The sequence below is a fragment of the Peromyscus eremicus genome, chromosome 8b, assembly GCF_949786415.1.
Source record: "Peromyscus eremicus chromosome 8b, PerEre_H2_v1, whole genome shotgun sequence".
NCBI classification, from domain to species: domain Eukaryota; kingdom Metazoa; phylum Chordata; class Mammalia; order Rodentia; family Cricetidae; genus Peromyscus; species Peromyscus eremicus.
This window is the reverse complement of record NC_081424.1, coordinates 62007972-62073624: the sequence shown is the minus strand read 5'-3', so window position 1 is coordinate 62073624 and position 65653 is coordinate 62007972. Positions and strand designations below refer to the sequence as shown.

The 65653-nt window shown below is 42.1% G+C and overlaps 1 protein-coding gene and 1 long non-coding RNA gene across 3 annotated transcripts; one reads left to right on the top strand and one right to left on the bottom strand.

The window, feature by feature from the left end:
- Positions 1 to 18075: 18075 nt before the first annotated feature.
- LOC131918704 (uncharacterized) lies at positions 18076 to 21620 on the bottom strand. The gene is made up of 2 exons (XR_009381062.1): positions 21329 to 21620; positions 18076 to 19467 (listed from the first exon to the last, which is right to left on the bottom strand). It is a non-coding gene; the product is annotated as an uncharacterized LOC131918704 (long non-coding RNA).
- A 599-nt stretch (positions 21621 to 22219) lies between these two features.
- Rgmb (repulsive guidance molecule BMP co-receptor b) lies at positions 22220 to 44184 on the top strand. Of its 2 annotated transcripts, none has more exons than XM_059272930.1 (3): positions 22220 to 22674; positions 27751 to 28259; positions 40927 to 44184. In XM_059272930.1, exons 1-3 carry the CDS (start codon positions 22533 to 22535, stop codon positions 41584 to 41586), a joined length of 1311 nt encoding a protein of 436 aa, XP_059128913.1. In that variant the 5' UTR covers positions 22220 to 22532; the 3' UTR covers positions 41587 to 44184. The 2 variants fall into 2 exon arrangements, with proteins under 2 accessions (XP_059128913.1, XP_059128912.1); XM_059272929.1 differs by lacking the exon at positions 22220 to 22674 and adding an exon at positions 23195 to 23303.
- The last annotated feature ends 21469 nt before the right edge of the window (positions 44185 to 65653 follow it).

Here is a 65653-nt window from a genome sequence, read left to right as displayed (position 1 = left end):
GAAATTGGGGCCTGATATGAGCTTCCTCATGTACAAAAGATGGGGGGTTGGCAGAGAACTTGCTAGTGGAGACTTTGACTTTTATGATAGCTGAAAACCTAAGAATGTAAAGATAAAAGGCAATCCTGGCACTCAAAGCTAAGCTAATCCCTGTAACAGGTCTTCAGTGTTCCCATTCCCCTTTGGACCATGCTCTAAAGGCAGGTTGCTGAGTGGAGGTTCAGAGAACTTAAGTGGAAGCAATTATGACTCAACGAACCTGTAACACTCTAAACTGCAGTCCTGCAAAGACAGTTACCACACATTTTCTTCCATAAGAAGTCTCTAGATTTAAAAAAAATAAAAAATAAGGTGGAGAAGAACCTTAGGGAGCAGAATGAGAACATCAGGAGACGGGATGAGACAAAGAGAGCATGTCACGTAAATATAAACATAGCGCATTATATCCATGCTTGATCTTACTAATGTGCCTCTTCCTCTTTTCTTTGCTTACCTGTAAATAACAACTACCTTTACTCTAGTCTGTGAATTTGCTTATTCTTCCCATTTCTAAATGTACAGATGTTACAGAGTTCTTATTTGTGTGGGCCTGTCTCCTCTCTGAAATAGGAGTAGTACAAAATAAGAGGAATATGTCTCATTCACTTCAGATCCATGGAGCCTCTGTCTTAATTTGGGGAATGTAGTAGATATACTAACTATGGAACAGATAACTAGAGAGAGAACTCAGGAGCAAGCACAGGGAGGTTCAAACTAGCCACTTGTTATATTACAGACATGCTGACACCTCAATATCCTCATACAAAAAATATGCATAATGATGCATCATCCATAACTGCTGAGAAATTAAACCATGCTTGAAACAAGTCTATACAATGGCTACCAAAGAAAATTCTCAACCATTTTTAGATTTTTTTCTATCCTATTCCCTACAAACATTATATAGTTTGATAAATTATATAACAGGTAATGCAACCAGACTATAGAAATGTACTTACAAGCAACAAGGAAGACAAAATTGAGTAAATTATAGGAATCTAAAAACAAAAATTTTAGCAAAGTACTAACTAGAGTGAAAAAAATTAAATGTAGCAGAAAATTAGAAGCGTAGGGGACATCAGTGATGATTTCACTATAGAACAGAAAACAAGCACAGGCCGTATTATTCACCTGTTAAAAATTTCTCCTCCAAAGTTCCAGCAATGTAAGTAACTGACAGTAGCATGGTAAACTATAATCTAACTACCGTTAAGTTGTTAATTAGTCAGACACTTATGCTCTGTTAGGACTTCATCAGCAATTCCAGTGAGTAATCACCCAAATGAGTTGTAAGCACTGAGCTCATTCCTAAACAATTTAACAATAACACTCAGCAGAGGGCAACAGCACAGAAGAAATTGCTAAAACCCAAAGTGAGCTAGAAATTGCCTTAGTACTTAGTTGATTACCACTCTTTCACTAGTTACTTGCAGTCCTAGGCTTTCTCACGAAATCTCCATTGAACCCTTTTGATAAGGTCTAAGGACTGGAAACACCAGGAGTTGATCTAAGTATCAAAGTGAAGTGGAGGATGAAACATCTACTCAGATGTTTCTCATTGTACACAAATACTGCAGATTAAGAGAAACATCTTAGCCACTAATCCTTTCTGTAGAGAAGAAGTACAGCTTTATGGCAATATGTTTCTCCTAATGATGGGGACGATGCTGGCAAAGCTCGTTGTAGGTTAGTTGTGTTAACTACAGCCAACACAATCTATCGTGCACAGATTTAGACAAAAAAATATCTTTTGTCCTCTTTTGCCATGGAAGCCTTGATAGATGGATTTTTCTGAGTGGCTCATTTTATAACTGTATATGCCTAAGCACTTTTGTTTTAATTTTCTTAGGTGGAAAAAAATTAAAACTTTTTTTTATTAGCGTATGTAAAGTATAAAAAATAAATGACTTCGCCGGGCGGTGGTGGCGCATGCCTATAATCCCAGCACTCGGGAGGCAGAGCCAGGTGGATCTCTGTGCGTTCGAGGCCGGCCTGGGCTACCAAGTGAGTTCCAGGAAAGGCGCAAAGCTACACAGAGAAACCCTGTCTCGAAAAACCAAAAAAAAATAAATAAATAAAATAAAATAAAATAAATAAATAAATGACTTCATGTGATTATTTTCATACAAATAACATACTTTCATCATACTCACACTCATACCCTTACATACTTTTTTCTACTCTTAGGAGTAAGTTTTTTCTCAAATGAATTATGTGATTCTTCAGTGAAAAATGTTTTTCATTTATCAATATAAATAATGATTATTAAATCCTTAAATATTTGAACAAGAAGATTCCCTACGTCCAACTTAACTTCTGAAGAAGATAATGAACACGCTTTGGTTTTTCTACTCTCTTCTTCAGAAAGGAGCTAAGAACTAAAGAGAGAAGATTGAGTGTGGTCTAATCATTTACAGTAATCTGAAATAATCATCTCTTAGCTAGATTGTTCCTCACTTAACAAGATTAAGATTCCCTTTGGAAAAAAGGGGTGCGGGGGTAAGGACTCATGCTGGAGGTATACCTCTGCGGCAGAGCATTTGCCTAGTGTGTGAGAGGCCCTAGTTTCAACCCTAGCGCCAGAAGTGACAACAGCAAGAAGCTTGTTAGGCTTGTTGGGGACAAAAATAAACTGCAGTCTAGGCGTAGTGACTCTCAGCTTTCCCTGCCCGTCAGAGAGACCTGTAGAACATTTTTACCCACCCCTGCCCATGTGCAGCTAGTATTTTAGAATCATTAAGGCAGAATCTCTGAGAATATTATTTTAAAACTGTCCCTGGTAATTCATTATGCACCCCCAAGGCCAAACACTTAGGACAAAATGGCTAACCATATGCTACCCAAACTTTGATGTACCAAGGACTAGCTAAGGATAGGTTATTCAGAAGCATACTAGGAACCAGTGAGATGTTTCAGCTGATAAAGGCGCTTGCCAAAAAGCCTGACAACCTGAGTTGTATCCTCAGAACTTATATGGTAGAGGGCTGAAACGAACTCCCACAAGATGTGTTCTGACCACAGGCGCACGCACGCACGCACGCACACGCACACACATGCGCAAGAAACATAAAAATGTAATTAAAATCTCTAAAGCACATTCTGATTTAGTAAATCTTATAGATCCCAATGGTCTCAGTTTCTCAGTCTCTTCCAGGTGGTACTCCTGTGGCTGATTTGCATACCAAACTGAGTAGCTATAAGGTTTTCATGAAGATTCACTGAATTACACAGGAATCCTCTGGAGAACTTCTTAAAATGCAGGTTGCTAGCCTGACATGGTGGCTCACACCTTTAATCCCAGCATTCAGGAGGCAGAGGCAGGCAGATCTCTGTGAGTTTAAAGCCAGCCTGTTCTACATAGGGATTTCCAGGACAGCTGGGGCTACACAGTCAGACCTTGCATTTAAAAAAAAAAAAAAAAAAAGATTTTTTAAAAATGCAGGTTGCTACCTGATCTTCAGTATGTTCTCAGGCAATTCTAGTGCTGTAGATATCTACTGAAATCCAGGAGCCTATTCAGACAGGAAACGAATATAAACTGCATGCAGGAAACTATCCAGACAGGAAGTGCCCATGAACCACATACAGGAGAACGGCCCAGACAGGAAGTGTGAATGAACTATATCCAGGAGGCTACCCAGACAGGAAATGAACTCTAAAATCAGAACATAGATTTTGTAATTTTTGCTTTCATTTCCCAGAAGGCTTCTCATCTCTTTTCATTCCCTGCAGAAGTTCTATTTACAAAGAGTATTATTGCAAAGCTCTTCCAGAAAACACTAGCACTGTATAACGAGGGACAACACCATGTGACAGGCCAGCAAATGTGCTTTGGGAGAAGAGACAGAAATGAGCACCAGGTACGTGACTAGCAGAGACTTAGGCTAGATTTTGAATGATCTCTTTCTCATAGATTTTAGGTGTAGCACATAACCTATTTCCGTATTTGGGCAAAACTTTAATGTTCTGAATTCTTGTTTCCATTGTATATGTATTTTCTAGTGTGTTTTGCTCCAAAATACATTTGTGCCTCTTGTGAACATACTGTATAATGTAAAGTAGGAATAACATAAACTATTAAAGTGTGAAGAGTTGAGTTCTGTATGTAGAAAATATTTTTCGGTAAAATTCTCAGAATAATCATTCCACCAGGATATTTTCGTATGAAAAGGTGACATATATTTCATGTCTTCTATGTATTTCTGAAGATAAATCACTCATTCTCTTTCTCTGGATATTATTCCAGAACAATTACTTAAATTATTTTATTAATAAAATATATTTAAAGCTAGGGGAATAGGGATATAATTTTGATTTTTATTTCCCCAAAGGCTTTTCATTTCTTTCCATTCCTCACCTTGAATTCCAACTACAATTATATAAATATACCCAGAAGACCTGGGTACAATTCCCAGCACAAAATAATAAAACATATTCAAAATAATAAACTAAGAAATATTGCTTTTCCCTATATAAACACATTTCAATCTAATAAATAATTGGGGTTTTGTTGATGACCAGGATCTTGAAGATAACATTTAATTAGCTGTTTGTAAAGAAGAAATAAAAAGGAAGGAAGCAGATAAGACTAACTGCCAATCTTCACCTTTACCTTGAGCTCTGCAGCAGACCAGCTGCTGTGCCCCCACCCCCACCCTGTGCTCCCATCTCCAGTGGATCACACAGATCTTCTCTTCCAACCTTCCTGCCTTCCCATCCCTTCATCCTAGTCCCCATTCCAATGGGCATTCTCAGGGAGTACACAGGTCAGGAAAGCAGGTGTTTCCGGAATCCTGGAATAAGGATTCTTACACCAAGGAGAGTATTAGAGAGGCGATGTCATCAGTGAACCTAAGCCAGAATATCTCCTGAGAGGCTTCCATGCCAGGTCTAGTTTGTATTCTCATTTTATACTCTAAAACCACAAGGTAGGTCAGGCAAGTGAGCAAGAGTTTACAGAAGCCTACATGGCAGTTGTTCAGGGCAACGGCCCATTGTTTCAACTATTTCTCTAGGTCATTCTGTTCCAGGTAGCAAGTGAAGTCATGATTGGCAAATAGACAGTACAAGCAGTGCTTTTAGTAAATCACAAGTAAATCAACAAATTAATATCTAATAATAGGTTTTCTCTACACCTTATTCTACTTCACAAGTAGGATAACTGTAGATCTTCATCTCTCCCTCCTCTCCTCCAAATCCAATCCCCCAGTCTCACCTCCAGCTCTGCAGGAGACCACCAGTTGTGGCCTTCCATTTCTCTCTGCCAGTGGATCATGCAGATGTTCTCCAGCCTTCTTCCCCACTTAGCCCATTGCCCAAGCCTCCAACTCCAGCAGGCATTCCCTGGTAACCCGTCAGCCTCGCCTATCACAGAAGCAAGTAGGGCAGCAAGACCGGAGGCAAGCCTCAGACCTTCACTCTCCCTGCTCTCCTCCAAGTCCAGTGCCAAGCTTTTTCTTTTAGGCCACAACCAGCTCCCAAATCAAGACACCGAAACTTCTTATTAGTTATGAATGCTCGGCCTACCTTAGGCTCAATTCTGGCTAGCTCTTTTAACTTAAATTAACCTAAATTCTCTTTAACTACATTTTGCCTTGGGGCTTTTTACCTTCTTTTCTTCTTTGTATAGCTTACTTTACTGCTGTCTCTGTCTGGCTAGCTGGCAACTGCCTGGCTTCTGGCCCCAGGTGTTTTCCTCTCTCTCCTCATTCTCTTCTTTCTCTCTCGAGCCTAGATTTCTCCTACTTATTCTCTCTGCCCACCAGCCTCACCGATCCCTCTCTGCCTAGCTATTGACCCTTCAGCTCTTTATTAGACCAATCAGGTGCCTTAGGCAGACAAGGTGAAACAAATGCAAAATATGTAGCTAGAGTTTTCCTGCCTGGCTCACAGTCAGGACAAATCTCTCTCACCTGCCAGTCCCACAGCCACTCAGACCCGACCAAGTAAACACAGAGACTTATATTGCTTACAAACTGTATGGCCATGGCAGGCTTCTTGCTAACTGTTCTTACAGCTTAAATTAATCCATTTCCATTAATCTATACCTTGCCACGTGGCTTGTGGCTTACCAGCATCTTCACGTGTTGTTTGTCATAGCAGCGGCTGGCAGTGTCTCTCTGACTCAGCCTTCCACTTCCCAGCTTTATTCTCCTCCTTGTCCCGCCTATACTTCCTGCCTACCCAATGGCCAATCAGTGTTTTATTTATTGACCAATCAGCAACACATTTGCCATACAGAACATCCCACAGCAAACATATCTTTGCACAATCAAACAAATGCAGCAAAAACAAATGTAACACATCCTTACATCATTAAACAAATGCAGCATAAACAAATGTAACACACCTTCACATAGTTAAAGTAATGTTCCACAACAGGCATATGCCCCATTGTTAACCTGATAACCACTTGCAAATTAAAGTTTAGTTTTCTTCAAGGGAGTCTCTCCAGAGAAACAAACTACTCTTAAGCATAGGCCCCATGCCCAGCTACACATGGCCAATAGAAAATGAATTCAAGGGTATCTTTGGAAGTTCCTTGTTTCATAATGTCATGCCAGGGCATTTCTTTTTTAATATTACCTTTTTCATTTCATATTTATGTATTTATTTATTTACCCCATAGGTCCTTTGCATATGCATTAAGGCTTCCAGTTTTCTGTTTTTATAGGATTCCTGATTGAGCAAAGAGTGTGTCTCTGAGTCTACATCTGTTTGGTTGTATCTTTTCTTGGGCTCTTTTTCTTCTGTTTGTTTTGTCCTATTCCAATATTGCTTTTGTTGTATCTTGCATTTTATTTTATCTTATTATTATCCCTTAGATGCCTGGTTGTTTTCTAATGAGAAACAGAAAGGGTGTGGATCATGATAGGAGGAGACAGGAAGAGGAACTGGGAGGAGTAGAGGAAGGGCAAACCTTAATCAGAATACATTGTATGAAAAAAAATCTATTTTTAATAAAAGAAAAGTACCTAGCACTCTGCTATGAATCAGTTAAGAATTCATACAGTGATGATAGAATCAGAGTCATTTTTTAAAATTCATGAAACCAGTGTGGATTTATAGGTCTCTAAATTATAGCATGAAAATGCTAACTTTATATTTGTTAAATCAGAGGCCAAAGGATGGATGATTGCAAAGCTCCAAATGTTCTGTCAATTACCTGTTATTCTCAGAACAACAAATAGCAAGGAAAGCTGTAACAAGAAAGGTAACAGTTTTCTTCTACTTGATTTAAAATGTATCACATAATTTTTAATCCTTCTGATTAGAAATATCCTCTTACAAATAACAGAAAGAGAGGAAAGAGAGAAAATAATAAAACTTCAAGTTACATTTTGTTGAGATGGTTGTTTGCTTGCACATGTATTGGCTTGTTTACAGTGTATCATTATGTCCACAGTCTGGCTTTGAACTTTGAAGCCTCCTGCATTTTAAGCGCTTGGGCTACAGGTATACATCATCATAGTCCCAGCTCTGGCATTTTTAAGAAAGCAAAGGCATGACTTTTAAGACATATTATAATAAGTCTGAACCCCAAACAGACCTAGAAATTATACATCAGAAAGTGAGATTTGATTGATATCAGACTTTGCAGCTAAAGAAAATCAGCCTAAAATGCCATAAGAAGCAGCACAATAAAGCCAAGGGATACACAAAGACTCAGGTAAATGTTGGAAAGGAATTTTTTTTTCTGTTTTTGTTTTTGTTTTGTTTGTTTCTTTGAGATAGGTTCTCTTTATGGGCTGCATAATTTGTTTCACAAGTACTGGGATTATAGGCCTATGCCATCACATCTGGGTCCAGAAGGGTGAATTTTAAACATTGAGTCCAGCAATACTTTGGCTTTACGATTTCACCTACTCATACTCCATAATACTGACCAGCTATCAAAGCCATGGCTAGAAATCCATTCTCATAGGTTTTCAAATATTGTGAGTGCACACACATTCTGATTATTTGCTTGTTGTCCTTTAGAACAACTCTAGAGGAAAATTAGAATTCTGGCAGCCTAGAGGGAATCTGACTGTGGTAGTTTGAATGTATTTGGCCCCCATAAGCTCATAGGGAGTGGCACTATTAGGAGGCATGGCTTTGTTGGAGTGGGCATGGCCTTGTTAGAGGAAATATGTCACTGTGGGAGTGGGATTTGAGGTTTCCTATGTTCAGGATACTGCCAGTGTCTCAGTAGATTTCCTGTTGTCTGAAAGATGTAGGACTCTCAGCTGCTACTCCAGCATCATATCTGCCTGCATACCGCCATGCTTCCCACCATGATGATAATGGACTGAACCTCTGAAACTGTAATCGAGCCACCCCAATTAAATGTTTTCTTTATAAGAGTTGCTGTAGAGGAAATCTTAGAAGGTCTTATTAATAAAATCAAACCCAGGCATGTATTGGGGTGAACACTGGAAGAACAGAGAGGTAGAACAAGCCACAGCTAACCTCACCTGGCCAACTTCTCAGCTGGTTTTGTTTCCTCAGACTGGAAGCCTCTGCATCCTCATATCCGAATGGCTCTCAGCTGAACTGTGCTGCTAGAAGCCTGAAAGCTTAACCAGCCAAATGCTTCTAGTTTCTGGTCCTCACGCCTTATATATACCTTTCTGCTTTCTACCACCACTCCCTGGGATTAAAGGCTCACTTTCTGGGATTAAAGGCATGTGTCATCATGCCTGGCTGTTTCCAATGTGGCCTTGAACTCACAGAGATCCAGAGGGATTTCTACCTCTGGAGTGCTAGGATTAAAGGTGTGAGTGCCACCATTTTCTAGCCTTTGTATCTAGTGGCTATTCTGTCTCTCACCTCAGATAAGTTTATTAGGGTGCACAATATTTTGGGGAACACAATGCCACCACAAGTTGCCATGGTCATGGTGTCTCTTCACAGCAATAGAAACCCTAAGACAATGACCAAAGTCAGTTGCATCCTAAATAACCTTAATTGGAAATTACTGCCAGGAATTACTACTAAAGCCATTGTTACTAATGAAGTGTAATTATTTCATGTCTCAGATCCTGGAAGTAAAAGAAACTAAAATTAAATTATTGGTTAGGTGTGTTCCAGCACTTCAGATTCTAAATCAGGACGATTACCACAAGTTCAAGGCCAGCCTGGCCTACTGTTAATCCCAAAGAGGGGAGGAGAAAGACCACTGACCCAAATCATCATGGCCAAATTAATTAAAGCAAGCTTTTTATTCATGTACACCAGCTGCCTTCCCCTCAGGTGGGGTTGTAGAGGTCAACATTGGATGTGAGGAAGACAGGGCTTTTATAGCTCAACTGTAGGGGATTTCGAGACACAGGGGATTTGGTGGGCAAAGAAGGCAGGGTTAACAAAAGCAGAACATGAGCATAACAAGTTAGTCTTAACAACCTCCTGAAACAAAGACATGATTACAAGGTGTTTGCAACAACAGGTAGCCAAACAAGGCAGCCACAGCAATGCTTTTGAAACAAAGGTAGGGTTGTAAGATGGTTACAAACTTTTTGAAACATGTAGCAGACCTTTCTTTCACAGGGAGCAAGTATGAAAGATGTGAAACCCTTTCCAGGGAAGTTTTGGTTCCTCATCTCTCCAGCCAGTCCCACTCAGGGTCCTGAAGAAAGGAAAAATTTCTGTTTCAAGTGGAAGCCCTCACCAACCATACATTCCTCACATTCTCCAGTGATGGACAGTTCCAGCTGTGACAGCTGAAGAGCACATTAACAACTCAATAGCAAGAGCCCAGACCTCCAACAAGCCCTTCTGGCTCCCAAGCTATATCATCTTTTGAACCAAGCTCTACTCCTAAATTCAGGCAGACTTCTTTATAAAAGTCTTATTAGCAGACACTGTTTTCACTATGTTCATTATCAATTTGGTTCTGGCACTAAATACTACCTGAGGCTTCTGTGTGGCTGAAGCAGCTTGTAAGGATGAAATAGAAGAAGAAAAAGGAGAATACTTAATAATTTTATATCTGTAATAATTTGAACACTGGTTTCACTATATTTAGTACAATTTATCAAATTGAACTTAAAATATACTTGCAATTTTTTTAGTATTAGTCTAAGTACATTTCATCTGTACATTAAAATATACTCAATACTTTTCCTAATTTAAACTTATAATGGATGTAATGGGCTCTTGGAATAAAAGGTATCCAATTTTCTATTTCACAAAGATTACATGTATTTTAAACACTGACTGTAGTATATTCCATTTTGTCTTTTTTTTTTTTTTTTAGTGTTCTTGCCATTATGAATATAGGTGAATGTGGGGATAAAGACTTTGTCTCTAAACAAAGTTATGAAGTATGTTAATTGGTCTAAATTGTTTCATATCTGAGCAACTTCACCATTATTTACTTTTCTACAAAGGTTCTTTATCAGTGTCTTGAAGTTCATTTGTTATAGAAAAAAATGCAATGTGTGAATGCCTTTGGGACACATTTTCCTCAAGACTTATAAGATCTAAAAATATTCTGCATGTGAAAGTCTAATTAAAGTCTGCAATTGTACTATGCAAATACAACAGAAACAGCTTCTAATATTTCTCTTCTACTATTTTTCTAATGAGCTGGATGGCTAAAGAACATCAAGTTTTTCTAACAGTAGGAGAACCCAAAAAATATTTTCTTCTGATAATTCAAAGAAATTATTGTCAATTTTCTCCTTATTCACATATTCTCTCATGAATAATGACTTTATTATTTTAATATGCATCCATTTACCTAATTCACTATGTACCTCTGTAGGAATATGTTAGCATGGCAGGATTTCCCTTGAAAATAAGGGAGGAGAAGGAAGAAAAGGAGGAGAAAGAGGAAGAGGAGAAAGGGGAAGGGAAAGGAGGAGGAGAAGAGACTTATAATACTAATAGAATTTTATTATTTATTTGCTTATTAATTTATTTTTCTGCTGGGGAAATCAAACTTGGAGCCTCACACATGCTAGACAAATCCATTCCCACAGAGTTGCCCTCAACACACCTTTCCTTTGGTAATTATCTCTATGACTAGAAGTTTCATATTTCACATTTACAATTTTCCAGGATTCCATACTTTAACCATAATATTAAAAGGTGACTCAAGAAAGCTGTTTCAGCTCCACAGAAGCTAGGCAACAAGGAGGATCCTAAGAGGGATGCATGAATAGCCCTGGGAAGGAGAAATAGATGAAATCTCCATGAGTAAACTGGGGATGAGGTGGAAGGAGAATAGAGGGGAGAGGATGGGGGATGAGAAAATGAGGGAATGGGATGGTTGAGCTGGAGGTGGGATGGAGTGGGAAAGCAAGGAAAGAGATATCTTAATAGAGGGAGGCATTATAGGGTTAGGGGGAAACCTGGTACTAGGGAAATTCCCAGGAATCCACAGGATGACCACAGCTTAGACTACTAGCAATAGTGGAGACGGTACCTGAACTGACCTACCCCAGTAATCAGATTGGTCAATACCCTAACTGTCATCATAGAGCCTATATCCAGTTACTGATGGAAGCAGATGCAGAGATCCACAGTCAACCACCAGACTGAGATCTGGGAGTACAATCAAAGAGAAGTAAGAGGGATTCTATGAGCAAGGGAGCATCAAGATCATGATGGGGAATCTACAGAGACAAGCTTATAGGAACTCATGAACCTTAGACAGACAGCTATGGAACCTGCATGGACCAGACTAAGCCCTCTGCATACAGGAGACAGTTGTATAATTTGGTCTGTTTGAGGGCCCCTGGCAGTGGGATCAGGGTCTATCCCTGGTGCATGAGATGGCTTTCTGGAGACCATTACCTATTGTTGGATGCTTTGTTCACCCTTGATGCAGTGGAGAGGGGCTTGGTCCTGCCTCAACTGAATGTACCAGGCCTTGCTGACACCCCATGGGAGCCCTTATCCTTTTGGAGGAGGGGATGGAGGGTGAATTGGGGGGTGGGAGCTGGGGGGGATCGGAAGGAGGGATGGGGGGATACGTGGTGATATGTAGACTGAGTGGAAACTTTTCTTTAAAAAAAAGAAAGAAAGAAATCTGTTTCCGCTCCTTGTACAGTAGGATAAAAATCAAAGTAAATTTTTACCATTTTAAATTTAAAGGAAAGTCTACCTTTTTCATTCAGTTTGAACAGTGAGCCCATAAAACAAAAATGTTATAAACTTCAACAAGATTTAATAAAACATTTATTAAATCATACTTCAAGTAGCATTTTATCCATTATTTATAAATATTATATGCCTTACTAATCATATTATTAGAACTGCTACTATTTAGCATAGCATAATTTGTTAGCAGTAACAATTCTTAAATATTATGAGTAAATAACTGAATTTTCGAGTTGGGCATCAATCTGAAAATTGTTCAAAGATTTTCAACAAAACATGCAAGCAAAGAAAGGCAAGAAAGATATCTAGAGAGACTGCTTAGAAGGTAAAGCGCTTGCTGTGTAAATGCTTGCTAGAGGACCTGAATTAAATCCTCACAACACACATTTAAAAGGTGAAGCATGCCAGTGTGCACTTGTAACCACAGAGCTCCATAGGAAGACACACAGACCCCCTAGAACTCACTGGCCAGCTAGATTATGTAGACTAATAGATTATGTAGACTAAGTTCCTCAACAAGTGAGAGATCCTGTCAAAAGAAAAAAAAAAGCAAAGAAAAAGGTAGATGTTGTAGAAAAATGAAGCTTAGAGGAAACAGACAGACTTGATCTCAACAGGCTAAGACTTCTTTATTGGAACAGTAAGGGGCTCCACGCTTTCCACAGGATGAAGGTTGAACCCATTTACAGGGGCTGGGGATACATCTTTGTATATAGGTAGCTACCAGGAAGTTACAGCTATTTTTTTGTGGTTTGACTAGGAGCAGGGTGGGTTGTTTTTCATACACAAGCATATTGTTTCTGCAGGTGGAGAAGATGGGTCAGGCTGAGGCCAAGCAATTCTTTATGTCAATGGGCTATTGCCCAAGACAGCCTGACTCAATTCCTCTTGACTGGAGGCTATCACCCAATAGATGACACCTGAGGAACAACACCTGAATTTGACCTCTGGCCTCTACACACAGGTACACACATGTGCAAGCACACATACACACACATATAACATATATATGAAAAGAATTGCAAGAAAACCAAAAAGATCCGTGATTTTTTCTTATGTGTATGCCACATGTGTACAAGGACCCACAAAGGCCAGAAAAGGGCATCAGATCCCCAGGACTATGAGGTTGTAGGAACTAGGAGGTTGTGAACTACCTGACATGGGTGTTGGGAACAGAACTTGGGTCCTCTATAAGAGCAAAAAACAATTTTAACTATTGAGCCAGGCTGTGGAATAATCCTCTTGCACACTGTAAAGATTTGTTACTTGAATTGGTTTAATAAAATGCTAATTGGCCAGTAGTCAGGCAGCAAGTCTAGGCAGGGCAACCAAACTAAGAATGCTGGGAAGAGGAAGGGTGGAGTCAGGAGTCACAAGCAAGATGAGAAAAGGTACCAAGCCACGTGGCTAAGCATAGATATGAATTATGGGTTAACTTAAGTGAAAGAGCTAGTTAGTAATAAGCCTGAGCTACTGGCCGAGCATTTACAAGTAATATTAAGCCTCCAAGTCAATTATTTGGGAAATGGCGAATGGATATTTGGGAGTTGCTGACAGAACAGAAACTTCTGTTTACAGAACCATCTCTCCAGCTCCTTATGTTTCTTGATTAATAGAGAAGATACCCACATTTTACAAAAGGGAAATTGTAAAAAAAAAAAAAAGAAAAAAAAGAAAAAAAAGAAAAGAAAAGAAAAAATCAAAAATAAGTAAGCTATAGCATTTACAACTGGAGAAATGGATGCATTAGCTGAGCTAAAATTTTAACTTCTGTCACCTTTAAATGGATATTCCTAAAACTGTATCAGTAAAAGTTTCTTAAGAGTCACTAGAGAACCAATAAATGAATTTTACTGAAAAAATTACTCTTACTCTGTGTGTGTGTGTGTGTGTGTGTGTGTGTGTGTGTGTGTCTGTGTGTCTGTGTGTCTGTGTGTCTGTGTTTATGTAGATTCTGAGTATCCAGTCTGGGTCCTTATGCTTACAAATCAAACATAGATGTGAATTATTATCTCCTCAGCATTCTTATTCCTTTCTACTCCTATCTTCAATTTATTTGAGTTGGTTTAAGGGGGTGGGAGGAGTCAGAATGAGTTGAAAGTGTAAGGATCATAACTTTAAGCAAGATAAAGAATTTTGGGGAAGAAAAACACAAGTTATATCCTGTTATTAATGGAACATCCAAGGTCTAATTAAACATTTAAATATTTTAGTCTACGTGAATGAGACAGTGGTAGTTTTGAAGTTGATACTATTATACAATATAATTGACTATAGCTAATAACAACCTGAAGGAACTCTTAAAAATTCCTGAGAATGCATGGTAAGTGTTCTCACCTCCTCCAAAAAAAAAAAGTCCCCTAAGCATATCAAGCACATATTCATTTAGGCATTCTACAATGTATACCTAATTCAAAGCACTGTGTTGTCATGATAAATACATGTAATTCCCAGCTGGATCAACAACAGAGAGGGAGAACAAGAAATAGGAGACCATAATAAATGAAGACCACATGAAAATAGGAAGAAGCAACGTGCTAGAGAGGCCCACAGAAATCCACAAAGATACCCCCACAACAGACTGCAACAGACTGCTGGCAATGGTCGAGAGACAGCCCGAACTGACCTACTCTGGTGATGGGATGACCAAACACCCTAATTGTCGTGCTAGAAACCTCATCCAACTACTGAGGGATCTGGATGCAGAGATCCATGGCTAGGCTCCGGGTGGAGCTCTGGGAGTCCAATTAGCGAGAATGAGGAGGGTTTATATGAGCAAGAATTGTTGAGACCAAGGTTGGATAAAGTACAGGGACAAATAGCCAAATGAATGGAAACACATGAACTATGAACCAATGGCTGAGGGGTCACTAACTGGATCAGGCCCTCTGAGTGGGTGAGACAGCTGATTGGCTTGATCTGTTTGGGAGGCATCCAGGCAGTGGGACCGGGTCCTGTGCTCATTGCATAAGTTGGCTGTTTGAAACCTGGGGCCTATGCAGGATCACTTGGCTCGGCCTGGGAGGAGGGGACTGGACCTACCTGGACTGAGTCTACCAGGTTGATCTCAGTCCGCGGGGAAGGCTTTGCCCTGGAGGAGGTGGGAATGGGGGGTGGGCTGGGGGAAAGGTGAGGGGGGCAGGAGGGGGGAGAACAAGGGAATCCATGGCTGATATGTAGAACTGAATTGTATTGCAAAATAAAATTTTAAAAAATTTAAAAAAAAGAAAGTTAACATTTTTACACACTAGCAACAGAATTTTAAAAGTTCACCACAGTTCTCATTACAATTATTCAAGAACATTTTTATTTTCTAACAAAAGGAGTACTTAGACACAATGTAATGATGAGATGGAAACTAATTACCCTGATTTGATCAGTACATGTTGCATTCCTGTATTGAAATATCATGCTTTAATCCATGAATATGTACAAATATTTCATGTTAACCAAAGACACTTGTTAAGGGAGATGGAAATGTCAACTATAACTACCTTGATTAATCATTAAACAATGTATACATATATCAAGTTGTTATGGCTCTTCCCTAGAAATTCTCTGTAAGAGCTAGATATCTTTTCAAAGTAAGTTTTGCTAGTAAAAATAGGGTTTTAAGTTTTGTTGTTAAAACAGGAGACAAGAAGTGTAGCCTCAAAGTAGCACTTCATAATGAAATGTCAGTCTTTTGTGCACTAATTTCAAAGATTCTACAAGGAAACAAGACAGTGGACCGCAGAAGGAACAAAAGCTCAAGGTTCCAAAGTGGGACTGAAAACTGTCAAGAGGCTAAGGGAAAGTAAAATGTATGGTTTAAATAAATGTATGCTGGAGTAATCCACATGACAACTGGCATCCAGTTTGCCTTGACCAGTATTTGTGGAAATGGAGATTGTGATGGCTTGTGTCCATGTTTATGTGCCGTCCAAAGGTAGCTAGCTATACAGAGGACTGAAGGACTCTGGGGCTGCACTGGATGATGTCTTCTGTGCTGGCCTGGATTTCCTTTGAACTTTTTTTTCATTATTACTTTACACAGAAGTTTGTGTTGTTAGAAGGGAAAGGAAAAACACAAGAAACTAGCCTTTCGTTTCTAAATTAAAACTGTGCTATGCTGATTGCTCAAGGGGCTTTTCAGAGGCAAAACAAGTAGGAACATTAAAATTCCTTATTTCTATAGACCACGAACTGGGCCCACCACCACCACCTTTGTTTTGTTTTGTTTTGTTTTAATTCTCAGTAGTAAATGGAACAGTTTTCCGTTTATCTTACAGATACCTTAAATCAGTGGTTCCCAACCTGTGGGCCAAGACCCCTCGGGAGCAAGCAACCATTTTTGGAGGGGCGGCCTAACACCATCAGAAAACACAGATATTTACATTATGATTTGTAACAGTAGCAAAATTACAGTTATGAAGTAACAACAAAAATAATTTTACGGTTGGGGGGTCAACAGCAACAGGAGGAACTGTATTAAAGGGTCTCAGCATTAGGAAGGTTGAGAACCACTGCCTTAAATGGTCTCCGGGTTCTGTTTTGTTTGTCGTTTTCCAGTTCCATTGGCATTTAGAGAAGATAACAGAAGACGAAAAGCAAAAATACAGGCAAAGGATGCGGTGAGGGGGTCTATGGTCATGGAATTTCTGAACCTGGAGGAGTTGAGTCCTCGGCCTTCCACATTTTTCTGGACAGCGAACCCAAGGTTCTGACGTTAAACACGCCCAAGTCCCGCCCTTTTCACACTGCCCCATGCTGCCTCTACCGTTAGATGGGGGAACTGCAGGTAAAGGGTAGAGGAAAGAAGGCGTTTGGGCTGAGGGTTAAGTAAGGTTAACTACCTGAGTCCAGCTGCTTGAAGTTTTGTTTTAACTAAAAAGAAAAGAGAAGGGAAAAAATCAGCACTCTTGTTCTAAAACGAGCGAGCTAAATAGCCGCCGCTGAGTACCTACGAAGCTCAAGAACCACTCTGGAGAACATAGCTCCATCTCCCCTCCCCCGTCTCCTTGCACAGGATGAAAGGGACCTGAAACATTTCCTGGGCCGGTTCTTTTACAACACACGTTCTCATCTGGGTCTTGGAGGGTTTCTTTCTGCCCTTTCTCCTGCTGTGAGGCCAAGTTACACTGGCAACCTCAGGTGGCCAGGAACGATAGTACTCTTATGCTCGCACACGTCCAGAGGACCATCCCTGCCTCCCCCTTCGTGGCTACACACAGTTGGAAGACCCTCGGGGATAGTTGGGGGCGGGGGGGGAGCGTGCCTTTGAGGGCGCTGGTGGATAGCTATAGAAAGCGAGGAGGAAATCGAGAGGAGAGTATCTGCTGCCCTCGAGGCGGCGCGAGTGCGAACACCGCACGCGTCTGCCGCTGCCCCGTCCCGGCGACAACTGGCGGAGTCCCCACCGGGCCCGCGATGCTGCGGGTGGGTAAAGGCATCGCTGCGGGCCGGGAGGGCGGCGCAGAGGGCGGCGCTGCCGGCGTGAAAGGCGCCTTTGTGCAAGCCCGGGTGTAGGACCCGGGGAGAGGAGAGAGCCCGACCGAAACCTGGAATCGGGGGCAGAGGCGTCCCACACTCCCAGCCGTCGGGTCTCCAGCAGGACAGCCGGGGAGCGCGGTGGAGCGTGCGCACGGGGCCCTGCAGAGGTTGTCCGAGGCGGTGGCCCGGGGGCCGGGAGTGGGAAGAAAGCAGTTTCGAGGAAGTTGGGGAGAGGGACTTGTCTCCCCACCCTCTCCCCCTAGGTGGCAGAGGCCCCGCTTGGCTCCGGGGTGCCACCGCTGCCCCGGAGCTCGCTCCGGAACCGGCATCTGGAGAGCGGCCCCCGGTTGGAGCCGCCCGCCTGCCGCCCACCTGGGGCAGAGTGGCGGGCGCGGCGAGGCCTCCCTTCTGCGCCCCGGCCGCGTGGCTTGCGGCTTATTTTCCCAGCTGGCAAGCGTCGCGCTGCAGACAAGGGAATGCCTGTGGTGAGTTGTTTATTTTGTTGAAGTTTGCGGTGGGCCAGGAGGACGTGGGGGGCGAGCGGCAGGCAGTGGCTGGGACTGTTTTGTTTAGGTCTCCGTCCACCTGTGTGGTATAAATCTGCCAGGATCGGGGCGGTGGGGCCCAGGGTGAGGAAGCCCCAGCGTTCCAAAAGCTCCTGGCCACGTTTAATTCGCAATGCCTGGAACTGACTACAGTTTAACGAAGGCTGTCCCCGACCCCCAGCTTTCCAAGGACGCTTCCCTAGGGACAGTCGTCGCCCATGACCCGGGGACAGCTGGCCACTGAAGTTTCCACAGCTTCCCTTCCCTATCCCTTGAGAGCAATGGAGCTGGGGGTTGATGAGAAAGGGGCCCAAGAAAAGAGAGGAAACTTGTCCTGGGGTTTTGGGGGGTGTGAAGTTCGTTCAGGGGTGTCGGGTCGCCCTGTTTCTACAAACTGGTGTCCGGGGTTGGCCAGTTTCCCAGGCTAGGCTGGTGAAAGGCTAGCGGCTGGCTCCTGAGGGAGCCCATTGGAACCCCTGGGGCTGATGTTAGTCACAGCCTCGGCTTCGTTTGCCTGGAAGAAGAGCCTAAATACATTAGCGAGAGGGTAAAGCTTTTAAGGCCTTCTTGGGAGTGAGTGGCTGGCTAATGAGAGGTTAATTTTGTTTCGAAGGGAAGGCTGCGCTGGTTTCCTGAGATAAATGGACAGGAAGCGCATTACCTCCAAGCACTGGCAAGCGGCTCCCAAATGCTTTTTGCACCTGCTGCTTCTAGCCTTGCGAGCCAGAGGCTAGCCGCACTGGAGTCTGTAGGGATCAAGGGGCCCCGGCTGTAAGCGCGGGTTATGAACCTCCTGCGCTATCCGCAGTCTTTCTCTCCTGGGGCTCAGCGCTCACACGGAACCCTGAGGCTCTTCTCTTACACCTAGGTCCTGCGTGTTCCGGAGCTCGGGGGCATCCTGATCCCGTTGAGCCCCTTCCAGGTGCGGAAGGGTTAAGAATGATGTAAGTACAAGCCAGGAGCTACATGCCTTGGGGCTCCTGGACTCTGGGCTATTCCAGCCCCTGATTTTCAAACACTGTGGAGCAGCCAGCAGCAGGGGACCCCTTACTCCAGAATGGGTTTCACAAATCTCTTACTGAAGGCTTCTTGGTCCTAGGTGAGCTGTTAAGTACAGATCCTCATGTTAGGTTTCTGGATGTGGAGATACAGTACCTGGGGAACAGTTAAGGCACTATATAAGGGTTCAGGAAATGAAACTGCATCATGTTTAAAATCTATTATCGTTTCTGGCATCCGTTTTAATTTTACCCATTTGCATGTCCGTGGCGTGGTATGCTTTGCTGGGTCTTCTGGATGTACTGTTCTAGTCTCATAATTCCTTCTTGAAAACAAAGGAAGAGAGAAAGAACGTAAGTGGTAAGACCCAGGGTGGATTTTTGGGTTGCTCAAGTTGCCAATCACTTCATTTTTTTTTCTAATTAAAATGTAAAACTTTTATAATCATCAATTTTGTTCTAGCTTCCTCCTGGGTTTTTCTTTGAACAGTCCCAAATTCTACTTAAACTTGCCACACAAGAGCTTGAAAAGTGGCTGCCCTATAAATCATCATCCAACATGCCCTTGATTTCCAAGCTAATTTCAAATCTTGCTAAGAGTCCAGATTCCCCCCACAGAGCGTGTCAACAGACCTAATGTCATAAAAATAGGACCCACCTTATGATTTAATTGTAAAAAAGAAAAGAAAAAAAGCATTTTCCTATAGCAGCTGAACACTTACGCAGTAATAAAAAGTGAATTGTTAGGCATACATGTCTTAAGCTTGTCAAATTTTACAACAGAGGAGCAATAAAACACCTTAGAGATGAATTTTTTCCTCTGAACAGTTTTTTTCTTGACATGAGGATTCTCAGCAACTCGAGGGTGCCCTCTACTGATAAGAATATCTAAAGCCCCATGTATTTAAATAACATGATAGTCATCAGCAGAAAGACCCAAACCAAACTGAATGTATTGATCTTTAACTTTTTGGTTATATGAAGTCTGATAACAATATGTTACCTTATAGGATAAGGTATAATTAAAAACTGAGGTAAGAAAACTCTACATTTTGTTGTTAGTCAGCTAGCTAAAAGCCCTTAAAAATCTCTATGTGTAAGAATGTTTTGCCTGCATGTATGTCTGTACACCATGTGTGTGTCTGATGCCTATGAAGGTGAAGGGAATTTGGATCCCCTGAAACTGAAGTTACAGACTGTTGTGAGCTGCCAGTGGTCACTGAGAAGTATATGCAGGTCCTCTGGAAGGAACCACTGAACCATCTCTCCAGCCCCAAGCTAAAAGGACTTTTAAGAAGAGGACTTTTAATAAGTCATGTGATCACTCTTTAAAAGATATTTATTAGTATTTTCTGAACTGTATTTCATGGATTATATGTAGTAACTGCAAGATGGTAAAAAATTTTTGCTCTGATAACATTTAGTATACACCATTATGTAAAATTGTCAGATACATTCCACCCCCTCCCCCCATGAAAAGTCATTTCTCCAGGCAACTCTGAAGCTATTATTAAGCATATTAAAGATAGACATAAGGCTTGGATTATATCTTGGGTAGCGAAAGGTGTGTTTACCACTTGAGTCATCACAGCATGTAATAAGTAATGAAAAATTACAGTAAAAACAGATAGGTCTCCTTCATTAGGGACCTAGTGGTTTGAAGAATTCACAATGTGTCTAATGAGTGAGATAGTGAGACCTAAGGCTTGCCCCCCCCCCAATTATCCTGGTCCATTGATTAGCACATTGTAACATGTGGAATATTAATGTGTCTGTGGTTGATAGGAGATTCCTAATTAGAGATTCTGAGTAATGTAGCAGGTAAAGTTGCAAACTGTAATTTAGATTGCAGTAAGTGCATTTTAAATGGCAATCCTAAACAGTTTGCGGAATGGCAAGGGGAGGTAATGTGGCTCTTAGCACTGACGCCATTCTCCAAAGGACATACCACTTCACACTAACTGATAACAAATTAGTGCCTGTCCTCAACGCCACAAGTGCTTTCCTAACCCTTGGCGATTGTTTGTGGGGTTTGCCCTTGGTTTGGGAGGACAACTCAAGTAGAAACAGACCTACCATTGGATTAATTTAATAGGCTGAATATTTGTGGAAAAGCCACTGAGCAACAAGAAATCGTGGCAATAATTACACTGCATAAAAACTCACCACTCTCATTAATCTAATTACCTTGTAACCGAACACGTTGAAGTTCGCCCAATCCCTGACTCCCGCTCTCAGCTTTGAAGCAGGGAAAATGTCAAAGAAACCAAAACACCAGAGCCTCCTACAGCTGCCAGCGAATTCCGCCGGGAGCTCGCAGGTCCTTTCTCATTCCATCCATCTGCTACGGACCTCGGGTGTCATTTGAGTACCTAAGGCGGCTCGGTTGGACTCTTGTTTTACCTAGAGACCCCGACAAGTTTGCTACGAGGTCCTGCAGATGTGATTGGCTGAATGTGGGGGGGGGGGGGCGGGGGGGGGGGGGTTGGGGGGAACCTGCTATACCGAGCTCGGGGAAAGTGCTGGCTTCCTGCAAGCTGCTGGCCAGCCGGGCCTGGAACGAGGAGGAGGGGGTGGTGGTCATTAAAAACCAACAACGAACAAAAAACTAGGAGGAAGCTGAACCTGAGCTCATTAATTCAAGGAGAGGTTAAAGGCCGGTTCTCCTGGAACGCGGGCCAAGCGAAAGTCGCTGTCGCCCATTTCTATTGGGTACCAGAAAACCGTGATCGCGGAAAGGGGTGGGGGAGGAGAAAAAAAAGCACAAGGAAGCCGGTAGGAGGCGGGGCCCAGCGAAGATGCCCCACCCGCGGGCGGCGGACGCGGAACTTGAGTGAGACGCAGAAGGGAGGTGCGAGGGCGGGAGGCACGCTTGCAGCCAATGGGAAGGGGGGGAGGAGTGCGGCCAGGGGCGGGGCCTCCCCGGATTGGTGGGAATTCGGCGGGGGCGGGGCGAAAGTGCGGGACTGAGATTGATTGACCGCGCAGGCCACGGGTGCGGAGCTCTCCGGGCCGCTGCCTGCCACGGCTGGTGAGGTTTCCCCGGTTCCACGCGCGTCGAGCCCACGCTTAGCCGGGGCCCGGCCGCCCGTGCGCCCGGGGCTGCTCTGGGCGCTCGCTCACGGTCTTTGTATCTTTTCTCCCGCCTCTCTCTCTCTGCCTGCCGCGTCCGGCGCCGCCGCGATGTCTCTGCGCCCTGTTGCCACCTCCCTCCGCCCGCGACGCCCTGTTCGTTGCGGCGGTGGCGGCTGGTCTCGGATGCTGGCCTGAAAGGAAGAAGAGGAGGAAGCGAGGCGCGCCCCCCGGCCCATGCCGCAGCCAGAGGCCCGGCCCAGCTGCTGCGCCCGCGCCGCCGCCCTCGCCGGAGCGCACGAGACCTGCATGGACGGGCATGGGCGTGAGAGCAGCACCTTCCTGCGCCGCCGCCCCCGCCGCCGCCGGGGCTGAGCAGAACCGCCGCCCCGGGCTCTGGCCGCCGTCTCCCCCGCCGCTGTTGCTGCTGCTGCTGCTCAGCCTCGGGCTGCTCCACGCAGGTAGGCGCAGGCCGGGTGGGGAGCGGGCCGCGCGGGCTTTGTTCTGGGTTCCCGAACGCCACGGCCCTAGTGGGCGAGCCCGGCGCTCACCGTCGCGGGTTCACGGCTCTAACTGGCGCCCCGCCGCCGCGCCGGGTCCTGCCCGCCGCCTCCGGCCTCCGCCCGCGACAGCCGCTTCGCCGATCCCGGCGTGCGGGGGCCGCGTGCAGGACCAACGCTCCGGGGCTTTATTGCTCTCCACAGGGGTGTTTACTGGAGCCGCTATGGATCGGGTTTCCGCTGCCTTAGCCGCCTGCGAGCGGAGACTAGAGCCTTGTGCTGCTGCTGCTGCTGCTGCTGCTGCTGCTGCTGCTGCTGCACAGCCGGGGGTGGCGGCGAGGCCGGGAATCGCACCGGGTGCAAAGATTTTTCACCCAAGTTTGGGGTGGATTCCGAAGGAACTTAAGTTATCCGGTATTTCTTTCGGTTTTGCCAAGGCCGCTTTGGGAGCAGAGTTTGGCGGATTGAAAAGGTGTTTTGAGGCTAGCCTCGTGTTTTCGGTTCTTAGCGGGCTTGACAGATGTGTGCTGTCGTGTGGAGGTCGGCAGGGCTCCTGACGACGCAGCACTGAGGAATGTGCTCTTTGGATAGTAAGCCTGAACCTGAACCTTGTGACATGTGATGCCTATTTTTGTTTTCTTTACAAATAAATATCGTTTCTTTCTAAGACTTTGCCTAGACCATGAATTTCCCCTCTAATACAAAGGTCAAAAGAATCATTGTCCTTCTGCTTGAAAACCAGAGCATTACATAGATTTCCTTGGAGGCCTTTTCACCCTGTGTTTATGATGACACTCACAACGCTCTGATCTGGAGAATAGTTTAATGTCACTCAACTGTACTAAGAACTTTTTACTTGTTAAGGCATACCAACCGTGCTAAAATAGCCGGGAGGTCTTTTAAGTAATGGAATAAAGTGACATTGAAGACACAACTCTTCGAGGTGGTGTAACGGCAGCATTTTAACACCGTCACTTGGAGAAATGGACTGGTCGCACTAAAAATGTAATAGCCAGTTGTGGAGTAATTAAGGCTTTAAATTAGTAGCTTTAGAACCTCAGGAAAAAAATGTCTGCCTGTGGTTTCATGAAAACGTTTTGTTAATGTGCTAGTATTCAGGAGTGTTGGGGAGAAAAATATGTATCCATTGTGTCAAACTGCGTTTCATGAAAGGGAAGTTGAAATGCTAGGTTGAGAGCTCTGTTCTCTTTGGCAGCTTGGATATTGTTGCTTTAGGGTCCTGACAGGATTGGGGAGTAGTTCCTGGAGATTTCCTTCCTGCCCTGTGAAAGGCCTAAGAAACTGGACTAAAGGTTTCCAAAGTTAAGGTGCTTTGGTTAAGGAATTTGGAACACGAGGTTCCTTTCAGAAACTCAATATATGCTCACACTTAGATTGGACCCAAAAGACTTGTAAGACTCATTACTGTGAACTTGTTGGAGTGGAGTTCCTTTTGAGATATCTCTTTGAAGACTGGTGCTGTTGAAGTGCAGGGGTGAGGGGGTGGGGGTGGAGGGTTTCTTTTCCAGACCAGGGAACCTAGCAAGTGCTTCTTGCAGATGGACTACCATATGTTTTACGTCTGGGTCCATATCATTTGCCTCGGTGCCCCATATGGCTCTACAGTTCACTCAAATCAGCTTCATATCTCATTTCCTTTATTATAAACCGGTGACTGTGCTGCAGATTCACGGTCCTGGCGTGAAGGAAGCTGTCTTGCATGGTCAGTCTTTTATGTCTGATTCATTAAAAAATGATGAAAGCTTTAGACCACAAATCCTTTAGCACTTACAGTAACTGGCATGAAAATACACCACGTCACACCAATTGTAGATGATCTGACCCCAAAATAGAAAAATTTTCTTTGTAAGGGCATCTTTTGAATTCTGCCCTTGGAAAATGGCATTTATTTATTCTCGTATATGTTTTGTTTTATCTTAAGACCTTTGCAGTTCCTGAGTGGATATCAAATAGGGGAGTTCTTGCTTACCCATACACTTCATGGCCTCCTTGGCAACATCCTGGAGCGTGTTTCTGCTCAGCATTGTCTTGGCATTTTGACAGGAGGCTTACTTTACCGCTTCTAACAGGCAAAGTGTCCATTGTCATTATAAATTCATGAAGCCTGGATATTTCTGGGTTTATGCTGCAAATTAGTCATTATACAGGAGCCTGCAATGGAGCTGAAAATTCTAACCTCTAAGCATTTTCTTTTCAGTTAGCCCTCCTCCTGCTGATCCTATCTACAGCCAAGGGTTGTTAGGACCCTTATCCAGAGCCAAAGAGCTGCTTTGTATGTGATTTCTCAAAGCAGTCAGCACCTTCCTACCATAAAAAATGGAACAGAGTGAGGGACTGTGGACAAAGGAACCCACTGGGAATAAGTGCTGCGTCTTCTCTCTCTTCAGCACTTACATTCTGTGCTTTTCTCCATGCTTTTCTTACTTTTGATATTTTATGACTATTTGAAATAATTATAAGTAACTGTATGCTCAGATGGAGTTTATAGACCATAAAAAGAACAAATAGGCCCCACAAGTTTAGCGGAAAGTTCTGGTGCTGTCATTGTTTCTAGTCCAGGAGCTGTTTATTATAATGTGAGTGATCTTGGCCCTGCTTTTACTTCCCGTTCTGTGCCTGCTGTGTATCTGATTTTAAAAGAAGAGTGGTATAATTGTCACCCCACTGTCGGTGTTTTTCAGCTATCAGTGATTACTGTGTTAGTCAGGAATTAAAAGGAGAATGGCCTTCACGATAGTTAGTTGTGTACAGTCCCACCAGGACAAGGCAAGGCCTTGAGTATGCCTTTCCCTTGATAAACGGCTCAAAGGCTTCTAGAAGAGTGAATTTTTTTTATTGTTCTTGTTGTTTTGTCTTGTTGTTCAGTAAAAGTAGTTGAAAGTGAATAAATCTGTTTGGGAGGAAGGAGTCCTATGAATTGAACTTCCTTGGTCAGCGTTGCACTGAACAAGCCTTAAATGGACCAAACACATGAAGATGATTATTTTATTTTGTGTTTTAAAGTGGTCTGGTGGTTGCTAAGTCCATAGCTCCAAAATAGTAAAATAATTTTAATCTCCTTTATTCTGGTAAAAACGACAAGAAGGTCCAACTGATCCTTTTCCTTCTCAGGGCCTTTGAAATTTCACAGCGATGACAGATTGTTATCTCCCACACTTCTCTACAAGTAAAACAAAAACAGTTTAATATTTAATTAAAATTTTAAAACATCCATTCTAAATTACTTATCTAAATCAATATAGGGATTACTACTACATGATGTCTTTTATCAGATGAAGTTTTAGGTATCAGTATCCTAAGGTTTACTGTATCCACATATTGAAATAATTATATATTTAAAAATAACCTACTGATTTTAATTAGGCATAGTGGCATACACCTGTATCCCAACATTCTGGAAGCTGATGCAGAAAGATTGCAAGTTCAAGGTCAGCCTGGGGTACAATTCAATGAGATCTGCCTTGTCTCAGAAAAAAACAGAAGTAGGTGCTAGAGAGATTTCTCATCAGTTAAGAGCACTGGCTACTCTTCCAGAGGACCCCAGTTGGATTCCCAGCATCCACATGATGGCTCAGTCTTCTGTAACTCTAGTTCCAAGAGATCCAAACCATCATCTGGCCTCCAAGAGGACCAGGCATGCATATGCACAGACATGCATGCAAGCAAAACACTCATACACATAATATAATAAACACACACACAAACTAGCCAAAATCAATGAATGACCCAGTGATGTCGACCCCCCCCCCCCAACACAAAATGTGAGATATTTTATGCCTGGAAAAGCCCACAAAGCTGCTATAACAACTTCCTTATTTTTCAGAAGAGCAAGCTGCTAAAATGTGGAGAAGTCAGTAAGACTTCTTCCATAGGTTAAATATCTCTAAGGAATTTCAAGTAACAAATACATGCTATAGTTCATTTTATATGACTTAAGATACATGAGCAATGTTTCTCTCAGTAAATCTATTCTCACTTTTTGAAACAATATAAAATCGATTGGTGCACGTGACTGACCTAGTGTTTTTGTTATTTTTGTCCTTTTCTCTTGTTGCTTTGAGAAGTTTCATGAATTGTTGTATGAGAGACAAGTGGTGACAAAAAAGATAATTTGGAAATTTCTTTAATGCGGGACATTAATCCTTGGGTTTTCATTTTAACTTTTTCTTCAGACAGTTAACTGAAGAGGGAAAGTGAGGTGTGTATGTTCACACACACACTGGGAATTCTTGGCTTTATAGCTCTCTGATTCATGTTTTGAAATACAGTTTTGATGTTGCATACTTTTTTAGTTTTTTTTTGTGTGTGTGTGTGCTTGTGGTTTGAGATCTGTGTGACAGACGTGTTGGGAGAACTAAAATTGGATCATGGTCAAGTGAATCACATTTTTTAGCATAGTGCTTAGATTTTATAGAAGTGAGGACATTGTGGATGTAGTTTGTTAGTAATGTACCTCAGGAAAGATAGAATGACTTACTACTTGGATTTTTTTTTTTTTTTGCCCTTGATTTTCATACCCTATAGCCATACAAATATCAGGTAAATATACTTTAAACATACTATAATTAAGAATTTTAGTCCTTCTTTGGGTGTGTAAGCTTTAATCATAGCTCTGTGCATAGTGTATCTCTCCCTGTGCTTTCCAAAGCAAATAATTCACACGGCTTTAAAAGTCAAAACAGTCCATGTCTTTGGCTTTGCTTTGGAGCAGAGGAATCTTTGTCAAAATCTGTAAATAAACAGCAAACAAGAAACAATATTTCATTTGCAATTTTAACCTGGAGACATTCCTAGACTAGACTCGTGTTCAGTTACCAAAGCCCAAGCTTTAAAGTTTCAGTTAGCTGTATCCAGTTTTTCTCCCAGTGGCTTTATATGAGAGATGTGATAACTCAGTGCAACCTTAAGTAGGAGTCTGAGATAGAATAGACAGTTCCCAGGGGAGAATAGCATCTTCTTATGATGCTCAGAAGTGATGAAGCATTTACATGCTTGTTCCTGTCTTCTTTTCCGTAGGTGATTGCCAACAGCCAGCTCAATGTCGAATCCAGAAATGTACCACAGATTTCGTGTCCCTCACTTCACACCTGAACTCTGCCTCTGATGGTTTTGACTCTGAGTTTTGCAAGGCACTCCGTGCCTATGCCGGCTGCACCCAGCAAACTTCAAAAGCCTGCCGTGGCAACCTGGTGTACCATTCTGCTGTGTTAGGTATCAGTGACCTCATGAGCCAGAGGAACTGTTCGAAGGATGGACCCACATCTTCTACCAACCCAGAAGTGACCCATGACCCTTGTAACTACCACAGCCACGGGGGAGTCAGAGAACACAGGGGAGGGGACCAGAGCCCTCCCAATTACCTTTTCTGCGGCTTGTTTGGAGACCCTCACCTTAGAACTTTCAAGGATCACTTCCAGACGTGCAAAGTGGAAGGGGCCTGGCCACTCATAGACAATAATTACCTTTCGGTTCAAGTGACGAATGTTCCTGTGGTCCCTGGATCCAGTGCAACCGCCACTAACAAGGCAAGTGTACTTTGTCTCTCTTTCTACTCACGACTCTGAGATGCTTGGTCCTTCAGACAACTTACGGGTGTGTTATAAAGGCCTCATTTAGAGGGACCATTTGTATATCTTCTTGGAAAGTTATTAACGGGGTTGGTAAATGTTTGAGATTACTTAATAAGGATTTTTTTTTTCTGGTGTGCAAAATGTAGGTCTAAACTTAAATAGTCAGTGATATGAAGAGTAAAACGTAAACAGTGAAATCAAGTTCTCCAGGGAGAAAAGGCAGACCTGTTTAATGAGAAAAACGTGTGCCTTCTCCAGTGCGGTCTTGTGAGTGCTTATGTGAGTGTGACTCTTCTCAAAAAAAAAAAAAAAAAAAAATCCCCAGTCAGATTTATCAAATGAGTAAAGTTCTGAATGAAGAAAGCTGTGAAGCCTGGGGCAGTGGCCCATCAGGAAGCAGTCTTTATTGGAGGTTTAGAAACTATAGTCAATGTAATGGCTGTAAGCCAGGCTTCCCAGTGGCGAACCCACAATGGTGCTTTAGTTACTAACCTTTCGGTAACCAAGGAAGTTAAGGATTGGCTATTGCAGAACAGTGCCATATAGCCCCCATGTAATCTCACACCCTCGTAGTAACAGTTTAAACCAGAAGCTGAGGGGAAAGTCAGCAAAATTAAGTTACGTTTACCTTGGTCCAGTGTCTGTGCTCTATGTTTATTTTGAAGAAAATGATGCCAACTGCAAGGCACCAATGTCTTGGTACAAGGCAGGAGAGTGTCGAGTGGGTTTCCAATTACCAGTCAGTGCTAAGTAACGTAAGTTAGTAAATAAAGGAGTTTCTCCTAGTGTCCCAACTACAGCAACTCTTTCCCTGTCTTCCCCAGCTACAAACCCCACAAATTGACTGTCTCATCTTGCTTTAATTTCCTGTATTTATTAATCTGTTCCTTAGTTGTCATAGACTAAATATAATTGACAAGGATCAGGCTTTTGAAGTCTTGTGACTGTTCATTTGATCCCCTCCCTTGCCTTCAAATGTGAGGCATATTTTTAAGTGAGTTTAAATTATTTTACTTGGCATTTTGTGAAGGGAATTTTACAGCACCTCAGGAGATATCTGGAGACACCCAGGAGTGTCACAAATCTAAAAATAGAAGCCATTGCTCTTGAGCAAAGAAGACTGGTGCACTGAAGCAGACATTTTAGGGGATCTCCGAAATGTTTATACTTCAACCCAGTAAAATCTCAGGCTTGCCTTTTGCCTTGGCAAATTCTACATCTCAAAATAAACGTTTCTTTCCCTGGCTCTTCTTTGTTTATAGATAACTTTTCTTATGTGGGTCTCAGAATATGTATTTGGTAAAAGTTAGGTTATAAAGATACATAATTATGGGGCTAGTGATATGGCTCAGCAGTTAAGAACACCTACTGCTCTTGAAGAGGTTTGGTTATCGGCACCAACTTGGCAGCTCACAACCATCTGACTGGTTCCTTGATCTGATCCTCTTCTGGATTCTGAATGCACTTGCATGTATCTGCATGCTTATGATACCCATGAACTCAGGGTGTGTATGTGTGTAAAATAAATGATTGTGAAGTTGTAAGGTAGACCATTGCCAAAAATCCAGGATTACACCAGTCGTCAGACACCTCAAACTTGGGAGTAGTTACTGGATAACTGAAGATTCCATGAGGATTCGATGAGGCGTTACATTGGGAATGGGAAAGTTATTCATTGTTCAGAGTTGAGGATTTGGAAGACTCTTGTTCAAATTAAACTATTAGTAATATATATTTTTATGTATATATAAATAGTAATATATTTAGAACAATTTACAGTGTACTTAAGATTAGCAAATTAATAAAAAACACAGGTCTGTTTTCTCCATCTGGTAAAAGCCAAAAATTTTGTTCTTTCAAAATGGAGAAGAAAGTGGTCCTCTGAGGTTCAGGAGGCAGTAGAGTGTGGTTTCTCAATTGTACATTAGTGTTTCGCCTCATCTGGTGGTCATGCCGCTCAGCAAGTTACTCTAAGGTCTTCCATCCCCAGCAGTCACTGTACTCTTTTTTTTTGTTTGTTTGTTTGTTTGTTTGTTTGTTTGTTTGTGTTCTCCGGGTACCCAAGGATCTGAAAGGCTGTTTTTGATGGCCTGTCTCAGACCTATATGATATGTGTTGCTGAAATCAGCAAAGGCCTAACATTGCTACACAATATTACCTTTAAGGACTTTAACCATTAATAAAAATAAAAATAGTTGCTGGGTGTGGTGGTGCACACCTTTAATCCCAGCACTCGGGAGGCAGAGGCAGGCTGATCTCTGAGTTTGAGGACAGCTAGGGCTGTTACACAGAGAAACCCTCCCTCGAAAAACCAATAAAAAAAAGAAAAACAGTGAGGCACAATGTCTTTACAAAATTCATTCTAAATAAAATCTGAATTTTTTCTAATTCTATTTTACAATATTTTCTCTTTAAAAAATTTTTTTTGGAAAGGTTTTCTTCGTGTGAATTTTACCTCATGTTAATCAGCCATCTTACCTTTTTATCTCTGTGACAAATACCTGAGGAGAGACTGTTGAAAGGAGGAAGGTGTTTTTGGGTTTCAGTCCTAGCTTAACAGGATTGCTGCTTTGAGCCTCAGGCAAGACGGGGTGCCAGGATGACGGGAGCCTGTGAAAAAGGGTGCTTACCTCAGGTAAGCTAGAAAGAGGCAAAGAAAAGAGACTACAAGAGGGGGACTAGAGACAAGGTGTAACTTTCTGGGGAGGTGACCCTCCATCTAGGTCCCCTCAGCTTTCCGCCCCTCCCCAAATGTTATCCTGTTAGAAATCCATCAAGTCTTTCAGAGGTGTACTTCATTTTCTTACTGAGAATTTCTGGATTTACCTAGACCAGCATCAGATAACTCAGCACTGTACATTGCTGATAGTGAACCTTGCTTGTGTGGTCAGGCGTTTCCAAAGACGTATGCTGTGGGCCTCTGTACATAAAGACTTAACTGATGTGGAAGGCCAGTTGTGATACAGAAACACCCAGGCATTTCACTGCTGAAGAGGAATGCTAGATTCTGGGTACTTTTCTCAGTAATGTCCCTAAGACAACTGGGCTCTGGGAGCCTGGCTTCTTGAGCCAGTCTCCTGCAAGCTTAGCTTAGTGAGGTCTCCCTTCCAAAAGTACCTCCCACCTGTCACCAAAGGATACCTAAAGAGAATAAAACCAGATGAAGTCACTGGACTCAAGGGGTATTTATTAACTAAACTTTTTTCCACATATGAGCAGTGAGTGAGTTAGGACAGATAGGCCTGAAGTGTGATTTATCTCCTCATCCATTGTTCTCTCCACACACTGGCCCTCCCCTCCACATGGGAAAGAAGGACATGGTCACAGGGAGCACAAGTATGCTTTCTCAGGACCTCCATGTTTGTGTCTATACCCTTCACCTGCCATTCTCTTCCTCTCTGGAAAAGTCTGTACTAGTAGGCCAGCTTGCCAGGTAGATATCTTATTGAAGGTGAGAAGCTAGGGCAAGTTTTTCATCTCCACCCTGGGGCAGCAAGAGTTTCTGGCACACCTACACACCTCCCCTCATCTCAGATACAGTCTTCCCCACCGTTGGCTGTGAGAGGCATATGTAGGCATGCAGACTCTGAAAGTGAAGTGAGGGGACAGTATTAGAACTGGCAATGTTAGGGACACAGAGGAAAAGCAGTTTTCCTACAGGGAGGAGGTAGTCACACCCTGCTGGCTCCCGAGAAGCATGTGGCAGTGGCTGTCCTGTCCCTCACATGTTCCAGAGGAGCCAGGTTACCTGTCTGTGAGGGTGGCTGGCTTAGTGCCTTTGCTTGCACATTTTTCTTGGCACTTTCAGAGTCAACTCATGCAGTTACTGGGATGTGTTTTTAAATAAAGATCCTTAGAGAGGATATTTAAATGCATGATCACAAAAGGTGGCTGGAGAGTAGAGTTCTTGGTCCTTTGGTGTGTTTCCAGTAGCATGTGTTACAGTTGCTGAGACCATAGTACAGATGAGTGGGAGAGGGCTGCCTAACATGAGCAGAGCAACTGAGTTACCTCCTCAGACCTACAAAACAATGAAGATGAAAGTAAACAGTTTTTAAGTCATCAATCCCCAGCCAGCAAAATGGCTCAGCTGGTGAAGCACCTGAGGCTAGGCCTTACAGCCTGAGGTTAATTCCGGAACTCGTGGTAGGGGAGAACGGGGTCTACAAATTGTGCTTTGACCGCCACACAGGCTCTCTCACATACAAACACATGATACATAGGAAAAGTGTAATTTTAAAAAATTAAAATTAAGTCAGTCTCAAGTACGTTCTCCATAACTTTTCAAAATACTTTCAGTTTTAAACTTTCGTGTTACCTACCTAGCACTGGCTATATTTTTAATCATGACTTTCACAAGTATCTTTTTGCCTTATGTTCCCTGTAATTTTTATGTAAAATCATATTTTTCCCACCACTTTCCTATACAATACTTAAATCTCATGAAAACAAAATGGAAGTCGTGAAAATTGGGAACCACACATCCTGGTCTCCCTCCTTGAGTGAGAGGAAGGGTTTGCTATAAGTCAGCTTGTCCAAACCAGATGACTTGTACTGGCCAGCCCAGAGTGGCCACCAGCTCCTGTTACCCTTTGGGTAGCACCCAGTGCCTATCCAAAGTATAACAGGATGCCAAGCCCATCGGGGTTGTTTGTGTGTATCATTTTATATTCCATAATATTTCTAAGTTTCAAATTCTGTAACTCCTTTCTTGGAGTTCCTGAGAGGTTCCACCAGACCTGGAGACAGCTTGGTTTTCTTCCTTTTGGTTAATGTCCTCCTTCAGCGTATATTCTGATGAAATCTACCAGTCCTTGTCAGCACTAGAGCATGTTATGGTCACTTTTTTCTGATAGCCCTTCAACACTTGCACAGCAGCAGTGAACATGTAAATCACTCTGTCATTATCTGTTGTCTAGATAGACTTGGAGCTGGAGCTGGGCATGTCTGCATTGCAAAGACTTTCGGCTGTTATTTTAAGTGCATCTGTGGATCAAGGTTTGGAAATCTGTCCTCTCCTGACCTCATGCCTAGTACATTTTTTTTTCTTGCAGGCAGGTTTTTATAGCGCTTTGTTTTAGCAACTGTGGATACCTGTGAGCTACACAGTAGTAATCTTTTATTTTTATCAATGAAGATATTCTTCCTTCCCTTTGGTTGAATTGTGTTTAGATGTATGGACCCTGTTCCTGCTTGTGGTGGTAGTCATGGTGACAAGGGCATGTTGTCTAGAGAAGCATCTAATCCTTAAAATCTGAGATTTACTTTCGTTGGGTTTTTTATATATAGTGTAGATAATTCCAGCCATTTCTTTGAGATTTGTTCCTTATGATCCTTTGCTACAAAGTTCTAAGAGTGGTCAGTATTCGGTCATACTGGGAACAGATAGGAATGAAGTTTATAGTTATAGCTCCCTTGGTGTAGTAATTTCTGATTAAATGTCATAAATTTGGTGCTGCTGCATTTAAAAAAAAAATACATGTCAGAGATGTAGGGATGAATGTAGCCTCTGCATTCAGCTGGGCACATACCTGAAATGTACAGTCGTGGGAAAGTATGGGATTTGTGTGTAGACCCGACATCTTCAGAGCTTCTTGGTAGAATGCATTGGTTCCCAGAGACATTAGTTAGCAAGGTGACACTGGTGTCAGGAAGTAATACAGAGAGAACAGATGATGTGAAAGCCTGTCATAGGCTACACCCAAGGCATGCTGCTCCTGCCTTGCATACCCCTTGGATTTGGCTTCCCACCTCCCACAGTCAATGTGTCCCTCACCTGCATTTGTATTTCCACAGTTACCAGTCTTAATTAATTTTTCAGGGTCCCATCTCATTTTTAAAACCCTCATTGAGTCCTGTGTTAGACATTTTTTGTCATTCCTGAATTTATTTCAGAAATAGCACTGAAATGTTAAAGAAATCAGCTCTGCTCCTGGGTGGGACTGGGTGTGTTGTCTTTTTCAATTTCCTGCAAGGCTGTTGTTTGTACTGGATTATAAAGTGTTAGGCCCAGGAACTACTGTGTAGTGTAGTTTCAGTAAATTGCCTGGAGGTAGAAAGATTTCCAAGTGCATGTTGGGAGAGAAAGGGGAATCTTCACTGGATGATCGATTTGTACTGTAAAAGCATTTTGTAAGATGGACAGGCTCCTTGGTTATTCTTTATGCTGTGCTTTTCAGATAAGGTATCCCTTTGTTTTTTTCCACTTGTGTTAAAACACCCTGGGTAAAAACAATTCTTTACCATCTTGTAATCTTCCTGACAGTGCCCATTCCCTGAATCCCAGATGTCCTTGGAAGGAGGAGACCTTCCAAAAATCCCCCTTGGTAAGTGAAATAACCGGAGGGTTGTCCAGCCAAGCAGGATTCCTTGGGTGGTGTAGGCCTCTGATGCTTCAAAACACATCCACACTCCTCCGTAGTTTAAGGCATCGAGCGGCAGGAAGCCAAAAGTCAGATACACAGCTGAGAGTCAGAACTTGTTTCTCTGTCACGTTTCCAAATGTCTCTCTGCCCTGTTCAGTTTTCTTTGAGTGGACGTTTTGAGGGGAAGGGGTAAGAAGGAAACTTCCGTTGTTGTTGTCGTTGGCTTCAGTTAATGCTAGCCAGATACTTTCTGCCTCTGTGGAATGTGGCCTGAGAGAGTTACCTGCAGTGTACAACAATGAAAAATGCTCCTTTCCCGTTTTGTCTTTGTTTGTTTTGACTGCAGTAAAACTTGCTCTTCCAGTGTTTGGATTTTGTGTTCTTGTGGGTGGGGTGACTTAACAAAGTGCTCAGCCTGTCTGTGAGTGGTAAGGAACAAGAGCTAACACACCTCAGAAGGATTTTATTTTAACTAGACAAACTTGGAGTAAACCTATGGTACTGTTGGATCCTAGATAGAACTCAAGTGAAACCACTTTGCTAGAGAACGGGAGCTCTTTCTGCTTCAGCTTAGCTAATTATTTCAGTACTTGGGGTGGGAGTGGGTGGGGTTGGGGTTCAGCTAATTCTGGTAGGCTTCGTTCATGTTGGCACTCAGTATCTTCACTGTGGATGGAGTGGGTACCACAGCATTTAAACATGAATTTCTTCTGTGCAAGTGCTACTGAAACGGATTTGGAGTTCAGTCTGGACCTACAGACACTTGGCAGGTTCAGATGTCTTCCCCTTTTCCTGCCCAGGAAGAAGGATATTTTTGGCCAGTTACTGGCTTTTTAAAACATGTGGTTACCAATTCTGACCATCTTGATCCTTTTCTTTTTTTGTAACTTTGAGAACTTGAAATTGAACCTAGAGCTGGCAAGATCTGTGTGTACTGTGAAGAAGTTGAAGCTTTTTCTCCCCTTCCTAATGCTAAGAAGTAACCAGAGAGGCTGTGGCTTCCTCTTCTCCATCAGTTTAGGAAACAACAGTGGAACCATTACCCTGAGCTCTGGAAGGGTCTGTAGCCCTGCCCACTACTTTATCCAGAGGGAATGCCCCTGGAAACCAGGACTTGCTGTGGCAGATTCTGCCTAGCTGAGGGCCACTGCCCCCACCACTCCCGACTTTTGAAGTCCTATCGGCCTCAGATCTGAAACACAGTGGCAGCTTACTCTGTAATGCTTCAGGCACTTACTTTCTCATCTAAAAAGCATGGTGATATTTGCCTCCTCACACTACAAAATCTGAACCCTAACTGAAGGAGACATGCAAAATCTGAACCCAGAGTTTTAGAGGTTTCAGAGTTGCTGAGGTGTACAGGCCTGGAGGGCTTGCCTCCTTGTGCTCAGCATGGCGTTACGCTGGTGTGTAGAAGGAAGTTGGCTAACTTCCCGTCTCTGTGCCTGTTTATGCTTCCCGCCTTCCTTTTTTTAATTATGTAGAAACTGGTTTTTGAAAGTTGGCATTTCTGTGCCTGTCCCTTTCTGTGTTATCCCTGGGCCGAGTGCTTCTCTGGACCACCCTCGCAGCCTTCAGCTGTGGGTGTCCTTCCCTCTGGTTTGGCTTCTTAATTCTCTATCTGCTGCCAAGTACCCCTTCAACAGCCAAAACAGCCCCTGTTCTTGCTTGTGTTCATTACCTAGGGCAACACTGAAGCCTGAGCATGAGCCAGTCCAGTTCTCTGCATCCTGTAAATGCTCTGAATGCAGAACTTGGTAGAAGGAAACTTGGGGTAGAGCAGCATACATACTTAATAACTGTTTTGAAGGCAGTGTGTTTCTTAGTCTCATCTAAACCCTAAAAGGAGTCTAGGGTAAGTTTTTTGATATGCTGCTCACCTTGTAAGTGTGCTGTCTTAACTGTTAGTACATTGTCCTAGTCCAATAAAATCATTTAACATCTTGCACTTCTTATAATATTTGATGTAAGCTGAATAGTGATTGTAAAATTGCTTCCCAGTTTATTAAGTTTACAGCTTCCTAACAGATCATCTCCCTGATGCTTTTGGGAAAATTGTCGGTGACAGCATGTATCCCCAGCCCATCCTATAATATACTACATATAAAATCGTGTCTAGGTTTTGTATGAAATTGTTCAGACAGAAAGGTAACCTAATGAGGGTGTGTGAATTTTCTCCCTGTTTCACAAAAGGGAGAGAGTTACCCTCATTTTTAGTAACTAAAGGTCAGTTTCCTCTTTGCCTGCATAGAGGGGTGGCTCCAGCTACAATCCACACTCTGGTGGCCCTGGAGATGAAGTAAGGTATGTTTCAGAGCTTCCTTGGCCAGCATTTCAACATTCAGAAAAACTGGCCCTCCAGAGTAGAATTTGGGTGTGTTAGGGATGGAGACAAAGCCAGTGTAGTGGAAGCTTGTGCTGTTGTTGGAACGGTCTTGTTATTCCGTCTGGAGGACTGAGTGTCAGGGCTGTGTTACACCTACCTGTGCAGACGTGAAAGGGGCTCTGAGCCCAGTCCTGGTGTCCTGGAGGGTGGTCTACTGTTTTTTCATCATAACCACACCCAGACAATGTGACAATGTGGACACATCAGCTAATTACATGAAGTAAAATTTATTTTAACTTCCTTGTACATGGGCAGAATTTTAACCAGATACAAATCAAATTGCCTTTCAAGCCCATTTCTTTGCTTCTGTTTTGTTTCCAGTCCCATGATGAGCTCTAAAAGTCTGGTTCTCTTGTTGAGGATTCATTCCAGAAAGTTCTTTGCACTTGCACGCTAAGTGATCTGACTGAACACTGGTAAATGTTTCTTCACAGTATATGCAGAGCTGCAGTATACACAGATAGCTGACTGGAAAGCCTTTGGGGAGTTGTATTTTAAAACCTGTGTGTAGTGTTTTACAGGCTGTTCTGCCTTGGCAAGATTTCTCTGTATCCGGGTAAGGCAGGACCTGGATTTTCCTCATGGACCTGTTCAATTTCATTTCATACATTTCGTTTTCTTGCTGGTGGGAAGGAGAAGCAGGCAGGTGCCTCTTAATCAGTGGTTCTCAACCTGTGTGTAATGACCTCTTCAGTGGTCAAATGACCCTTTCGCAGGGAAACACAGATATTTATATTATGATTCATAACAGTAGCAAAATGACAATTAGGAAGTAGCAACAAAATAATGTTATAGTTGGGGGTCACCACAACATGAGGAACTGTATTTATTAAAGGGTTGCAGCATTAGGAAGGTTGAGAACCACTGCTCTTGATTTTACAACACACCTTAAGTTCTTGTTGCCTTTCGTATGTGCAAAGTTGACCTGTTATAACTGCGATCTTCCTCCTCCTCATAGACCTTGTGGGTGGTAGAGATCTCAGGAGTGAGATTAAAAATGAATGAGGAGAGCTAGAGTAGTTTGTCTGAGGTGGGATTGAGAGGGACTAGATGGGGGAGGTTTAACAAAAGACATTGATGTTTTAAATGCACAGAAATGCCACCCATCAATAATAAATGATGTGGCATTGAACAGATGTGCCAAATTGAGTTATTACTGCATATGGATCAGTTAGTGGAGGGAAGCAAGCTGCATAGCAGTGTTTTATGATTTTTAAATGCAGAGTGAAAACCTCTATTCATATTAGAATACCCATTCTAGGCTCTTGATGCAACCATTTAAAAAATGGAATTTTTTTTAAAGTTTGGAATTTGCAAAAATTCCAGTGAAATTTTGTGTATTTTTGAAGTAAGAATTATTACGGATGAATGAGTTTGCTTTTCTGAAAAGGTAGACGATCTGAAATGGATTTCATGCTGTTCACGGCTGAGTGGTCGCTTGTTGAGAGCTTGTGTTGTAATTGTCCCGGGGAATGACATTGCATTACAAAGCTCAAGTCGTGTGCAACTGTTAGCCAGAGCTTTTTCTACATTGCAATGATTACATATCTAGATACCTGCTCCGTATATACTTAAACTACAGAGAGTCCTCTCAGGAATTATTACTCATGCTTTGGGATTGTTTTATCTCAGCATGTTGATTCAGTAGATAGTCTATACAGATTCCCAAGTGAGAAATATTATAATTTTATCAAAGAGAAAATCAACTTCAAGCAAAATGAGTAAACAAAAATCTGTGAGGTAGAGGACAATATTTAATAGTTACAGATCCTAGAGAATGCTAGTTTTCCATGCGCCTTGCATAGGAAAGGATAGGTGTGTGAGGTTATTTAAATGCGTCCTGAGTTGCAGAATTAGAATTGCTGTGCCCAATGAAAAAAACCAGACTTGGTTTAACATGAAACTATTCCACTCATCTTAATGCTGACTCCCGTTGTCTTTTTTTGGTAACTTGTTTGCAATTGAACATGTCTGCTTTGTTGCCCCAACAAAAATGAATTCCTTTTCACTCTTCATAATGTGAAAATGTTCATAGTTCTTGCATGCAATGCCAAGTGGGCTTAAACTTGAAGTTTGTTAGACTAGAAAGACACATTACTGAGTTGTTAAATCTTCTGTTTTTGAACAAGGATTGTGGCTGTAAAAATAAATGGTATTATTGGCTCTTATTTTAGCTGTCTGTATTGTTAACCTTCAGTGCTTTCTAGTCTTCCTCCTGTGTTTTTGGGTGCAGAATTTACTTGAATTAATCTCTTCACTTCCTAGCAATCCCAGCATGTCTTAACGGGGACTTGTCAAACTGACTTTAGAGCCACCAAATAAATCTATTTTATAGTCTCCTTAGATACTCACCTCAGAACCCCTCACAGTGGAAGGTTCCGTGGTTGGAATCAGCAGTTCTCCTGAAGTCATCTCTTTCTGGTCACCTTCTCTGGGTTGTTAAGAAGGTGTTGAAATGTGAGAAGGGCTGGTAGTGAAATCAAATTGTGGCTCTGGGTAATTAGGAGAGAAAGCCCAGGGTTTTCACAGCACATTGTCTGGCTTTCGGTTGCAGCTGCAAACAACGGATATGAACTTAACCAGTTGCTGTGGTGCAGCTGGCTCAGATCTGGCTTTGTAACTGACTGAAGTAAAATGAAATGGCTGGAAAATTCCAGTCAAGTTAACACCAGTGGGAACGTGCGGAATTAAATAGTGAGCAAATGCTGGCTGGATTGGGGAAAAACTTCAGACATAAGCTTGAGGGTGGTAGTGAGGATTTGGGGGGCATTTCTGGCCTTTCTAACAAGGGTCCATTGTTTTGACTAGTTCTCTTACAGGAGCTTAGAGGTTCTTGACGTCAGAATGACTTAGAGAATGTGCGGCTTGTCTGTCTGCCTTGACTCAAATCACTCAATTCTTTATTCAGTTTTTTTACTAAAAAGCAAAACAAAAACCCAAAATTGTTACCACATAACTGACAGACAATTAGCCAAATCTCAGATGCTCCTTCAGTTGGTACTGGGGAAGTGTTCCTACTTTGGGTGGCACACAGAGAACTCCTGTCCCTTCCTAGTTACCCTCTCTCATCACATGTTGGCTGCAAAAATGAGAGCAGGTTCATTTGTTTCAGTGGTTTTTATAACTGTTATAATGAAAGGATTCTGCAAGGAAGGAAATGGTCTTACAGAAGGAAGGTTTTGTATTAGCAATAGATTGTATTAGCAATAGATAGTTTTTTCTCCCTGAACTGCTTGCTTCATTTGGAAAATTGAGAGCTAACTGGGAAAAGATGTGAGGAGTCAAAGGCCCCTGGTGCTGGGGGAAAACATCTTCTGTTACTTGGGGCATGTTATCTCTGCCAGTGCTTGAGAGCTATATGCTTGCCAAATAATTCCCTGTCACAGGGATTAACCAGTGATGCGAAACATTTGATTAAGAGACTTAAAGAAATCTCTCAAGAGGAACATGATTGGTAGTTGTTGCAGATGTCCCCCAAGAGCCTCTGTTTCATCCCTCAGTATTTATATTAAGTTTATAGTGATGAGTCATGTGAAATGGAGATAGTCTAATGTAGGATCTCTTTAGAGGCAAGACTCTAAAGATATATCATTAATTAAGTCCCTCAAAGCTTCTGTATATCTTAAAAAGGAACCTCCACCCCCACCCCAGCTGTGCCATGCCTGGGTAATTTTTAGGAGAAAAAAATTATCAATAAAAATGGACTCTTTCCCAACAGTGGCACTATGTCAGGAAAGCTAAGTAACAACTTTTGCATTGCATTTGGAGCCTCCGCTCCAACGTAGTAGTAGGGAGAGTTCCCTAGTACTGTGGAGTGTTACTGTTCAGCTCCCTTCCAGTTGTATTAACCTGTACGTCTTCCATCCCACAGATCACCATTATCTTCAAAGCACACCATGAGTGTACAGATCAGAAAGTATACCAAGCTGTGACAGATGACCTGCCAGCTGCCTTTGTGGATGGCACCACCAGTGGGGGGGATGGTGACATTAAGAGCCTTCACATCGTGGAGAGGGAAAGTGGTCGCTACGTAGAGATGCATGCCCGCTACATAGGCACCACAGTGTTTGTGCGACAGCTGGGTCGCTACCTAACGCTCGCCATTCGAATGCCTGAAGACTTGGCCATGTCCTATGAGGAGAGCCAGGACCTGCAGCTGTGTGTGAACGGCTGCCCCTTGAGTGAATGCATTGATGATGGACAAGGCCAGGTGTCTGCTATCCTGGGGCACAGCCTGCCACGCACCACCTCAGTGCAGGCCTGGCCTGGCTACACACTGGAGACTGCCAGCACCCAATGCCACGAGAAGATGCCAGTGAAGGACATCTATTTCCAGTCTTGTGTCTTTGACCTGCTCACCACTGGTGATGCCAACTTCACCGCTGCAGCCCACAGTGCCTTGGAGGATGTGGAGGCGCTGCACCCCAGGAAAGAACGCTGGCATATCTTCCCCAGCAGCAGCAGTGGAGGTGGCAGAGATTCGTCTGTTGGTCTCGGACTCACATGCTTGATCCTTATTGTGTTTTTGTAGGGGTTGTTTCTATTTTGTTTTTGTTTGTTTTTTTTCCTGGGTTTTTTTCTTTGTCTATAACAAAATTTTAAATATATATTGTCATAATATATTGAGTGAAAGAGTATATATGTATATACCATGTATATGACAGATGTTTGTCCTGGAACACCAGATTGTACATTATGTGTTTGGCTGTTTTCACATATGTTGGTTGTAGTATTTTTTGATTGTATCAATTTTGTTTTGCAGTTTTGTGAAATGTTTTATAATGTCCCTACCTAGGGACCTCTTAGAAAGCACTTTATTTTTTATATATTAAATATTTATGTGTGTACCTGGCTAATATGTACAGTGCATATACATAGACACCGCAGCAATCCATTTGAAGGTGACCAGTTTGTAGCTACTCTGGGTGTTCTTCCTGCACTTCCCATTGCTACTGATTTGCTAAGGTACACAGTTCCTGATGGAGCTGTCTCCCTTCCTTTGATGTATCAGTTTGAGAGGAAAGTTGTCGGCTCCCTTGTAAGTACTTTTGATTCTTAATACTCGGATCTCACTTAAGAGCCCCATTTCTAACTCACTTTTTCAGAATATGGGGACAGTATTGCTACAACTCAGTCCTTGTTACTCTGATTGTGACATTTGAGCACATGTGGCCTATGAGGTTAACCCTTCTGAAGCTGCTGTTTGTTAAGTACGAGTTTGGTGATGGCCGTTTCAGGTAGATACCAGGCATCTTGCTACACCTGAGCTAGTCCCCTATCCCTGTTTAAATTGTAGTTTTCCCCTTCTTTAACTCTTTAAGCAAAACAAAATCATCAACTCAGTAGAGTTCATGCCTTGCTCTGCCTCTCTGCAATTTGTAGAAATCATGTTCTTAACTTTCTCTTCCTTGGCTGCTTGGAATCCTAACAGTGCTCTCTGGCTCCACCCCAAAGTCTCCTTCACCTCACCTCAGGATTCCAAACTCTGGCTGTTTGTCTTCCTATGATATTAAGGTCCAGGTGTAGGGCCTTAAGAACAGAAAATCTTCCTTGGTGTGTATTAGTACGCACTTCACTTGCCTGTGGATGCTGTTGAGTCCTGATGTTCATAACTAGGCATTGCACTGCCCAAGTCATATCTGTCTTTTCAATCTTAACACCTATAGTTGAATATTAGGCAGTTGTTCCTGTCACTTAGTGAAATCCCCATAAGGTAAAGTCTCTCCTTGTCTCTTCCATCCCATTGTTGGTACCAACAATAAAAGGGAATTAACAAAAGGCTGTGAGAGTAGCAGAGTTAACTCCTAAATAGATAGATTTGTATTGTTATATCTAAATGTGAGTGTTTGGTTCCAAGAAGTAATACAATTTGTGTTTCAATATTTAAGGTTTACATTAATGAAAGCAAAAGATATGAACTTTAAATACTGTAGTTATTTAGGCCAAGGTGATGCCTTTTGCCATGTCCTATTGGCCAGTGGCACTGACAGACTCAGGCTGGCAGCAGAAAAGGGTATCACTTTGTGAAGTTGTATTTCTTAGAGAAGTGATATCATCACAGGGTAGGATTGTGTGTTCATCTAGAGGTGGCAAACCCTTACCTTGGGGGAAATTATGAAGGCATCCTTAAAAGCTGAACTCCAGAGAGCTGTGATCTAACCCTGTAAAAAACGGTCCTTTTAAGAAAGCTGGATTAGAACCAGCCAACCCTGAGCTCTGAAGCATGGCCACTTTTGTTCATATGTGGAGCCATGTGCCAAGTTTAGAAGCTGTCACTAGCCAGTAACTAGTAATTGAGTAGAACAAGGAAGGAAAAACATTGGATACTTTTAACCACTATTTTTGTGCAAATAGTATAAAGGTAAAGTAAAAACAATAGGAGTTTCTACAGTGTCTGGCTCTAGAGTGTGATTGATTGATACACCTTTATCCTTTTGGGGGAAGAACAGAACTACCACCTCTACTCACAGGTTAGAAAAGGAAGTTTGCTTGTTTAGCGGGGAAGGGTACCTGTGAGATGTACTACATCAGTAGTAGTAGTTATATAGTGTGGTGGGTTGTTCTCCCTCATAATCAGTGTCCCTATACAACCTTTACAGTCCCCACAGATAACTTTAGAAATGAAATGTTTCTGTAGAGAATGGCCAGGCTTTCTTTGGGGTTTCTAAGGAACATACTGCTTACACTTGTTTCTTGAGGTCCTTAGCCAGAAGAATTTCAGACCACGCCAGCATATGAATAGGCTATCGCTCTTCTCAGGTCTCCTGGGAGAGGAGCTTAAAACTTGGGCCAAAACACTGATTTTCACAGAGTCGTGTGGCTCTTTTCGAGAAGACTCAAAAACACTTTTTGCCCTCTTCACCGTGCTTGGAAACCCCACATTGTGCTGAGTCTTTACAGAGAAACCCGTAGATGTGGTTCATAGGTATATGAGTAAGTGTCTGTGTAAAAACAGTGAGTGTGCAGTATGTAAATACTTTAAATTATTATGCTAGAAAAATAAAGTTACAGACCATGCTGTCGAATGTTTGTTCTGTGATTATGGTGACACCTGCTGGAAGAGCTGAGGAACCTCTGCAGAAGAAAAGGAGTAAGGGACTTAATAAAATCCTAATCGATTTTGACAAGATGTGCTCCTTGTCCCCTAGCTTATTTGACTGCTTCTGTAGTTTTTCCTTTATAACCTTGAAACAATTACAAATAAAGCAGTGTCTGTGAGACTGGCCGCCGGTCCTAAAGTTCCGTCTTTAATGAGTAGCTCTGCCCCTTGAGGACACTGCACTCTGGGTCTTTTGAAGGCCTGCTGGAATGCAGCAACTTACCACGATGGAAAGATATGGGAGGTAGGATTGGTTTTTGTCCTGGAAAACCCTCACTACCTGGGTGTTTTTAAAGGGGATGTCATATAGCCGGTCGGTGGTGGCGCACGCCTTTAATCCCAGCACTCGGGAGGCAGAGCCAGGCAGATCTCTGTGAGTTCAAGGCCAGCCTGGGCTACCAAGTGAGTTCCAGGAAAGGTGCAAAGCTACACAGAGAAACCCTGTCTCGGAAAAAAAAAAAGGGGGGGGGGGATGTCATATATTATAAGTTATTTATGTTAAAGAAATAGAGGATAGAAGAGTTTGGAAAAGAAACAGGCTCAGGAAAGCACCTGCTCTCACCAAATGGCATCTTAAATGGAGTAAACCTGGGGTGTGGGACTCACATAATTCTTGAATAGAAACATTTCTCTGTGTAGCAGTTCAGAGCACATAAACGGGGAATCTTAGGTCAACTGGATCATGTGAGCTACAGAAACCAGGGATAACAGTTCCTGGGTGCTGAGTAGATGCCATGTGTGTAGCAAAGGAGTCTATACTTTCACATTTCATTCACATCTGACCTCCAGCTTTCCAGAGACAGAGATTTCCATTTCAAAATCCAAGAATCCTGTTGCCTGGCTTCATTTAAAAAAAAAAATTATGGATGCTGTTTTATTGCTTTTAGTGGGCAAGAGTAAGACAATCTTGGATCCCTACAGACTTACCCTGTGTCCCTGTAACCAAATGTCTACTTCTGTGTGAGTCAAACACCTCTCCATCCCCAAGAAGGTAAACAAAAGGAAGAAGTTCAAAATTCTATTTCTACTTCTATCTTCTGTATGTCTTCTAAAGGGGAATTAATTCAGTACTTTTTTTTTTAATTCACTGTTCTTCCCAGAGACCCTCTAGTAAGGAGTTTCAAACTGTCAACTAAATAATACAATGTCCCCCACCTTTGTGCTGTCAATGTGTTTGGAGTGGTGATGTTTGTGTCTCCTCTCTTGTGAATGGCTTGCACATTGACAGAGACTGGCAACTAGGGCCAGAAGGCATACTGCACACAACCAGATTTCACTCTTTTTTTTTTTTTTTTTTTTCTCTGTGTAGCTTTGCGCCTCTCCTGGAACTCACTTGGTAGCCCAGGCTGGCCTCGAACTCACAGAGATCCGCCTGGCTCTGCCTCCCGAGTGCTGGGATTAAAGGCGTGCGCCACCACCGCCCAGCCCAGATTTCACTCTTATTTTCACTAGAATGATGTCAACTGAGCAAACTGATTGTTAACCAGACATATTAATACAAACTACCATCAGAAGAAATTAAAAATAGGCCAATATTTCCTAATTGAAGGGTCTTGTCTTTATGGTTGTGAGCCCAGCCCTTTATTGGCTGAGCCATCTCTCCAACCCCTAACATTTTTTTTTCTAAATGGGTGATGCATCTATGGTCCATTTTTTTTATAATTCAAAAATGAAAGCTCCAAAAATTTTTAAAGCATTCTATAATCAGATCAAGTAGACAAGACTAAACCACAAATGAATTGGCAAAGTAAAAGTGCAACCTGCCATAAATAAGCAATCTTTACAACTAGGGCTATTTCAAGGTCTGAGAAGATAGTCAAGTGTTTGCCACAAAATCATGAGGATCTGGGTGCAGATCCAGATGCAGTGGCACATACTAATGATTCCAGTTCCAAGGAAGTGAGTCCAGGAGGATCTCTGAACTGGCCAACCAGACTCGATGAATTGGTGAGCTCAACGTTCAGTGAAAGATGCTGTCTCAAAAATCAACATAATAGGGCTGGAAAGGTCGCTCAGCTGGTAAAGGCTAGGCTCACAACCAAAAATATAATAAGCCACAGAGGGTGACACCTAGTGTTACCTCTGGCCATTACATTCAAGTACACATACATCTACATAACACTGTATACACCACACACCAAGAAACTGATGGTACAAGTAAGAATGACCACTATAGGCTCATACATTTGAATACTTGGTTCACAGTTGATGGAACTGCCTAGGAAGGACTAGGAGGTATGTCACTGGGGGTGGGCTGTGAGGTTTAAAAAGCCCAGGCCATTCCCATTCTCTTGCTCTCTCTGCCTCTTGCTTATGGGTCAGATATAAGGTCTTAACTAGTGCTCCAGCACTGTCTGCCTGTCTGTTGCTATACTCCCAGCCATGATGGTCATGGACTCAACCCTCTGGCCCCCAATAAGCTCATCTGTAAGTTGTCTTTGTCATAGTGTCTCTTCACAGCAATAGAAAAGTAGCTAAGGCAGAAATCTAGGAACATTTCAGTCAATAATATAACACTACTAAGGGAAATAGTTATGCTAGCTGGTTTTGTGTGTCAACTTGACACAAGCTTGAGTCATCAGAGGAGGAGCCTCAGTTGAGATGCCTCCATGAGATCCAGCTATAAGGCATTTTCTCAATTAGTGATCAGCAGGGAAGGGCCCAGCCCATGGTGGGTGGTGCCATCCCTGGACTGGTGGTCCTGGGTTCTATAAGAAAGCAGGCTGCACAAGCCAGGGGAAGAAAGCCAATAAGCAGCTCCCCTCCATGGCCTCTGATCAGCTCCTGCTCCAGGTTCCAGGTCTGCTTGAGTTCCTGTTCTGACTTCCTCCAACGATGGACTATGATCTGGAAGTGTAAGCCAAATAAATCCTTTCTTCCCCAGCTTGCTTTTTGGTCACGGTGTTTCATCTCAGAAATGGAAACCCTAACTAAGACAGTTACCAGTATCATGAAGTGGGGAAAGGTACTGATTGCCTTGCTCTAAGTGAAAGAAAGACCAAGCCTGTGTCTCATGAATATTACTTTCTTTCATGGCTTGGGTAGGGAGAACACTAAAATAAGTTGATATAATAGAAATACCAGATCATTAGCTCCTATCAAATTGGAAATTTAGATGACATTTGGAGTTCAGGAAAGAGGTTAAAGATTACCTGAGAAGATGGAAGAGCAACAACAGATAGGAAAAGTTGCAGATAAAAAAATGCTTTCTGGTTGCTTTGAGCTGCAGGACCATTAACGGTCCCTTTTATATAGTCTGCTCAGGAGGCAGCATACCATCATGGTCAAGATTATGAACTGAGAGAACTGCCAAGTGTTAAGTTTAAATCCACTTTCTTTACTTATTGTCCCCCTTATGCATTCTAAACCATGTCTAGACTTCCATTTTCTCATCTTTCTAATAAGAGTCCTAATATCACACCTCAAACATTCCCTGTGATGAGTAAATTTACTACTTTATCTAAATCACTTAGCGTGGTGCCAAACACCAGCCCTACGCTGCTTAAACTGCACCTAAGATGGACCGTTTATGTGTTCACCCTAGGGAACTGGCAGGCCACTGAGTTACCCCCATGAAGATTCAAGAATTTAGGACTGGGCCAAAGTTCTGAAGAAAATTTGGACATCCGGGAAGGAGACAAATTTATGTCACAGCTTCCAGGAAAGCACCTGACACCAAATCAAAAGGCAGACACACCCAGAACCTTCCTCCTCACTGCATCTGCTCCCAGACTGTCAGCACAAATTTACTAAAACCCCAAGACAGTAACACTAGCTTTTGAGCAACCATTTGCCCTGATCAGTCTTCAGGCACTGGGAATGGGCTGAAGGTGGAAAGAGCCATGATGTGACCAGCACATCAGAGCCCCAGTGGAAAAGCATGTAATTGTCAAGTGTTTTCCTTAGATTGCATGGCAAGAGATGTAGTTATTTAGTGTCTCACACTCAAAGCAAAACTGACTCTTAGATCTGGAACCTTCTAGTTGTACAAACTAGGCCAATGATAGTATTTTCATCTATAGCGAGAAATCCAAGGGAGTTTGCTTAAGGGGTATAATGAATTTATTAGGACATAAATTGGAAAAGACAACTCACTAAACAGAATAGGCAAATCTTCGCAGGGTCCTAGAAGGCTAAGGTCCTGTCCCATGCTGTTCTGCCACCTGAGTGAGTCTATACCATCCAAGCCCATGAGGGAGAGAGCATAAGTCTTAAGGGTATAGTCTCTCAGGTCTTAAGGGTAGCCCCGAGGCCACGCTCTAGGGGCTGGTACTTCAAGGTCATAGGTAGAACAGGTATCCACTAAATGTCCCCTCTTTGTCTAAATAAGAAAGTTCTAACTAATAAAACTATAAATCATTATACCCCTTAAGCAGACTCCCTTGGAATTCTTGCTATATTCATCTTCTCAGAGTGGGAACAGAAAAGGCCATCTACAGAAGGCTGAGAGATTTAGACAGGCTTTGTCAAGCAAAGTTGTTTCCCTCTGGATTTACTCTCTCTTTCAGGAGCTGAAAAGATGGCTCAGCAGTTTAGAATGCTTGTTGCTCTTCCAGAGGACCTGAGTTCAGTCCCCAGGACCCATTAGCCAGGTAACAATTGCATATAATTGTAACTCCAGGGGATCTGACACCCTCTTCTGGCCTCCATGGGTACCCACACACAAATGACATATCCCTGTTGTGGGATATTTGATTGCACTATGAAACCCAAGACTGTGTTAATAAAATTAACCTTGGATCAGGGGGCAGAGCCAGCAACTAGTTGACAGGAATTAGTCACAGAGTACAGAGGAACCAGGAAATGGATAGAGAGATGCACCGGAAGGAGTCAGGAGGGACTTGGAGTTTCTCAGTCTTTTTGGTTTGGGACAGCTGGAAAGATGCTCTTTTGCTGGTTCTCCCACCAAAAGGGAGTGTCAGCTGGTTGCTTCTCGGCCTCTCTGAGCTAACAGGTTTTCACCCCAACATCTGACTTCCGAGTCTTTACTGGTAAATAGAACAATAGAGACTTTTTTAAAAACTACATCTGGTGTCAGTGGGGCCAGAAGTCCCACCAGACAGCAGCCTGGGTGGCAAGGGGTAGGGGTGGGGACACTAACTGAGGGGGCCACTGGCACAGATGGTAGTTAAAATATCAGTAGATTCAAGTGCAGCCACTAAACTGACAGAAAAATAACATATCCTCATATAGATAAACACATACATATTAAAAAAAATAAGTAAATCTTTAAAATATATTTTTCAGCCAGGCAGTAACGGCCTATGCCTTTAATCCCAGCACTCAGAAGGCAGAGGCAGGTAGATCTCTGAGTTCAAGGCCAGCCTGGTCTACAGAGTGAGTTCCAGGACAGCCAAGACTTATACAGAGAAACAAAAAAAGAAATTTTTTTTCAAATGTGAGGTTGAGAGGGGAGGAGTTATGAGAAGTTGCACACAAATGTTCAATAAATACACAACAAATGAGAAAATAAAAAATATTGAAAAGACTAAAAACTCATAAATGGAGAGTACAGAAGGTGGCTGGGCAGGAGGGTAGTGGAGACATAATTGATAAAACCTGTAAACAATTAATAAATATAATGAATAGAGATGCCAGAATGCACGGACTGCTCAGGTTCCCAAGAAGATCAGAGTTATGAATGAACCGCCTGTTGTCTGTTTAAATGTTTTCCTTTAGAAATGATTATGTGTCTCCTGGGCATTAGGGAGTCTAATAACTAGGCAAGATTCTTTGGTTTCAGTAAGTCCACTGTGACTATGAACTGTTATCTCCAGCCTCAGGGTAGAGAGGAGAAACTTATCACACTGTTATAGAAGTACCTCATGCAACCTGAGGGCAAGAATGCAAAACCTGAAAGACAGGAAATCAAGCCTGGGAGCCGTTAGCATGTCACTGCTGCTAAGACTCTGCAAGCCCTTTCTTCTCCCATTCTGCAGTTGATTTTCTGTCTTATGGATACTCTTTGTAGAATAAGACTACCCTCTGTTCAGTGTAGGTTACATAAAACATCATAACATGCAGAGGCATTCTCCTGGTTTCATCTAGAATTTTTTTAAGAATCTTGTCATAGAAAAGTAAGCATTCTTCCTGTAGTCTTACTCATCAGAGATACTTTTTTGATTATTTTTAACATGAATTTAAGGGCTGAGGATATAGCTCAGCTGATAGAGTCACTTGCCTGTAGATGTATGTAACCAACCGTCTTATTAAATAAGAAACACAGAACCAATGCAAAGAGGAAAGCCAAGAGATCAGAGCTAAGAGCCTTACCCGTCTGCTGCAGCTAGCCACTTCAGCCAAGAGAGACCTACTTCCTGAGTGTTTGTCTTTATATAGACTTTCTGTTCTGCCTTCTCATTGGTTGTAAACCCAACCACATGACTGCCTCATCACTGCCTGTCTGTACAGACCTCCAGATCTGCTATGGTTGGTATTGAGATTAAAGGCGTGTGTCTCCAATGCTGGCTGTATCCTTGAACACACAGAGATCTACCTAGTTCCGTCTACCAAGTGCTGGGATTAAAGGCATGTGCCACGAACACCCAGCTCTGCTATGGCTTGCTATTAGCTCTGACCTCCAGGCAACTTTATTTATTAACATACAAATAAAATCACATTTCAGTACAAATAAAATATCACCATACTTGCCTATCATGCACAAAGCTGTCCCAGCATGACATAAAGCAGGTATGGTAGTGTATGATTGTAATCCCGGATTCCAAGAGAAGCAGAGGAGTGAGGATCAGGCTACATGGCCAGCTCAAGTCCAGCTACATGAGGCCCTGTCAAAATAAATAAAAGAACATCATCATCTTATTTTCTAAATCAGTGAGGGCCAAAAACTAAACCTGGTCAATCTGTATAATATTACTTGTATGTATGTTTTCAGGGCTGACCATTTAGTATTTCATAACCAACTGATACATTTTCCCCTGGAAATGTCTCCCCTGGAGACAGAAGACTGTCTCCTCACTCAACATTCCTTGGTTGCCTGCAGTTCTTTATGTAGGGTTGATGGTTCCTAGGCTCCTCGACACCAACACCCCCATCCACATTAGCATGTATACTATCCTCATCATTGTTCATCTCATGTTTATGCAGTCGTATTGGTGAGACTTTATGGCTGTAGCTCCTGACATTCATAAGAGACACAATTTTGCAGCACCCTCCTGGATCCTCTGGCTCTTGCAATCATAATGACTCCTCTTCTGCAATGATCCCTGAGCCAGGTTTGAAGGAAGATAAGGGAGGGGCAATGGTGTAATTATATTGTGATCTCCAAAAAGAAAAGGAATAGTTAAGATAAAACTAAAAACTAAAGACCAGTTAGTCTTATGTGTTTAACACTATCTCTAGAGGCCTATATATTCACAATACTGCTAAAGCCTTATGTGAGTATCAGGGTTACTAATCACTTAAAAAAAATGTGCTGGAACTTTTTCATCAGAAACATGCTCTTCAGCAATCACAAGGGAAGATAATTAACTCAATTTATAACAAAAGGCAGAAAAATATCTCTTCTTCAGGATTACTCTCAGTGACAGTGGCTGTGTCTCCATCCACACCTTTACTGGGGGATTTATTAAGGCAACTCCACGTAGTTAAAAAGGAGGTTTATTTGGGGGTAACTTACAGCCAGTAAAGGGGTTGGTTACAGGATCCGGGAGAGGTGGAGTGCAGTCCAGCGGTGTTCTCTGGAAGACTCTGCTTGGTGTACCATCCAGCATCCAGGATCACAAAGAACCAAGCGAGCAAGCACGTCCAGATCTCGGTTCTTTTTTTTTTAATTATGTATACGGTATTCTGTCAGCATGTTTGCCTACAGGCCAGAAGAGGGCACCAGATCTCATTCTAGATGGTTGTGAGCCACCATGTACTTGCTGGGAATTGAACTCAGGACCTCTGGAAGAGCAGCCAGTGCCCTTAACCACTGAGCCATCTCTCTAGCCCTCCCAGTTCTCGGTTCTTAAGGGCTCCTGTATTCACCCCACCCCAGGGGCAGGTCATAGGTAGGCATGGCAGTTACCAGAAGCCTCACTAGGGGTAGTGCTTCCAGGTCAAAGCTGGAACAGCTACCCACTACACACCTTCAAATAGCTACCTAAATACATTGCACAGGTACAGAATTGGATTTGAGTACGATGATTTTTTACCTTCATTCATTCAGAAACAGTTTAGCATTTAACAGAGTGTAGGGAGTGAGTGTACCCTGAATGGATGAGCATTCATGACATGATCATGGCCATGTCAAGGGCCCCAACACCTCAGACCTGTGGCAATGTCTAGGCCTTCCTGGGTCAGACTCAGGTAAATAGCAAGGCCTTCCCTTGGTTCAAGTATAGATGGCAACTGTATGCAGAAAGTATTAACCACAGCTTCCTCCTCACAGATGACTGCAACCTGGGACTGCTCACCTACAGAGACCCATCTCCTCCTTCAACTATGTAGAGCAAATGTATTGACAAAAAATGCATTTGTCTGACGGAGACAAATGCTGTGTCTCCGTCAGAGTGTGCTGTCCACTGATCCAAGCTTTTCTGACCATGTATTTGTCATTTCTTCCTTCCCTGCTGCCCTAGTCAGGTCTTCCCCAAAGCTGCACAGGACTTCATTAATGATAAATCCAACACTTATCCATTCAATTTAACAAAAACTAGCCTGTGGATACCATTTATTTGAAGAGACAACACTTGTCTTAGTTAGGGTTTCCATTGCTGTAAAGAGACACCATGACCATGGCAACTCTTATAAAGGAAAACATTTAATTGGGGCTGGCTTACAGTTATCATCATGGCAGGGAGCATGGCAGCATGCAGGCAGACATGGTGCTGGAGAAGTAGCTGAGAGTCCCCATCTTGCAGGCAACAGGAAATAGACTCAGACACAGGGCATTCGTTATTTTGAGCATAGGAAACCTCAAAGCCTGCCCCCACAGTGACACACTTCCTACAACAAGACCATAGCTACTCCAACAAAGCCACACCTCCTAATAATGCCACCCCCTATGAGCTTATGGGGACCAATTACACTCAGACTACCACAACGCTACTTTAATTTTTTCACTATTTTATCCCCAGTGCTCCACATTCAAAACAGAAGCATGAGGTGGCTGGAGAGATAGTTCAATGATTTAAAAACATTTACTGTTTTTAGAGAGGCCTTGGGTTCAGTTTCCAGCATCCACATGGTGGCTCCCAATCATCTGTAACCACAGCACCAGGGGATTCAGTTCCCTCTTCTGTCCACCATAGGCACCAGGCATGCACATGGTACACACACACACACACACACACACACACACACACACATATATGCAGGCAAACACTTGTATACATGAAATAAAAATAAATATATATTTTTAACTTGTTTTAAAAAAAAAAAAGAAGGAGAATGAGTGCATTTTGTAACCAACACGATCTAACTTTGGGAAATGGTTAGCCCACTAGCAGGTCTTAGAATATTAAAATATTTCCCCAATGCTTAAAAACATCTCTGTGTATTTTAGTCTTATTGAAAAGAACATTTAGTGACGCAAAGACCTCGAACATCCTAGATTACGGTAATAACAGGTTCTCATTTAGCAAGATGAGAGGAAGGCATGTTAGAAGCACTCAGTTGCAAATTTTTCCTGACAAGAATTTTCTCCTGCTTGGCCTTTTGGTTCAGTGGAGAGAAGCATATCCCATAATTCTTATCACATAAGCAAAGTTCCAATGCCTTTCCCTAGCTGGTGTCACCAGTGGGAGGGAGTCTTGCTACTTTTTGTCAGTATGGGTGAGCTACTCCTATGCTTTCCTAAATGATATAATTACAGAAACTGTAACTGGAGATTAAGTCATTGGAGGACACTGGAATCTATTGTGAACATGCACTGTATCTGGACCAAGAGCTCCTGTGGCTCAGAAAAGACAGTTGCTTTTTTGGGATATTTCTGACTTCAATTTAAACAACTTCTTTATCATCAGGATTATGTTGTTTTGAAAGTAAACTGGAGAAGCCAATGGGCAGCGCAAGGGTTGCCTATTTTGAAGCCTCTGCCGGCCCCACAGAGATGTGATGCACTTAGATCTTTGAGGGAAAATTAATAGGATCAAAGCAATAGAGGTATAGAAAGAAAATTTAAAACAATTACCAATAAAATAGAATTTTCCATTTTGATCTGCCTCTATCCAATAGGTAGAGTGTGGACCAAACTTCCTACGTTTTAAAAGCACTGGGGATCAAACCCAGGGTACCCTGCATACTAGGCGAATGTTCTCCCATTGAACTGAACTCCCTAGCTCCTAAAAATACATTCAATGTATTTGTGCTTGATAACAGGATAACAACTTTTTCTTTACTGATTATACATTTGTTCACTTGAGAATCTTATTCGCCTTCTCAAGGTCACTAAGTTATATCAACCCCAAGCAACTACAGTGACCTCTGTTATCCTTGCCCACACCTTTTCCCAACTACCCCAGCTATTTAGATATGTTTAGGCTAAACAATGAAATTACTAAATGAACATTTGAGGTGATGTGCCAAGTTTCAGAGACAAAGAAAGGGGAAAGTGCTCTTTTTACCCCACCCATGGAATATGAAAATGATAAAAGAAACGTTGGCTATAATCCAAGCTGCTGCTGAAGGCAGGAATGCTGTGTTTCAGATAGAGATCTAGGACATTCTAGCCCTGGGTCTTCAGTGTCTCCATCTCCTACCTTTAGAATGACTCATCTCTACAATCTGGTTTAGCTGGCCTTCCTCATCTGCAGCTTTTTTTTTTTTTTTCACAGCGCTGGCCTATTATGTAACAAGATAAATTTCCCAGCAGTACTTCTGAAATCTCTTTCTCATGAGATATTGTGCAAGGAAGCTTTCCCTTTGACATGTAACACGGCACAATATTGCATCAATATTGATTGATGTGTAGATTGATGTGGCATTTGCCTCAAGACCAATTACCTGACAAGTTTGGTTATCTAGAATGAATCTGATAATAAGTAGGAAAATGATGTTATTGGAACCACTAACGAAATCTTTCATCTGAGTATGTGTGTGTACATGTGTGGGTTCATGTGTGTGTGAGCACATACATCTGCATGTAGAAGCCAGAGGACAACTTCAGGTGTTGTTTCTCTGGTGCCATGTAGCTTTCATTCTTGTTGGTATGTGTTCATGAAGGTTTGTGTGCACGTGTGCTTGTATGCATGCAGGGTGTACATGCACAGGCCAGAGACTAATGCCTTCTTAAGTTGCTCTCCACCTTATACTTTTTGATATAGAGACTTTTACTGAACCTGGAGCTCACCAATTCATCTCCGCTGGCTGTTCAGTAAGGTCCAGGGTGTACCTACTCCACCCCCACCCCAGTGCCACGGCTATACATGCATGACAACATGTCCAGCTTTTTATGTGCTACACACTCTACTCTCATCCTCTGTCTTTGTTTAATTTTGGATCACTGAGGCCTAAAAGACAAATTGTCTGTTTATTCCTCATGGCATTCTCAAAGTTACTCTTAGTCTAAGGCAGGCAATAAAGATGCAGGTTAACTGACCATAGTTCCCACCCTCTCAGGTACACCATAGCCCCATTTTCCCTCAATGGGATGTTTATGACGTGATGAGAAGACGTTTAAGAAGGTGATGAGACACAGTCCAGTAAATCTCATTGCTCATATTAACTGTGTAAATCAATAAAAATAATAGATACTAGAACCTGAGGATGTATTTTCTCATATTAATATAAAAACTAGTCACCTATTGTTGACATTATGAATCAAATATTGATTTTTTTCCCTGTATTGACTTTGTTTTATAAAACTCAAAGCCAAGATGATGACCCACTTCACTAACATGAAGGAATTCATGGCAATTATTTTGCCTACTGCATTTTATTCATACGCTTTTTGTCTAATTCTTCCCACCTATTCTGATTTTATATTTGAAATGGTAAGAGATTAGCAATCATATTATTTTAGTCTATTTTCTGGTGTTATAACAAAATTCCTGATTTTGAGTAATTTATAGAGAAAAGTAGATTATGTAGCTCACAGTTCTGGAGGCTAAATGTCCAACATACAGGGTCTGCATAATCTTGGCTTCTTTGAAGAACTTCATGCTGTTCCAGGCATGATGGGAAAACAACAGAGCAAGCAGGTACATGTGGAGGAAAGTATGTGTGCAAAAGAGTAAAGCAGATTCCAGACTTGTTTATAACATCCTGTTATTACACAAGTAACACACTGCCATAGGGATTTCACTGACCCCTTCATAAGGCTTCAGCCCTGGACCCAGGCACCTCTTCAAAGTCTTGTACCTCCATCACATTGAAGACTGAACCTCCAGCATGCACATTTAGGGAACATAGAAACCATGTTACATATAACTCTTAATCTAAGTAAAGTCTCACAATCTGCAATTAGTTGTTAAATAGAGTTCATAGAAAATTCATTTATATGAATATTTCCATTTCCCAGCAGGGTCAAACGTATGAGTGTGTGTATTTGTACATTGCATGCCTGTGTGTATGCATGTTAGCTTAAATTTAAATGACAACACTGGACATGGTGGTGCATATCTATAATCCCTGAAGAGGCAAGAGGGTCAGGATTCAAGGTCATCCTCAGTTAACATAGTAAGCAACAATAAAAAAGTAAAATAATTCAAGTAATGTTCACTTGTTTTTATGTTTTTGAGATTCAGTCTTACCACGTAGCCAGTATTGCATAACTTTTCTGGGGTGCCATGAACAAACATCTGTTCACCCCAGACAGGCACTAACAATAGACCAAAGAAACAATTCTACCCAAGTCTAGCCTAGAGAGACAGTGAGTTTACTGGGGTTACTGATAGTAGCACAGCTGAGGAATTACTTACACAGGTGCACACTAACATCCCACTGCAGCGCTGGTGTGGACTCGCAAAGGCTGCAAACCTACAGCCCCCTGCTCAATGCGTAGGCAGCTCTAATAGTCCCAGCCCCCCCTCTCCATTGTAAATGCTTATATAACCTCAGGGAGGAGCCTCATCATTCTAGCTCTACAGTTTCCTGAGACATGAGTTCTGTTTACTTTGAGAGACTTTATAGTTAACTTCCTTTCCCTCCTGAATCTTAAAGTGATGTCTCCCTTGGGAAGGAATGTTTCAGCAAACACTCTGTATTGGTACTACTGATGTATTCCACCACGTCCACTATCAAGTGATTTCAAAGTGTGTTTCTGATTCTTGAGGACTTTAAGATGCCCTGTAAAAACATCTGGGTGATCAGTTGTGAGGGTCAACAAGCTCTACTGCTCAAAGAGAAATGAACCGTGAGAGGCAAGAGGGAAACCCAGGCAGGTTCAAACTTCTGGAGTCTGACCCGAGCAGTTTATTTTTACATACTTAAAGACATTGCAACTTTGGAAAAAAGGTTTTCTCGTGACAATTATCACAATAAAGCTCAGAGCAAGTGTCTTAGTTAAGGTTTCTATTGCTGTGAAGAGATGCCATGACCATGGCAACTCATATAAAGAAAGCATTTAATTGGGGCTCGCTTACAGTTTCAGAGGATCAGTCCATTGTCATCATGGCAGGAGCATGGCGGCATGCAGGCAGACATGGTGCTGGAGCTGAGAGTGCTATATCATGGAGGCAACAGGAAGTCAACTGAAAGTCACATTGGGGAAAGTTTAAGCAAAAGACACCTCAAAGCCCACCCCCCCACCCCCCCGTGACACACTTCCTCCAACAAGGCCACACCTCCTAATAGTGTCACTCCTTTTGGGTCCATTTTCTTTCAAATCACCACAGCAAGATTACACTGAAACTCCTTTGCAAAGCCCATGTCTTTTGCAAAGTACCACCCTGTAAATGAGATGAGCAACCCCACCTCATTCCATACCTACACCTGAGAGAATGCAAAAGGAAAAATGATGACATTGTTGTACCCGTTTCTCGAAACCCCCAGAGACCACCAAGGAGCCGGTTTCTGATGCAAGCACATAAGGATCCTTTTATTCAGGTTCAACCTGGGCCACCACATGACAGATGGAAGGAAATGTGGCAGTAGCCACGAACCCAGGTGTAGAGAGTTTTTATAGGGAAAAACCACAAGCCAGGAATTGGCAACTTGGGATTGGGCAGAAGGGATATGGGGCAAGGTGATTTTTTTAAACTATCGGTCCAGACTTTGGGCACAAAACCACATTTGAAACCATTGGGTTAGACTTTTGGCGGGGAATGACAACCCGCTGAACAGGATTATCTGGACTGCTCAGCAGGATTATCTAGATAGCGTCAAGGGCCATAAACTGCAGACAGGATGTCTGCAGGAGGATACTGCTCTGTATCCATTCAAGTTGTCATGGCACATTCCTGAGGTCCTTCCTGGAACTGAGTACAGCAGGTGGTCTGAGATGGTGGCCTTTCCCTAAGATGGAGCGTGTAAAATCAAGTCTAGATCTTCACAACATAAAGTATATTTCCTGGCCAAGAAGTTGGATTCCAGTCCTGAGAACAAATAAGGAGCTTTTGTAAATTGAAAATATCTAATATTGAAATTAAATAACTCACTGGAAAATTTAAACACTAGCCCAAGAAATCTCCAGGATCAAAGAGCCAAGTGATAGACAACAGGAGGGAAGTTTTTGTTCCTGTTTTTCATCTAAAGCAACAAGTCTGGCTGTGAATATTAACTCAGTAACTAATGAAAACGAAGCTAAAATAACATGGGAGGAAGAGAGCTAAGGAATGACAAACAAAGAAAAATTTAAGTCAATTTGCTGAGAATTTTGGACAGGAAAAGCTGTAGTACACAATTTAATCCATTTTAAAATTGTTCTTGTTGTTATTTTATTTATGTGTATGGGTGTTTTCCTTGGATGTATGTCTGTGTGCCATGTTTATGCCTGCTGCCTTCATTTCAATAAATAAATAAACAAAAATTTTAAAAGTTTGTTTCATTAAATATAAGGGTAGGCTTGGCTGGGCAGAGAAAAGGGTATCATATACAGGGGCACATGTTCCTGAGTGTCCTCCATTCCCTGCACTTTGCCATACAACGTTTAAAGAGATGGTGATGGGTATCAAATCACTATGATACATAGATTTCTTTTACTATGTGGAAAAGATATTTATTTTAAAATGTCAACTTTTAAAATACATCAGAAATCATGTTTTGTTATAACAAAACATATTTAAGTCTGTACTTAGAAAATCATATAAGTGAATGTAAACTCTTTTAGAGAATTTTAATTTCAGGATGTCTTAATGAAATACTTTTGCAAAATACCACTCCAAAGGTGAGAGGTGCAGTTAATTTAATAAATAGGTGCATACTGCCCCCTAGTGGTTAAAATGGTCAGCAACACATCTGGTACATAGTATTTGGGGAAATTTTTATTTCCTTTTGTTGCACTAAATAAATAGAAAAATTTATAAACTCTGGATACAGAGAAGAAATATTCTGAATATTTTCAATTCAGTGAACCATGAGAACAATGCATCTGCTCCCATCCTGATCAACAAGACTGTTTTCTCTACTGGATCATTTCAACAGTAGAACACATCAAGTATTTGCTTCTGTTAAAACAACTCCCCTCAAAAAGAAAAAAAAAACAAAAAAAAAAAAAAACCTCCCCTGAGGACATGACAGTCCAAGTTGTTTGAGCTTGCGTTGAAGGCACCCTAAACAGCTGGGACCAGAAGCTCTGTGCCTCCACACCGGGCCTCCACACCCTTACAGCTGTGGACCTGCTTCTGTGGCTTGCGGTACTGACTTCCTGGAAAAGTTGACGTAACCACATTTTGTATTTTCTCAGTGAATATGCACCTGGGTTTACTTGCATTTTCTTTCCATTTCACTGAAACTTTCCAATTAGGGTCTACAGTTAGTTGTCTGATTGCAAATCCAGTGAAATCTTCTCTGTCCTTATTTGAACACCTTGGTAATTTTGCACAGTTGATCACTTAAAAAAAAGATATTATGTAAAAAGGGTCTCCTAGGAATGACTTGATGGCTAGAAAAAAAAATACAAATCGTGCAAACCTTCCAGAACGGAAGAATACGTTAGAAAACTCCCATGCAATCTCACAAAATACAAGGGAAAGAAATACAGCCAAGCCCCCAAGGTGACTCATTGTGTACCCTGGGTCCATCCTACCTGTTATTCCTGCTTCTCTCTACTCATGCCCATGCCCTTTTGAAGATGACCAGCATGTAACAACCAAGGTTGGGGAGCAAGAGCTCCCATTAGGAAACATCCAGTCAACACAGCCTAATGTACCTGTCCTTTCTCTGCTAGCTGTGCAGGTCCACTATGATGACAAAACTTTATGTATTGTCTAGTCTGTTCAAGGACCAATCCAAATGTTGTGTGGAAGGTTTCTTCTTAGATGTATTATAGTTGCCTAAGTGCGCTGACATTGAAACAAGTATGTTACAAGTATCCCATAATAATAGAGGCATTCATTACCATAAGTTTTGCATAGATCAAATAAACAAAGAAATCCAGTCAAAGAAATAAACCTATAACCTAGCTTTAAAAAAATGAACATTAATTCATTTCAAATGAATTAATATAAAGACAATAATACAGGAAAAGAGTTTATGACTTATGTATAGAGAAGGGACTTAATTAAAATGCAAATGTTTTACCCATAAGGCAAAGAAAAAGAATTAAGGGTTTGACTATCATTAAGAATTTCTGTTCAGGGGCTAGGGAGATGGTTTGGTGGTTAAGAGCACTTATTGTACCAGTGCTGTACTTGTAGGTACAGTTCCCAACACCCACATGGTAGCTCATAAACCATCTATAACCTCAGTTCCAGGGGATTCAATGACTTCTGACCTCCATGGGCACCGTGTATGTACATGGTACAGAAACATACATGAAGATTTGAGTAACAACTGGCCCATAGGCTCATGCTTTAATACTTCAAATAATGTTTGGGAAGGATTAGAAGGTGTGGCCGTGTTGGAGGAGGTGTGTCACTGGAGGCAGGCTTTGAAGTTTCAAGACTCCATTCCCAGTGTGCTCTCTGCCTCTTGCCTGTGGATCAACGTGCAAGCTCTCAGCTACTGCTCCAGCACCATGCTTGCCTGCTGCCATGTTCCTTGCATTGGTGATCATATAACCTCTGAAACTGTAAGCCCCAAATAAATTCTTTCTTCTGTAAGTTGCCTTGGCCATAGTGTCCCTTCATGACAATAGAAAGTAGCTAGGGCACAGACAAAAATGTGTTGTGGAATATTTCTTTACACTGTGTGAAGATGTGTCAGTGTGAATGGTCAATAACTAGGCAGGAGAGAATGGGCGGGATCTCCAGGTAGAGAGAGAACTCTGGGAAGGAGAGAGGTGGAGATGCCAGCAGACTGAGCAAGTCATATGTGCCATACTGAGTAAAGGTAACAGCCACATGGTAGAATGTAGATCAATAGAACCAGTTTAATTTAAGTTAAGAGCTAGTTGGGGACAAGTCTAAGCTTAAGGCCAGGCTTTCATAATTAATAAGAAGTCTCCATGTCATTATTTGGGGGCTGGTGATCCAAAGATAGTCTGAGAAGAAAGCTTGCTACAAAAATGAATACATCTAAAACAAAACAAAAAAAATTCAGAAGAACTTATGAGATATTCACCAGTTACACTAATTTGTTTTATCATGTGACTGAAACAAGCAATTTTCTGATCCTGAAAGGCATAATCTTTTGATTTGTATGTTTGAAATATCTTGAGACTGTGCCACTAGCTGGCTTAACCCTCACCTTTAGTGCCTCGTACACTGTGGGTCCATAACTCACATGATGCAATTCTTCATCACTTCCCTGTACTGAGAGTAAACTGAAAAGGGGCTTTCTTCCCATAATTTCAGATCCATTGGGAGGCCAGAGCAGGGCACTAGACATCCTCCTCTATTGTTTTTCAACTTACTCCTTTGAGAAAGGATCTCTCACTGGATGAGAACCTCACTAATGGGGTTTATTAGAATGGTTTACAGGCTGTGGTCCAGCTAGTCCAACAATGGCTGTCTACCAACAGAAGGTCCAGGAATCCATTAGTTGTTTATTCCATGAGGCTGGATGTCTCAACTAGTCTTCAGTGTATGCCAGAATTCCAAAGAAGCAGGCTCTAATGCCAGTGAAGGAATGGACTTGCCAGCAAGAGCAAGGGCAAGCTGGCAAAGAGAGAAATCTTCCTTCTTCCTTGTCCTTTATATAGGCTACCACCAGAAGGTGTGGCCCAGACTAAAGGTAGATCTTCCCACCTCAAAAGATCTGAATTCAAAGTGGGTCTTCTCATTTCAAATGACTCAATTAAGAAAATCCTTCATATGTCTACCCAGCTGCTTGGGTTTAATTCCAGATGTGGTCAAGTTGACAACCAAGAATAGCCATCACAACAGGTAAGACATTTATATATATATATATATATATATAAGTTAAAACAACCCAATTAGAAAAGAACACTATTTTCAACAATGATTCTCAAAAAATTGAATCTATGTGGAGGAGTGATAAATCTCAAGTTGTTCTTTTTCTGTTAAAAACTGGTATGTGGGGGCTGGAGAGATAGCTCAGTGGTTAGGAACAATGGCTGCTACTCCAGAGGACCTGTGTTAGATTCTCAATACCCACATGACAGTTCTCAACAGTCTGTAACTCCATTCCAGGGAATCCAACACCCTCTTCTGGCCTTCACAGGTATCAGGCAGGCAACTTGCGCACAGACATACATGTGAAGGCAACACTCACACCCATAAAATAAATTTAAAAGCTTTACTCAAAAAATTGATTCATGATGGGACAATGACATAAAGTAAAACCCAAAATGAAAGCTCAAAACTCTTCAACAAAACCATAAAAAGCAATTTTATGCCTACTGGGTCCCCCGGAGCTAGAGTTACAGATGGTTGTTAGCTGCAATGTGGATGCTGGGAACCAAACCTGGGTCCATTGCCAGAGCAGTAAGTGCTCTCAACCGCTAAGCCACCTCTCTAGTCCCCTAATTAATTTTTTTAATGAAATCACAAAACTCCACTAGATAAAGCATCCCAAGGAACAGAACATAGCAGGAAGCATTATTACACTACTTGACTTCAAAATATACTACCAAACTCTAGTAATCAAAATAGCACAGTACTGGCATAAATACAGACCAGTGAGGCAAAACAGAGAACCCTAAAGTCAATCCATACAGCTACATCAACTGAATTTTAGAACATGTGCACAGAACATGCATCAAAAACAAGATGCTAAGAGAAGTGGATATCCACATGAAGAAAAAAGAAACTAGGTACCTATCTTACACAGTGTACAAAAATCAACTCAAAGTATATTAAGTAAAGAGAAGGCCAGAAACAGTGAACTGCTAGATAAAAGATCAGGAAATGCCTCAAAACTCAATAGGAAAGAAAAAACTCATAACCTAATTGACAAACACATAACTGGTCCAATTAGACACTTATCTTCAAAAACATATAAGTGACCAATAAGTGTATAGAAAATGTTCACATTGAAGAGAAATACAAGTCAAAACCTCAAGGAGGTATCAGATTACCTCAATTGGAATAGCTAGGGTCAAAGTGCTGGAGAGCATGTGGAGATAGTACCACAATACACTATTGATAAAAATATAAATTAATTTAGTCATTTAGAAAAAGCATGTGAGACTTCCTCCAAAAAACTAGAACTACCACATGATCCAGATATTCCACCAGCTGGTTATAGTAACAGGGAAGAAAATCATATGTTAAAGAGGATTCATGTGCCCAAGTTCACTGCAGCTCTTACCATAACCACAAAATAGAAATTCAGAAATGGACAGCTGACAGGGGAATGGTGGGAAAAGGTGGTACATATAAATGACGGAATACTATTCACTCATAAAATAATGAAATATCATTTATGACATCGATGGAAAGGAGGCATATGTTGAGATAAGACAGGCAGGTTCAAGCACCATATCTCCCTTGTTCGTGGGATCTAAAGGGTTAGTTTATAAAGAATGAGTGTTGGCTCTGGGAAGCTAGGGAGAGTAACGGGGAGAAGAGGCAGTGGACAGATGCCAGTGGGAACAAAGTCACACTGAGTAAGGGCAGAAAGTTCTAGTGTGCTGTATGGAAAGGGTTTTGAGTGTTCTTACACACACACACACACACACACACACACACACACACAAAATGAAAAATCCCTCAGTATATGTTTATCCTTATTTAAAGCTCCAATAGCTAGTTCCAACACAATGGTCACACAGATGGCTTGAGTTAAACTAAAGAAGTCACAAAAAAAAAAAAAAAACCCTCCAAAGTCATGAATCTGTGAAAGGGACTCGTAGGGATGACATGGGGTTAACAGAAATAGGAGAGAAATAACAATGTGTGGAGGAGAGTAATAAGAGTATATATGTGTTTGAAATCATCAAATAACAAAATTAAAATAAAAAATTCAATGTTCTTGCCACATGGCCAAGCAAAAAACATATATAAAACAATTTTCAAAAGAAAACTCATAGAAATGTTATTCCTACTAACTAAAAACAAAGCAGCCTCTTCATTAGGCGAGGAGCACACCCACAAATAGAGTATCACAAGGCAGTCAGAGGGACAAAGTGCTGGGCATGGCAACACATGTGCTTTGTCCAAGCACTTGGGAGATGGAGGCAGGAGGATCAGGAGTTCAAGGCTATCCTCAGAAACAAAGTGAGAATCTGTGCCATCCAGCAATTAAAAACAAAAGACAAACAAACAAAAAACTGGAAGCAATGAGCTACTGACAGACGTGGATAAAGGAATCTCAAAAACTCTGAGTGGGGTAAAGTCAGACCAAGTGAGCATGTACGACATGATCTCCACTACTGGCCATTCAAATTCAAATCCTGGGGGCTGGAGAGGTGGCTCAGCGGTTAAGAGCACTGGCTATTCTTCCAGAGGTCCTGAGTTCAATTCCCAGCAACCACATGGTGGCTCACAACCATCTGTAGTGAGATCTGGTGCCCTCTTCTGGCCTGCAGGCATGCATGTAGGCATGCATGTAGGCAGAACACTGTGTACATAATAAATAAATAAATCTTTTAAAAAAAAAGGGGGGGGGGCTGGAGAGATGGCTCAGCAGTGAAAACCACTGGCTGCTTTTCCAGAGGACCCAGGTTCAATTCCTGACTCCAACATGGCAACTCACAACCAACTATAATCCCAGTTGCAGGGGAGCTGGTGCCATCTCTGGCTTCTGTGGGCATCAGGCACAAACATGTACAAACATATATGCAGGCAAAACAACCATATACATAAAATAAAAATAAATCTGAAAAAAAGTTAAAAAAAAAAAAAAGCCGGGCGGTGGTGGCGCACGCCTTTAATCCCAGCACTCGGGAGGCAGAGCCAGGCGGATCTCTATGAGTTCGAGGCCAGCCTGGTCTACAAAGTGAGTTCCAGGAAAGGCGCAAAGCTACACAGAGAAACCCTGTCTAAAAAAAAAAAAAAAAAAAAATTCAAATCCTGGCAAATACAGATATATGCTGTTGTACCTTAAGGCAGAT

What these genes read in the sequence shown, in the direction of transcription:
- Rgmb (XM_059272930.1), top strand. Translation starts at nt 22,533, where the DNA reads ATGGGCGTGAGAGCAGCACCTTCCTGCGCCGCCGCCCCCGCCGCCGCC. An exon ending in CCTCGGGCTGCTCCACGCAG is followed by an intron (nt 22,675 to 27,750) that starts GTAGGCGCAGGC and finishes TCTTTTCCGTAG; the next exon opens with GTGATTGCCAACAGCCAGCT. An exon ending in GTGCAACCGCCACTAACAAG is followed by an intron (nt 28,260 to 40,926) that starts GCAAGTGTACTT and finishes TCCATCCCACAG; the next exon opens with ATCACCATTATCTTCAAAGC.